We start from the raw sequence: 72,089 nt of genomic DNA on the forward strand, positions 1-72,089 counted from the left end.
TCGTATAGTTTGGACCATGCAGTTTAGAGTCGTGCATCTAGACCGTTGTGTGGCACTGGATCACATGTGGAATCAGGCCCCAAGTTCAATTTTCTCATGTCTATGAAGTTCTGGATGATGTCCTTGGCGGCACGACACTCCTCAGTGCTATGACCAAGTCCCCTATGCTATTGGCAGTAATTGTGCTTGCTTTCCCTTCCAAGTTCCCTCAATCTTTTCGACACGGGTAGCTCAGTCATCCCCTCAGATAGGAGAGTCTCAAGCAGCTTGGGGATCATACACTGACCTTAAACCATAGTGCACGTCCTGGCCGTATGAAGTTAAACTTCGTTGCACAGGTCCCAGAGGTACGACCTTAAACTCTCCCCCACATACACACACACCTCCTTTTACGTGAATTTTAATGCACGATTTCCCTAACCGATCCATTGGTGTGCGTGAACCACCTTCATTGCTTCCCCAGTGAACCCATTCACTTCACTACCATTATTCATCATTCCCTGGTGAGTATCACCCATGCTCACAAAATGGTGAACTATCTCGCCATCTATACTCGCCGTCATCTAGTGGGTAACCATTTTGACCCACCATTCATACATCTTCCATCTCTCATAGGTAGCCTCGTGCCATCACCCAAAGTGAGTCAAAACCACCACCATACTCACTCCATGGCCTCCACAGGCTGCCTTTCATCACCACTACGGTCCCCTAAACTACAGTGCACGTCCAGCTATAGGATCCTAAACTATAGTGCACGTTCTGGCTGCATGACCTTATAAGGCTTCGCACAGGCCTTGAAGGCATGACCCTAAACAAGCCCTCACAAAAAATGGGTTTGGTGTACACATGGACAAGGGAATGCCATGAGTAAAAATGACGGACGGACATGGTCACGAAACCATGAGTGAAAGAGTTCCATGGAAAACAAAAACCCAGGCACGGTGAAAACCCCAAAAAGGCACCGTGAGCAAAAACGGATGGAAAGGGCAGACATGGTCGCAGGGTCATAAGTAAAAGAGCCCAAAAGCAAAGGAAGTTGGTGAAAACCGTCTTTACGGAATCACTTCCCTTGTTCAGGTGAAAACCCTCAAAGGATGCTTGGACCAACAAAATAGGTTGATGTAGCACCACAACCTCAGCCAAGACACAATTGCCAGACAGTCATAATTCTAGCTGGCGAGGTCTACACAAAATCCTCAACTGCTAGTATCCAATTCAATCCCAACACAAAATGGTTCTCCTGGGAGTGAGAGGCTCATAAATTCTCCCACGTTTCACCTCCAAAGACAACAAGAGTCCTTGAGGGTGAGGATGATAACCGAAAGATCCCTCCAAAATGCTAAAGATCGCCACGAAGGCAAGAAACTGATAAAACCAGGGCCTAACCTGCCAGAGACTTCAGGGTAATGTCTCGCCATGAGATCGCCTCGCCTAAAACCTTCCTTAGCTGATAGGCCCAGATTTTCGGGACAGGTTGCTAAAAAGCCCCCGACTGGACCCAGCAAGATGGAGCCCACGAGGCTGCCTCTCCAAAATTATTGTACTTCTCGCTTCTCTTGTAGCACAACATTTGATGGGGCATGCTATTGGAAGACATTTTTCATCATCATGGGTCCCCAATCAATAAAGCCTAATAAACAGTGGAAATTTTGACAGTCTCAAAATAGCCCCAGAACTGACCAAGAACTTCATAAGGACTCTTAAAAGTCTCCTGCCAAGTTTCATAGCATTTTGACATGTCTAAGCCAGTGCAGACTGAGAAACAGTTTCGGTAGAGTTAGCCTCTAGAACCCTGAAACGGACCCTATAACTAGAGCTATATTTTTTGAGTCTCAATTTGCTGTGGGACTACCGCCATTAGATTCAAAAATATTGAAAACCCCCAAGGGTCAAATTTCAGCTTGAACGGACATCCCACGAAGAAGTTATAGGCAAAAGAGCAAAATAGGAGGAGCCGCATGCAATTCCCGTGCGACCACCCTGCAACTCAACTCCATTAAAGGGACAGTCACAAACAGTGACTTGCGATGCTTATATCTTCCTCGTCTCATATCGGATCGCACTCAAGCTTGATGGAGCGTGTTGGTCTCGTCAAGACGACCGTTTCAATATGTGGCACGCCCCACGACGACATTTGAGTGCGAAGAAAAGCTAGAGAGAAGTTTTTTATCCGTGAACAAAGAGCCGAAAAATCAGCAGCATCATGCCTCTCTTGAGTGGCCAAATCATGCCGCTCACTAGCCCAATCGACGTGAAACCCATTCCATCGCTTGCGTAAGGTCTAGGGTTATCTCTAGTCCGAACCTCATGCATGATGAACGGTCGGATTCTACACACAAAGCCGACGAAGCGACTGCAAATTTTGTCGTCGAAATTCTAGATTCCGGCCAAAACTTCAAAGTTGTAAAATCTTCGGTCAGGCACGGAATCCAGCTGCGTTTGTTGCCTCGTAATCGCAAAAAAACATCAAGGAACGAACATACAATCGGTCCAAAGTTTCAAGATCCATGCAAATTTCAAGTCACATGATCGTGCCCTAAAAACACGCTCCATGGCTAGAAGTTGGTATCAAATCGATTGCCATGTTGAGCCCTATAAGAAAACAATCATTTTTTGATGAAATGGGCATCAGAACAACCTCAGATCATCCATGAAAAATCATGCACGTTCTAGGGCAACATAGGGACTGTCTTGGAATTCCACAACTTGTTAACAAGGGGTAAATCTGTCATTTTGCACCCTATTTTCTAATTTCTTTTAATTCAATTAAATCTTAATTTCTAGCAATTAGGTTTAATTTTGATAAATCCACCCATGTTTGAGCACAATTCTATAAATACCACTTACCATCATTGTACGTAGAGGCGGAAACACTTGACCACGTACCAAAGAGAATTTTTACTGAATATAATTCCCTTTCCTTCTCATTATTGGGTTACGTTTGGAGACAGAGAGAGTAAGGAGATAGAAACTTTTTTACTGATACCCCTATGCTCAAGGTAAACCTTCTCTTTCTTGTTTTATTTCTTCTTCTTCCTCTTAGTCTGAGCCTCCCTCAGAGGCCATGCCCAACAGTGGCAGTGTCGTGCATGCTTCTTTCTTTTCTTTTTTCCCTTCCTGTGGTCTCACAGGTCATGTGCCATGCGTGAGCTCCTTTTCCCCTTCTGTTAGTCCATCTCCGTCTCTCAACGAGGTTTGCAGACGGTGCTGCTCATCACCGTCCGCAGATGTGTCCTCGATGTTTCAGTGAAGAGCACAGACGGCCAAACTTATTATCGCCTGCAGGGGTCTCCTGTTACACGCCTATCGCAGACAGCGATTCTTATCACCTCCTGCGAGAGGTCACGACAACACTTATCGTCGTCCGCGAGCTTCCTTCGTGTGCTCGGTGCCTATAGCCATCCTCGAGCTTCCTTCGTGCGCTCGATACCAATCGCCGTCTGCAAGCCTGCCTATCGCCGTCCGCAAGCTTCCTTCATGTGCTCGGTGCTTATTGCCGTCTGGAAGCCTTCTTTGTGTGCTTGGTGCCTATCACCGTGAGCAGGCTCTTCTTGCGTCCTATGCCTATCGCCATGTGCCTTGGCAAGAAATGTCGCCTGGCGCCTCGCAAATGGCTATCGTCGTTCACCTCACAAATGGCTATCCTCATGCGCTTCCCAAGAGGCTATCGCCGCTCGCGTAAGCGTGTGCTACCTTCTTGTGTACCCCCAATGGCGATGCTTAGCATCGCCCGTAGTTCACTACTCGCCCCGTAGCCATGAGCGGTAGTGTCTAGTGCCTTCCAAGGGCCGTGATACTGCCACTCCACGGTTATGAGCGGTGACGCTTAGCGCCGTCGAGACCCCTTCTCTTTATCGTCTCGTGCATTTTATTCATTCTCTTCTCACTTGACAGAGGGTGGACTCAGTCTAGTGTTGCCATAGTGGTCTGGCTGTCGAGCAGTATTACCGTCGTGCTGGTCCCAAGTACTATGCCTGTCATGCTGCAACACCAGATTGGGACAGTCATGTCGATCTTGGTTTCGAGTAGTATTGTCATCACGTCGTTCCAAAGTATCGTGCCCGTCTTGCTACAACTCCGAGTCGGTCATTGCACTGGTCCAGCTATCATGCTAGCCTCGTCTCTTGTCGAGTACCCTCTTCTTTTCTCCTCTCATTCAAACCTTCCACTTCATCACCCTAACTTCTCACATTCTTAGCCATACGAATGTGTGTTTCCCTAAGACAAGGGTGGGTCCTTCGGCCTACTTGTCTTGCAAATTAACCATATTAGTGTTGTGCAGAAAACAAGGAGATTGCAGGTCAAGGGAGGCGATTTCGATCCCGCTGAAGCAGCTGGGGGGACTTTCTGTCGTGATTTAAGAGGGCGCCCACATGAGTCAGCCTAAGTAAGCCACAAACCCAGGTGAAGTTGGTCCCCACCTCACATCCAAAATTCCTCTCTCACTAGTTGGATACTTGCCCTTGTTCTTGAACAAGGTTCTTGTGAGAGCGATCTCAGGTCAAGGGTCTTTCAAACCCGAGATACGTGTCCCCCGATCACCTGGATCCCGTGAGGCGAGATAGAGGCACCTAACCACGACCTAACCACCTACTATACGTGGAGTTACTTTGAGGCAAAGGATTATGGAAGGCGCTCACAGTTAAAGTTACGCGAATCCCAACTGTCTCGATTATCAAAGCTAAGTTCCGCTCACGCCGTTAACACAGATTTTGGGAGTTTTCAAAATATTTGTTTGTTGGTTTTCTGAGAATTCCCGATCCAGTGTGTGCTGGATTGTGTAAAGAAGCACGCAATCAAAAATAAAGTGGCAAGCAGGCAAGCACGCAATGCAATGAAGAAATAAAGTGAGACCAGGCACAGTCTGTGCTAAGTCGAGCGAGGCCCGAGAATGGGACATGGTTCAGGGACGGTGCAAGCAACCCTCAATGTTTTTTTTTTTTTTAAAAAAAAAAAAACATATATCTTTTTAACTTTTATGGAACACAGTTAAACTAAGCATGGTGAAAGCAGGGAAAACATGATTTCAATCAAATTTAACAAACTAAAATAAAAATCAGAAAGCTATGAACAAATCAGACCTATTGAAGCAACATATTTTTTTTACATATTTAAAAGTTTTATTTTAGACCAAAATTTGATGAACAAGGAGCCAAAAGACCCTGGAAGAAGTCTGTGGGGTCCCATAATGTTTCTGGGACCACTGCATTTGGGCGACACTAGTGGTGTCGTCCGGGAGACACTACCGGTATCGCCCTTGCAGGAAATAATTATTATTATTATTTTTATTTGTATTTTTTTAGAATTGATGAAATACGGCTACAATAAACTTGGAAGAAGCAAGAAATTTTTTTTTTTGATGAATAAATTAAAACAGAGTAAACCGGTATAGTGCAAATAGAAAAGACCTGTATCAAGTAAAATATTTTTTTGGAATTTTTTAAAATTTTATTTTAATCTGAACGTTTTTCAGGGGTCACAAGAGAGTCCCTAGAACAAGACTACAAAGTTTCAAAAAGATCTAAAATATCTAGCTTTGGGCGACAGGGGGGTGTGTCACCCTGGACCTGGGCGGTATTGGTGGTGTCACCTGGGTGACACTACTAGTGTCACCCAAAAAAAAGTATTTTTTTATTCTTTTTATTTTTATTTTGTTAATATTTCTGAAATAAGGCTATTTTAAACTTTCAGAAGCAACGAAAAAAAATATTTATAATGAAATAAATTAAAACAAAGTAAAGCAGAACAGTGCACACAAAACAAATTTTTATCAAGTAAAATACTTTTTGGTATTTTTAAAAATTTTATTTTTATCGAAAATTTTTTGAGAAGTCACAAGTGATACCTTAGAGCAGATCTACAAATTTTTAGAAGATTTTGAAACTTTTAAATCTGGGAGGCACTGGTGCTGTCGCCCGGGTGACATTGCTGGTTGCGCCAAAAACAAATACGGTTTCACAGCACATAAACCTTGGATCCTAGTCACAACCGACTTTTGGGACCTTTTGTGGCTGAAATCAGTGAAAAACAGTGAATAAAAATCATATTTTGATGCTTGGATCAAGCTCGAAATGCCCCAAGGTGGGAGCCAAACTGTTTATGATGCAAAATTAGAGAGATCTTCCGATGAAGATCTCTCGGATCTTGACACCTCAAACTGATGAAAAATATGTAGTAGAGAAAGTGGGATAAATCGAATTCAAATCTGAGGCCAGATCTGCCCAAAAACAAGCAGATCTACTCTCGGATATGTGGCAGAGCCAGCATGATCCAAAACATCGAAAACATGATTTTAAAGCAAATTAACAGATCAAAATAAAATAAAACAGAGTAAAAAATTAATGAGAAAAAGAAAGAGTTAGAGAATGATACTAAACCGAACCGGATGGCTCGGGACTCCCGAGCCCTTTAGGGCTCGCCCGCATAAGAACCGACATCCTCTTTGCCTCTCTGATTCGAATGTTGATCAGTAAGTCTCTAGTATAGAAGGGTTGTTGTGCCCTAAGGGTAGTTTAGATCTACTATTGTGCCCTAGATCTAGGTTTTCTCAGGCTTAGGGTTAGGGTTAGAGTTTTCTCAGATAACTCTTTCTTAGGGTTTCAATCTTGTGAAGCCATCTAGAGATGCCTCTTTGTTCTCAAGCTATCCTTTTCAAATGGCCACGAAAAAGATATTATATAGGAGTCAAGGATTTTCTGGGAAGGATAAGTTTCCATAACCAACAGATCCTCATCCAAAAAACCAATTTCGGAGCTACGGATCTGGGTGACACGCCTAGTGCCGCCCAAGCAAAGTGGGCAAAAACCGCACAAAAAGATAAAAAACCCACTCTCGGAAGGGAAAGTTTAATTTGGGCCAAAACGAGCTGGGCGACACCTGTGGTGTCACCCGGGCGACACTGGTAGTGTTGCCCAAATCTGGGCGACACCACGTCTCGCCCAGTTTAGGTTGGGCGACACTGCTAGTGTCGCCCACATCAAATTTTGTCCAAATTCAAAAATTCCAACTTGGGTGTGTTCCTTAGCCTCTTGTGAAGCTCTCAATGAAAATTTGGGACAAAAAACATATTTTTTTACTATTTTTAATGATTGTTTTGGTAAAACAGGGCGTTTGCAAGATTCTAGTTCAAAACAGGGTATCTGCAGGGTTCTGGGTAAGCAGATTGGTTCTGGGTCATAGTGTAGGCTGTGTGAACTATGGATTTTGGGTTTATTAGAATAATGTAGTCCTAAGGGTTCAGGAAACCATAAAATTTTCCAGATTTAAAATAGGTATCTACAATTCTTCAAACATAGGAGAAGCTAATAAAAATATCAAAAAAATAATTTGTAAGAAATAATTTGACCAAAATACCCCTTAAATGTTTCAGAGGTATTTTGGTTCATTTATGTTTTGCGAATTATTTTTAAAATATTTGTATTAGCTGCATATTGATGAGAAGAATATATGTCTAAAAACTAAAATTATTTGGATTTGTATAAAAATAAATAAAATTAAAATACGAAATAAGGTCATGATAGTTAGATCGGTCCAGATTCAATCCGGGCCGTTGAGCTCATTTTTTCATATGAGCTGTAGGCTAATCTCAATATTTTCATATTTTCATATATACATATATATATATATATATATATATATATATATATATATATATATATATATATATATATATATATATATATATAGGAAGATACCACAAAATACCTCGAGGAAAAAATGAACAGTGATTTCGCCTACCATCATCGCCATCCAAAGTTCATCGTACGGTCACGATTATCTGATAGTATTTCATTTTTTTATTTTTTATTTACAAACTGGAATGATCTAAAATTTGGAGTGTGTGTTCATCAATATTAGGTGAATCCACGAAAAGTATCAAAAAAATATTTTACATGAAATAAATTGACCAAAATACCCTTGAAAAGTTTTATGGGTATTTTGATCAATTTAATTTTTATGAATTATTGTTTTTATATTTTTATTAGGTGTGCCTCACTAAGATATACGTACTCTCCAAATTTCAGATCATTCAGATTTGAAGAAAAAAAATGAACAATAAATGACTATTAGATAATTGTGACCATGCGATGAACTTTGAACGGTAATGAGGGTAGGGGAAATCACTGTTCATTTTCACCTATAGGCGCTAGGAAGATTTTGCCATATATATATATATATATATGTATATATATATATATATATATGTATATATATATATATATATATATATATATATATATATATATATAAGCTGGGATTAGCCCACTAGCTCATATGAACATATGAGCCCAACGGTCTCGATTGAATCTGGGCTGATTAGATGATCAAGAATGTTCGATAGTGCTTGAATTTTATTAGTTTTTTTACAAATCCAAATCACTTGAAATTTTAGGTATGTGTTTTTCAAAAATAGTTTAGATCGACAGATCTATGAAAAATTGAAAATCTTGAAAATTGACGGTCCAAAAAGCGTTACAAAGTACACTATTCCTAAAACCTGAAATCCATTTTTCTCTCATGTTCATGCATCTTTATGTTGATGTGATCAATTTGAATATATTTGAGTATCAAAATAACCTCATCTAGTGAAATTTTTGATGTAGGCTCTAATTTGATTGTTTCGAGCCTTGGCTCTATATAAACTTTTCCCTATATATATATATATATATATAAGCATCTAGAAAATGCCTATAGGTGAAGTTCTAGAGTACTTCACCTACACCTCATTACCATCCAAATTTCATCACACGGTCACAGTTATACGGTAGTATTTGAATTTTTATAATTATTTAACTAATCATATTTATCTAAAATTTGAAGTGTATGTAAATATGACTAAGTCGCACCAAAATAAAATATTAAAAAAATAATAGTCATAAAATAAATTGATGAATTTACCTTTTAAATTTTATAGGGGTATTTTACATAATTTTTATCATTCAAATTATTTGTTTTATATTTTATTCATGTTTCAGATCATTATGATTTTTTTAAAAAAATATTAATATTCAAACACTATCAGACATATGTGATCGTATGATAAATTTGGAACGGTGATAAAGCCGTAAGTGAAGTACTTTAGAACTTTACCGATAGGTGTTTTGTAGTATTTATATATATATATATATATATATATATAGAGAGAGAGAGAGAGAGAGAGAAAATGCTATGCCTCCCCCCTTCTCTCTCTCTAAGAAAAAAAAGGCAATACATCTCTCTCAATTTTCCATCTTTATCTCTATTCTCCACATAAGAATCTATCTTCACTAACTTTGGATGGAGTTGCCAATCATGAAAAGAGATAAATTAAGAATTCCAAATAAGAGATTCCATAAATTAGAGAATTATCAATAAATTTGTACATTCAAATAAAATTTATTTATTTTTAACATTTGTTGTATATTTCTTTATTTAATCATTTCTCTAATATCAACAAAAATGATCTACCACTATCAATCTTCCCTTTACATCTATCTTCAGTATAGTATTTATCAAAGTGTATATCTATCTTCAATTTAGCAAGAGAGCTCACTTCCCCTAGTATGCCTACTATGATTAGGAGATAGAATATGGCATATCTTAATTTTAGGATATTGCTTTCTCTCTCCTTTTTCCTCTAAAATATTGTATATACTTACGCTTTCTCTCTCCCCTAAAATATATGCATGTCTTTCTCTTTCTTTCCTTAGTTTTAAAAGCATGTTTTTAGTCTCTCTCTCTTCAAAGTATTCTCTCTTCCACACAATAATTTTAAGATAACATACATATATATATATATATATATATATATATATATATATATGGAAAATTCTTTATAGTGATTTCACCTACCCTCATCACCGTCCAAATTTCATCGTGTGGTCACGATTATCTAGTAGTATTTTTATTTTTAAATTTTTTCTACAAATGTGAATGACTTAAAATTTGGAGGGTATGTACATCTTACTGAGGCGCATCTAATAAAAATATAAAAAAAATTATCCGTGAAAAATAAATTGACCAAAATACCCCTAAAACATTTCAAAAGTATTTTGGTCAATTTATTTTCACGTAAAATATTATTTTTATATATTTCAAAGATTCCACTATTTTTTATGAATACACGCCCCAAATTTGAGGTAATTCTGACAGGTAGAAAAAAAATAAAAAATAAAACACTACCCGACAATCGTGACCGCTCGATGACCTTTGGACGGTAATGGGGGTAGGCGAAACCACTGTTCATTTTTGCCTATAGGTGTTGCGTAATGTTTTCCTATTTATATATATATATATATATATATATATATATATATATATATATATATATATATATATCCCTCTAGAAAAGATCTCTCTCTCTTTCATGTACTAATTTAGGAGTTCAAAAAGTCTCTCTGCCTTTTCCCTTGATTTATATATATATATATATATATATATATATATATATATATATATATCCCTCTAGAAAAGATCTCTCTCTTCCATGTACTAATTTAGGAGTTCAAAAAGTCTCTCTGCCTCTTCCCTTGAGGTGGGACATCTCTCTCTTCAAAAAGTCTCTCTCTTCCACACACTAATTTTAGGAGAAAATACGTTTTTCTCTCTCTTCAAAAAGTCTCTCCCCCTTAAATGTGGGAATATCTCCTACAACCAAAAAGTCTCTCTCCCTTAAATATGGGAATGTCTCACACAACCTCTATAGAGTTAGTGGCCCTTCTTATTTTCACCACATGTGTCGACCTCTTAACTCTTGCTCGGTGACCAAAACAACATTTAAACACAAAAGCAAAAGTATTTTAAGAAGAACATGTGTGATAACAAAATTATACAGCATGACTGAGAACGATTACCTTAAAGAAGAAACTCAATCTCCAAACTGACAGAAGCTCCGGTTAAATAAGAGTCAAAAGCTCCGATTAAATAAAAATACCTACATATTGCTTATGTTTTAGAGAAAGAAGGGGGATGCATAGCATGTGTGTGTGTGTATATATATATATATATATATACACACGCTATGCCACCCCCTTCTTTCTCTAAAAAATAAGAAATATGTCTCTCTCAATCTCTTCCTATTCCTCTAAATTATATAGAATATGGCATGCATTAATTTTAGGATATTGGTCTCTCTTTTGCTCTTTTCTTAGGGGTCATTTGGGTACCTGAAAATATATTACATTACAAGTAAATATGAGATTTACCATGTTTGACTACAGTTCAACAGTAAGAAAATAGAAATAAATTACACAAGATTTCACTTATAATTGTTTGGATATCCCGAGCACATCCATTTCTACTTTCTCTCTCTAAACTCCACTTACAAGTGTTTGCACATCCTACGTACATTCATTTCTACACTCTCGTTCGCACATCTATTCTACATTCCTCGATCTCCAATTTGGGTTGTAGCCCTCAAGATAAATCTTTTAAAACAATAAAAAGATTTTTTTGATAATTATATTTTATAATTACATTTTATAATGATTTTTTGACAAATTATATTTGATAAATTATAATGATTAGTAAATCTTTTGAAAAAAAAAGAGAAGGAATTTTTTTGGAATTAGGGTTTAGATTGAGATAAAAAAAGGTGATAAATTATATTTTATTTAAATTATAATGATTAGTCTTTTGGGGAAAAAAAAAAGGATTTTTTGAGATTAGGGTTTAGATACAGATATAGAAGTGATAATTAATTACAATATATTAGCTGTATTTTTTTTTTTTTTTTTCCACATTGGCCTCCTCCAATATCTCAATCTAATTTTTAAAATAGTTTACCACTTCACAATAAATGTTTTTTAAAATACATCACCATTTACTATTTAAACTACAAATTAACAATATTTAAAGGTTGTGACTAAAATCGTTCACTCAATATTTATGACCAATATTAATTGACACTATTAAGTTATTATTCTTTGAGACATGACAAGCATGGTATGGTCATGCTATCTATATATGTACATTTCAATATTAAATTGGAACGTCTACAAAGAGACCATTTATCTCTTGTGACTGGAGGTCACAATGATTCTCAACTCTAATATTAGATGTCAAATTGGATGGTTTGAGATGAGGTATGAAGTGAATTTTTTTTTTTTTGAAATTTTGTATTTATTCAATGACACTAGTACAATCACTTATTATGAAATTTAAAAGACAATAATGATTGTGCGTACAAAAGATAAATGATCTATTTGTAGACAATTTCATATTAAATCGCTATGTCCAGTACGAGCAATGTAACAACAAATTTAAGGTGCAATTTAGACTATTCCATATTAATCCGTGTCAAGTAAGAGCAATATATTTCTCAGGTTGCATCTAAATACTACCCAAACAGTAACAATCCATTTTCATGTAATGTATTACTACGTGTTACTCCATTTGCATGTAATGTATTAGGCAGTAAATAATTAAGCCAATAATATATTTAACCGGCAATATATTTCCATGTATCCTAAAGACGCCTTAAAGTTGGGACATCTCTCTCTTCAAAAAGTATCTCTTCCTTAAATGTAGGAATGTCTCCTACAACCTCTCCCCTTCTTTCTCTCTAAAAATAGGCAATACGATCTCTCTCAATCTCTTCTTCCTCCTCTAAAATATATAGAATACGGTATGCGGTAATTTTATGATATTGCCCTCTCCTTCCCTCTACCCAAAAAGGTGGGACATCTCTCTTCAAAAACTCTTTCTCCCTTAAATGTGGGAATGTCTCCTACAACCTCTATAGAGTTATGGCCTCTTCTTATTTTCAAAAACCATCTTATGGCCATTTGTTTGATCCAAAATTTGAAATATACACTCTTTTCATTCTAATGAACAATCACAAAAAAATAAAAAAATTGAAAACACAATCTAGAAAGTATTTTTTAGCCCAATTAACATAGGCCGTTCATTTTCGTGAGATTTTTAGATCTAGGCCTTAGAAGGATTTTTTTTATTTCCAATTTTTTTGGATAGCTTTATTATCATTAGATAAACAATGTTAAAAAATAAAAAAATGATTTTGAGTTCATAAAGGCTAAGATCTTGAAATTCACAAAATGAATGATCTAGATTCGTTTTTGGAGGAGACTCATTTTGACAATATCTAGGGTTCAAATTGAACTTTTGTTTTTTTGAAGGGATTGATTATTGAGATGAAAAGAGTGTGTGTGCAAAATTTGGGGTCATACAAATACCATAATATAGTTTTCTAGAACTGTCGTTGCATTATACTATGATACAACCGTTGCATTTTATCATTGCTCATATATATATATATATATATATATATATATATATATATATATATATATATATGAAGCATCTACGCAACGCCTATGGGCAAGATGCTACTGTGATCTCACCATAGCGCCATCGCCGTCTGTTTTTTTTGGGCGGCAAGGATTTTTCAACTGCCACGGACATAGCATGTCTGTGATGGTACAGTCACGGACATGCTATGTCCATGGCGATCAAAAAATTCGCGAAAACCGCCACGCGTTGTCTTTTGCTGCTCCGTTCAATAAACCGCCACCGTCATAGCATGTCCGTGACCGTGGAAAACACTATTTATTTTTGCCGCTAACGGTTTTTTAACTTTCTATATATATATATATATATATATATATATGTATGTATGACATGTGTGAGTGCAACTTATCTTTCCATCGAAAGGGATTGTATTATTGAAGAATCATGAACCATAATGTCCTTGGTTGGTTTTTTGATCAAGGTTTTCTATTTGCTTTTTATCATGTTACTTTAATGAATTGCTCACGAACGCAGAGGCATTTATGCCATAAAACTTTGTCATTCCTGAAAATGAATACATCAGCATTTTTTAACTATTTTCTAATTGATTCATTTATATTTGTTCTAACTTTTTTGGTATTATAATACCTTTAACCTGATGAATTACAAGAGTTCACATAGAAAATATTACAAGTTTTTGAACCCTAGGGTTTGGCCCCTCGTTACCTTGAATCTTCGAGTTTTGTACGGTGACACTCACCTTGGATCTATCTCGATCTTACTTATCAAAATCCCCATTTCTCATATTGTATAAACTCCATAATCAAGAGTTTAGAAGTTTCCATATTCCCCTAGAGCCTTAGGCATACAATTTGTCCAAAAGTTTGCATTACTATCATAATTTTCATTCTTTACGCACGGATATTTAAAGCCATACACATGCAGTGATTGTTGTATTTAGCACCTTGAGAGCATCAATAAATAAAAGGATGGAATACAATGAGACTGTTTACTTTTGATGCATAGCTGATGAAATTTGATAGCTTTGGTGTGTAACAAAGTTTGAGAAAATTTCTTTTAAAGTTTGATCTTTGTCAATAGAATAAACGAATCCATTTAATTTCACATTCAATGGTCAAGAATAATTGTGACAACTTTATACTAAAGATAAATGATCTCCTTAGAGACTTTTCCTTAAATAAGTGGCTCGAAAGTTCACCTCAGTCCTAGCATACCATTCTATATTATAAAAAGTTAAAGGGCTTAATGAGCCAAATTTTGGCATTTTCTATCCTCGGCCATGTTTCACTTGTGTCGTACTTATTTTATGGAAATCGACCTTTGATAGTCGTCATGGCGTTTCCAATGGCCTGTCTTCAAAATCCATATTAACCATGGGTTTTAGATTCAAAAATTTGACATTTGTTAATAGCAGTTATGATGATAATGTACCTAGAATTTTTTTTTCAAAGTGAGAAACTTTATTTGTTTGTTCTCTCTATTTCTACAATGATTTGAACATTTAGTGAAAGCAACTTCTTGTGTCCTCCATCTCTAATATGGACGTCTTAAGCTCAAGAGGTCACACATGTTTTGGTGCGTGCCCTGACTCACCAAAACCGTATCCTTGTTCCTAGTCTTACACGTGTTCAGTCTGAAATTTAAACCTAACAAACATGACACAAAAGCCAAAAAAATAAAAGGATGTGTACTGGGACTTTACACTCATCTCATCAACTTGGATCAAGGGACAGCTTTCTCGTCTTTGTTTAATGTGAGCTTCAGATCCTAGAAGTTGTCTTCTTGTCTCTCTTAGATCTCTCTGAACACTAAAGTGGAAGCATACGAACCATAATATTTACACGTACTAACCACTTCTTTCTCCAAAAGTGGTGCATGGCAAGGGAAGCACGATATATGCTGACGGTATGGTTTGTATAGAGCCGAGGCTCTAGTCAATCCAATTAGAACCCACCTTAAAATATTATTGAGAAATATGGTTTCAATGCTGGAAATCTTTGTCATAGCTTTAAAATATTTTTCCACTTTTAATTGTAAAATTTAAAGCTTAAAAAATAGTGTAGATTGAGCTTTTTATGAAAATCTTAAAAATTGACGTAAAAATGTGTTGCAAGATGTACTATTTCTAAAACTTGAAATTCATTTTTTATCTCATGTCCATGCTTCTTGATGTCAAGATGATCAATTTGAGAATATTTGAGCATCAAAACAACCTCTTCTAGTGAAATTTTTGATGTGGGTTTTAATTTTATTGTTTAGAGCCTCGGCTCTATATAAACTCTCTCTATCTATCTATCTATCTATCTATCTATCTATCTATATATATATATATATATATATATACCACTTTAAACATTGATGGTATATGGATACCACTTTTACAATATAAACAATTGATGAGAGCCTTAAAAGGAGAATCTGCCAGAGTTGCCTTTTAAGTACATCATCTATATAAACAATTGTAAAAGTGGTATACGGATACCTTTCTCTTTATGCTATAAAAAGTAGTTGAAAAAACTGTTTCCATCCTTGAATCACAGGATACATTTTCGCTTTTATCTAAAGACAGATTAAAAGAATATAAATAGAACGAATATAACTATTTGCTTATATGATTAGTCCAAATTGATGTTAAACCGCTAACTCGCACTGGACTAAATAATTATGTCCTCCTTAGCTTGAGAGATATTAGACATAGAAACTTATCTGATTCCTTATTAGGAATTGTTGAATCGATCCTTTGTGAAGGCCCAATTTGCTTCAATTGCTATCCCAATTTCTCAGTTTCTTTAACTGATCCCAACCTTCTAAAGGTTTTAACCTTAAACCTTAAAACTCAAGGGTTTGATATATAATTTGGCTCACAAAACATTGCTATAATTTATCATATTTGTTATAAGGTTAGGAATACAATTTGCCCTAATGTTAAGAAAATGGAAAAGGGGGGCCAAACTATATATTTTCAAACTAATGTTGAAAAATCAAATTTAATTGTTCTTAAGACTATAGCCTGGAGCCAAGTTAATCTACCAGCACAGTGAAATTTACATAATGAAACCCCCTCTAGATCTGTGCAAAATTCTAATGTCAATTCTATAATTGAATTCCCAAATGGGGAAGTCCAAATTCGATTTAATCCTCAAAGGAGTGCTAGAATTCACATAGCTTCACAAGGCCCTAGAATTCTTGCCAGAAGTTATACATCATCTATTCCAAATACGTAATGTGAGCATTAACATATCAATGCTATTTTACAGGAATTAAGAAGCGTTGGTGAAATACAACACCTATTTATGATGTTGAAATACCAAAGATAGACAACTCCAGACCAATATCACCTGGACCAACTTTATCTGATGTAGAATATGATCCTCAAATCAATGTTATAGAAATTAGCACAATTCAAATTAATTATGAAAAATTGAAGCTGATTTTAATTTTGTTCATAATAAAGATATCAGAGAATGGTTTCTTAAAAAAAGAACCGATAGATCTCGTCAATATATTATGAAAAAATACATTGAAGCTATGAATAAAGCCAAAGGAAACATGTTATTTTTTAGATGGTTTGGAGAATTCTTTGTTAAATAACATAAGCTAATCTTTCCATTCGAATATATAGAGAAAAGATATGTTAGAAAATCTCTTGATATTAATACGATAAATTCCCAATATAATTCTTACAAGACTACTAAAGGAAAAATAAAATCTAGGCATCCTCCAGAAGATATTATATTGGATGTTAAGGGTACCACTGCTGCCCCTTACAAAAAACCTTCAAATAATCCTAATACGGAAGGATTTAAAACAATTATAGAACAAAATAATTATACTAATTTCTATCTTATATCCATAGGAGAACAAACCAACATAATAGAAGATTTAGTATCTAAAAATGATCCTTGGGGAGATAAACCTTCATCTTCAAAAGAAATATCATCTTCTATAAAAACTACTGTGCCACTAGTTTTTAAACCCTCACTTGAATTACCTAAAACCAGGTTTAGACTATAGCCTGTAAGTTCGGAATTCCTTGATGAAGTGATATCCAGATTAGGAAATCTAAAAATAGAAGAAAAGTGTAAAACCCTTGAAAACATTCCTAAGACTTCCAATAACATGATTGAAGACATTACTGATGACTGTTCCGATCAAGACATTGATAATCTGGAGCAGATATTTAAACAATCAATTAAAATTGAGCCTGCCGAAATCAATAAATTAGGATATGGAATTAAAACCAGACCAACAACTCCGACAAAAATATATTATCCGAGACCTTCCCCTGTTGATATCCAATATGAAGAAGACATCCTAATGGGATCTGCCATGTATGATGGCAAAGTAAATGTGGAATGGAACTTAGATACACTTAGTAAATATCAGACTCTTACCTTGCTTAAACACATAGTGATGTATACCACAGTCAGCATTAATAATGGAAATCAAGACCCGGATGTGGCCAAAGAACCTATAGTAGGATTTACAGAACAACTTAGAGGTTGGTGGGATAATTACCTTACTGAGGCATAAAAAAGTTATATTCTGACTACTAAAAAGTAGTACACAAGAGCTAGAGCAATAAACCTTTAACAAATACAAATAGTTCAGGTTACTAAAGATGAGTGTGTGAACACTCTAATTTATACTATTGCCCTTCATTTTATAGGGAATTTAAGTATATTGACTCAAAGAGAGTCAGACCTCTTGTAAAACCTTAGATGTCCTACACTTTCCCTTTACCAATGGTATAAAGATACCTTTACATCCAGACTCCTTACAGTTGAAGACTGCAGAGCTAGTTACTGGAAAGGTCAATTCATTGCAAAACTTCCTAGATTATTTGCTGCGAAGGTTAAAAACAAGCTAAAAGCTAAAAAAAATGGTGAACTAAATTATGATCTTTATACTGTAGGAGAATTATTTGCTGAAGTATGTGCCACAGGCTTAGAAATATGTACAGACCTTAAAATTAGGAAACAATTAGAAAAACAAAACCTAACAAGAAGAAAAGAGTTAGGTGATTTTTGTGAATAATTTGGTTTTGAATCTATAAAGACAAAACCCCATAAATCTCAAATTGATAAGAGAGGATCTTTTTAATCATTCAAGAAAAAATCTACAAGATTTAGGAAAATTTTTCTAAAAAAGAAAAGGGTTAGTATCGAAAAAGATAGTAAAGAAAAATCTTCTGAGCATAAAAGAAAATCCATCCACTGTAAAAAATGTGGTAAATTTGGACATTACGCTAAGAAGTGTAGAACCAAAAGAAAGATGAATAATTTAAACGTTGATGAGGGCCTTAACAGGCAACTCTGTCAGATTCTCCTAACCTCTGATGATGACTCGAAATGTTTTTTGAATAAACTATTAATATTATTGATGAATCCGATTCTTCTACTAAGGAAGAATTAAGAATCAATGCTGATTGCCAATGTGATTATTATAAATCAATATGTCTTATGAATGGATTACAAATAAATACTCTAACCCAGGAAGAAAATATTGTTCTGGATATTATCGATAAAATTGAGGATCGTGTTGCTAAAAGAGAAGCTTTGCTTACTTATATATCTAAAGTAAAACCTAATGAAGAATTTTGTGAACAAAAAGATGGCTATAATAAACCCATTTATGAATTTAAAAATATTACAAGTATGATGAAACAAAAAAAAAAATCAAGGGGAAATTCCAAAGATACTACTATGGAAGAATTGAAATATGAAGTAAATAATATTAAGCAAGAAATAAAACAACTTAAAATAAGAATTGAACAATTAGAAACTCCTCATACAGGAGGAAACGAACATGTTGTCCCAGTTGTGGATGAATTTGAAGACCCTAATATCCCTTTAACTGAAAACAATCATATTTCTGATAAAAATCTGAAAATCTTGACATATGTCAATCTAGTTAATAAAGTTATATCTCAAAAATGACATACTTATATTACAATTGTTGTAAATAAAGAATTCAACGTTCAGACTGTCGCCTTAATTGACTCAGACGCCGATTTATGTATTAATGAAGGCCTTGTCCCTTCTAAATATTTTGACAAAACTACACAAATATTGAATACTGCTGACGGCAAGAGAATGTTGATTAATTATAAACTTTCTGATGCAACAGTTTGCAATAATGGAGCCTGTTTTATATTACCGCTCATAATAGTATAAGTTTTATCACATGCTGTCATACTTGGAACACCTTTTTTGAACCTCTTATATTCAATAAAACTATTGGATCATACAGTTATAGAATTTAAAATTGATGGTCATAAAGTAAAATTTGAATTTATTGACAAACCAAAAGTAAAAGAAATAAATCTGGTTCAGAATCAACTAAAAAATAAAGAAAATTTTTTATTCTCCTTAAAAGAAGAAATAAATTATAAAAAAATAGAAAAAAAAATTAAAATCTCTTAATATTCAAAATGAAATCAAACAATTTCAAGAAAAGCTTGAGAAAGAAGTTTGTGCTGATGTTCCTAATGCCTTTTGGAATAGAAAACAACATATGGTAGAATTGCCTTATGAACCAAATTTTAATGAAAGATTGATTCCAACTAAATCACGACCAATTCAGATGAATAGCATATTATTGGAAATTTGTAAAAATGAAATACGAGAATAATTGAATAAAAATCTTTTAAGAAAGTCATACTTCTTTTGGAGCTGTCCAGTGTTTTATGTAGAGAAAGCGACATAACTAGAAAGATGAGTTCCCAGATTAGTAATCAATTATAAACCATTAGACAAAGCATTGAGGTGGATTTGTTATCCAATCCTTAATAAACGAGATTTGATGAATAGATTGTTCAAAGCAACGGTATTTTCAAATTTTGATATGTAATCAGGCCATTGGCATATTCAAATAACTGAAAAGTATAAATACAAAACTACATTTACTGTACTATTTGGATATTATGAATGAAATGCTATGCCCTTCGGACTTAAAAATGCTCCTTCTGAAATTTAGAATATTATGAATGAAATATTTAATCCATATACCACTTTTATAATTGTTTATATTGATGATGTATTTATATTCTCTGAATCTATAGATCAACATTGGAAACATTTGCATCTTTTCTATAAAATTATTATGCAAGCTGGTTCGGTGGTCTCAGCCAAAAAAATTAAACTCTTTCAGACTAATATCCGATTTTTGGGCAATAATATTTCCCAAGGAACTATAACTCCGATTGACAGAGTCCTACAATTTGCTGACAAATTTCCTGATGAAATTAAAGATGAAACCTAGTTACACAAGTTTTTATGATCTCTTAATTATATAGCAGACTATTATAAAAATCTGGTTGTTGATTGCAATTTTCAAAGACTTTGAATGAATCTGCCAGATTGGGGGGAGCAGCATACTCTTGCAGTAAAAGAGATAAAGGTAAAAGATAAACAGCTACCTTGTCTAGTTATATCCCATTCAAAAACTTTCAAAATTATTGAAACTGATGCTTCTGGGCTTGAGCATGCAGTAAAAAAGTTAAAGATAAAAGCTAAATAGCTACCTTGTCTAGTTATATCCCATCCAAAAGCTTTCAAAATTATTGAAACTGATGCTTCTGAACTCGGTTATAGTGGAATCGTAAAACAAAGATTTTAACCAACTGAAAAAGACAAATTGGTAAGATATGCTTCTGGGATTTGGAACCCAGCACGACAAAATTGTTCAACTATTAAAAAGGAAATACTTTCAATTGTTAAATGCAATACAAAATTCGAAAGTAATATTCTAAACCAAGAATTTTTTATAAGAGTAGATTGCAAAGCTGTCAATGATATTTTAAAAAAATATATTAAAAACATAACATCCAAACAAAGTTTTGATAGATGGAAAGCCATTCTTTCTTCATTTGATTTTACTATAGAATATATAAAGGGAGAATCTAACTCCCTACTTGACTTCTTGACTCGTGAGTTCTTGCAGGGATACTCAAAGAAGAATAGAAACTAATGCATCCAGTAGCAGTAATCAAAATATACCTTCTCCTAAAAACAAAGAAGCAAATGAAAAAGCTAAAAGCTCTAATACAAAGCCTTGAACACCTTATATTGAAAACGCGTTAATACCAATAATGGTTATTGAGAATAAGCATGCTCTTAAAGAGTCAAATTAAGTGGCTGATCTTTATCTTATAGATAATATGCATCCTAAAACAGGATATAAAACCTGAGAATACTATAAATGAATATTGACTGAAACAGAGTCAATAAGAATTTTCCATTATAATAGGAATAGCAAAGTTATTGGCAATTCCAGATCTTAAAGATCAATACATATGAAGAATGGGGTTTTGATCCCCTAAAACATAAGTACACTTCAGGCACCCTAAAAGTCAGGGCCTATAATTACTATGACTATATTAAAGCATGGGATGTAAGCTTGTTATTCCAAAATCCTTGAAGAACCCATAGTTGGTTCTTACAATTCCGACTAATTACTAAAATAAGTACATTTTCTTAATGGTTTAAAAGATGGATGTTGTACTGGGGTCCCACTCCAGACATCTATCCAAAAAATCTAAATGAATCATATGAGCTCTCTTAGGCATCTAATAGAGGTATAAACTAGGTAGATCTATGTATACATTTTACAACATTATATGAGATCCCTTGGATTCTAAGATGGGAATACATGGTAACTTCTAATAATAATGAATGGGAGTATCTCCCTTATTTAGAAAGGAGGGTCATGATAAAATGGTGGGACTCATTTGAGAATACTTATCTTCACCCACATAATATAAAAATTTAAAAGCTTATATAAGCTAATGCAGAAACCCCACATCTTAATAGGATTGAGTATTTTAAGCTCTAAAAAGAGCATAATCCAGAATTATCAAATAAAAAAATTAAAAGACAACTATTATAAGCTCTAAATGAAGAAGAGCCAGATGATATGTTACTAACCTCCTCAAAAGACAAGGAGGATGATCATGCTGAAGACAACATAGATGACTACTATTGAGTTCTTACTCCTATCAGACAATAAGTCAAGTACAATGGGCTAGCTCAACTCCACATTATATAGGACACGAGGCCTAGCTTACACCATCAACAAAATCATTACCCGACAAAAGTTAATGCAGCCACGAAGGAATCTCACTTTTCTCTGTAGCACTTTATTCCTTACCTGGCATTTGTACCCTGCTGACACCTTTTGGTCATATCAACTACCCTGTCGACACCTTTTGGTCATATCAACGACCCTGCCGACACCTTTTAGTTATCAATCAAGTGAAGGCTTCTACTTTATCGGTTACCTGTCAGCACCGACTTTCTTTATACACAGGAAGGAATCTGCTTTAACGGACTTAAGTTGATTTGAAGTCCGAAACTCTTGGGCTATAAAAGGGGAAAGACAGCCTTAAGTGGAGGCATTGAAGTTGGAAGGGTCAGAGAGTCTGAGTGTCTGAGTGTTTCAGTATCAAGTGTTTTAGTCCAAGTGTTTTCTTTTGAGTGTTTCTCTTAAGGGTCATGGAAGTCAGTCTGAGTATTTAGTCTAAGTGTTTATATCTGAGTGTGTTCCTTTTATATTTCGTTCTCTGCTTTGAGTCTGTAAAAATTGGGAGAGTTTGTTGAGAGATAGTATATAAGCATATGTGTGACTGCTTTTGGAAGGAAGTGCCAGAGTATGTCCATGAGCAGCTAAAGTTGTTTACAAGATTCTATATATGTGAAATGTAAGTTGATTATCAATATAAAGTTTGTATTTTATGCATATTTGTCTTGTGATTATAGTTTGTTTTAAGCTCTAAGTTTAATATGCATTCTATTATAGTTCTGCTTAGTATAATTTATTTTTGTTTTGTTTGTGTTTTTCCATTTATGAATAGCAGATTATTGGAAATTTGTAAAAAAGAAATACAATATTTATTGAATAAAAATCTTATAAGAAAATCATACTCCCTTGGAGCTGCCCAGCTTTTTATGTAGAGAAAGCGGCAGAACTAGAAAGAGGAGTTCTCAGATTAGTAATCAATTATAGACCATTAAAGAAAGCATTGAGTTGGATCCGTTATCCAATCCCTAATAAATGGGATTTGCTGAATAGATTATTCAAAGCAACAATATTTTCAAAATTTGATATGAAACCAGGCTATTGGCATATAGCTGAAAAGCATAAATACAAAACTGTATTTACTGTACCATTTGGACATTTTGAATGGAATTTTATGCCCTTCAGACTTAAAAATGCTCCTTCTGAATTTCAGAATATTATGAATGAAATATTTTATCCATATACCACTTTTACAATTGTTTATAGCTCCCCTCAATTTGGTGGATTCTTTCAAAGTCTTTGAAAAAGGGGCTTGCAATCAGCCGCTAGATTTTTATTACAGTCTGCAATCTAATTGAGAGATCCTAAAAACCTTTGTAACTGGGTTTTATCTTTAATTTCATCAGGAAATTTGTCAGCAGTATTCAATATTTATGTAGTTTTGTCAAAATATTTATAAGGGACAAGGCCTTCATTAATACAATTTAAATCGGCACCTGAATCAATTAAAGCGACAGTCTAAAAGTTGAATTCTTTATTTACAACAATTGTAACATAAGTTTGCCATTTTTGAGATATAACTTTATCAATTAGATTGTCATATGTCAAGGTTTTCAGATTTTTATCAGAAATATGATTGTTTACAGTTAAAGGATATTAGGGTCTTCAAATTCATCCACAAGTGGGACAACAGGTGCATTTTCTCTTGCATGAGGAGTTTCTAATTGTTCAATTCTTATTTTAAGTTGTTTTATTTCTTGCTTAATAGTGTTTACTTCATATTCAATTCTTCCATAGTAGTATCTTTAAAAGTTGCTCTTGCTTTTTGTTTTTGTGTCGTCATACTTATAATATTTTTAAATTCATAAGTGGGTTTATTATAGCCATCTTTTTGTTCAAAAATTTCTTAATTAGGTTTTATTTTAGACATATAAGTAAGCAACGCATCTCTTTTAGCAATAGGATCCTCAATTTTGTCGATAATATCCAGAATAATGTTTTCTTCCTGGGTAAGAGTATTTATTTCTAATCCATTCATAAGACATACTAATTTTTAATAATCACATTGGCAATCAGAATTATTTCCTAATGCTTCCTCAATAGAAAGTCGGATTCATCAATAATATTAATAGTTTCTTCAGAAAAAGATTCCGAGTCATCATAAGAGGTTAGGAGAATCTGACAGAGTTGCCTTTTAAGGCCCTCATCAATGTTTAAATTATTAATCTTTCTTTTAGTTCTACACTTATTAGCGTATTGTCCAAAGTTACCACATTTTCTACAAATGATGGGTTTTCATTTATGTCAGGAAGATTTTTCTTTACTATCTTCTTCGGTACTAGCCATTTTCTTTTTTAGAAAATTTTTCTTAAATCTTTTAGATTTTTGTTGTTTGATTTAAAAGATCATCTCTTATCAGTTTAAGATTTATGGGGCAAAACAAAATAGTTCACAGAAACCACCTAACTCTTTTCTTCTTGTTAGGTTTTGTTTTTCTAATTGTTTCCTAAGTTTAAGGTCTGTACAGATTTCTAAGCCTGTGGCAAACAATTGCTTTGCCGTCATACATGGCAGATCCCATTGGGATGTATTTTTCATGTTGGATATTAACAAGGGAAGGTCTTAGGTAATACATTTTTGTAGGAGCTGTTGGTCTGGTTTTAATTCCATATCCTAATTTATTGATTTCGGCAGGCTCAATTTTAATTGATTCTTTAAATATCTGCTCCAGACTATCAATGTCTTGTTTGGAACAATCATCAGTAATGTCTTCAATTATGTTATTGGAAGTCTCAAGAATGTTTTCTAGGGTTTTACCCTTTTCTTCTATTTTAAGATTTCCTAATCTAGATATCACTTCATCAAGGAATTCCGAACTTACAAGCTGTAGTATAAACCTGTTCTTAGGCAATTCAAGTGAGGGTTTAAAAACTAGTGGCGCAGTAGTTTTTACAAAAGATGGTATTTCTTTTGAAGATGAAGGTCTATCTCCCAAAGTATCTTTTTTGGATACTAAATCTTCTATTTTGTTGGCTTGTGCTCCAATGGATTTAAGATAGATATTAGTATAATTATTTTGTTCTATAATTGTTTCAAATCCTTCCATTTTAGGATTATCCGAAGCAGGATTATCCGAAGGTTTTTTGTAAGGGGCAGCAGTGGTTCCCTTAACATTCAATATAATATCTTCTGGAGGATGCCTAGATTTTATTTCTTCTTTAGTATTCTTGCAAGAATTATATTAGGAATTATCGTATTAATATCAGGAGATTTTCTAGCATATATTTTCTCTATATATTTGAATGGAAAGGTTAGCTTATGTTATCTAAGAAAGACTTCTCCAAACCATCTAAAAAGAACATGTTTCCTCTAGATTTATTCATAGCTTCAATGTATTTTTCCTTAATATATTGACGAGATCTATCGGTTCCTTTATTAAAAAACAATTCTTTGATATCTTTATTATGATCAGAATTAAAATCAGCTTCAATTTTTTCATTAATTTGAAATGTGCTAATTTTTATAAAATTGTTTTGAGGTCTACATCAGAAAAAGTTGGTCTAGGTGATATTTGTATAGAATTGTCTGTTTTGGTGTTTTAACATCATAAATAGGTTGTTGTATTTCACCAACCCTTCTTAATTCCTATAAAATATCATTGATATGTTGATGCTCATATTCCGTATTTGGAATAGATGACGTAGAACTTTTGACAGGAATTCTAGGGTTTTGTGAAACTATAGGAATTTTAGCACTACTTTGAGGATTAAATTGAATTTGGACTTCCCCATTGGGGAATTCAATTATAGAGTTGACATTACAATTTTGCACAGGTCTAGAGGGGGTTTCATTATGTAAATTCCACTGCACTGGTAGATTAACTTGGTTCCAGGTTATAGTCTTAGAAACAATTAAATTTGATTTTTCAACATTATTTTGAAAATATATAGTTTGGCCCCTGTTATCTATTTTCTTAACATTAGGGCAAATTGTATTCATAACCTTATAACTGATACGATAAATTATAGCAAACCCTTGAGTTTTAAGGTTTAAGGTTAAAACCTTTAGAAGGTTGGGATCAGCTAAAGAAACTGAAAAATTGGGATAGCAATTGAAGTAAATTGAGTCTTCACAAAGGCTCGATTCAACAATTCTTAAAAAGGAATCGGAGAAGTTTCTATATCTAATATCTCTCAAGCAAAGGAGGACAAAATTATTTTGTCCAGTGCGAATTAACAGTTTAACAACAATTTGGACTAATCCTATATGCTAATAGTTATATCCTTTCTTTTTATGCTCTTCTAATCTATCTTTAGATATAACGAAAAAAGTATCTTGTGATTCAAGGATGAAACGGTTTTTTTAATTGTTTTTATAGCATAATCACTTTTAAACTGAAAAATATTATTTTCTATATATTTCACAAATTGGGACCTTGGGAATATTCCAATTTTGTATACACTTTTCTATATTAGAAATAACAATTTCTTCAGTATTCTTAATACTATTGATATGAGAACTAGAAGAACTAGCTTCATTGCTTAAATTTTGAGATCTGCTTCTAAATAGATTGGCCATTGAGTCAATATTGCAGTTACCTATTTTCCGTTTCACAATCAATGGGATAAATGCACTGGCAACTTATCTTATGCGCGTACGCGCGCAACCACGACTTAGGGTTCCACAGGATTAGGCGTACTGTCTTTTACGACTTTAATGGCTGGCTTATTTTGGTTGAGATCAAACTTTAAGTAATACACTAGTAACTTGGCTCGGATACCCTAAATGGGAAAACACGAACAAAACATAAATAAATTATACTAAACAGGACTATAACAGAACGCATATTAAACTTAGAGCTTAAAACAAACTATAACCACAAGACTAATATGCATAAAATACAAACTTTATATTGAAAATCAACTTACATTTCACATATATAGAAGCTTGTAAACAACTTTAACTGCTCAGGGACATACTCTAGCACTTCCTTCCAAAAGTAGTCACACATATGCTTGTATACTATCTCTCAACAAATGCTCCCAATTTTTACAGACTCAAAGCAGGGAATGAACTACAAAGGGAACACACTCAGACGGAAACACTTAGACTAAATACTCAGACTGACTTGCATGACCCCTAACAGAAACACTCAAAAGAAAACACTAGGACTAAAACACTCGATATTGAAACAAAGATTGAATATATTTCACTGATTAACGATGAGCGTTACCTGCATGGCACGTGCATATTGGTATTGGCTTGAATCACATGGATTAACGGGATTAGTTTTTCCTTCCTTCATAGTATTCTATTCTATTCTATTCTTTAGGTTGTTTCCTACTTTTTCACAGATTATGTGTAACTCAATTTGGTATTGTATAGGAATTTATATTAGGTGAGTTCTGGGCCATGAGTTCATATTTATAGAGTGAGTCCTACTTCAATTATATGTATATTGGGTGAGTCCTACTTCAATTAGGATGCCCCTGAATTCATTTTATAGTGGGTGAGTCCTACTCCAATTAGGATGGGCGATGAGTTCGTTCTTATGAGTTCATGTTAGATAATGATAAAGTTAGATTGCATTGGTTGAGTCCTACTTAGGATTGGGCCATGAGTTCATATTAAATAAGGATAAACTTAGATTGCATAAAAAGAGAAAAAGTGGATCGTTGTTTAATGTTTGTTTTTGGGGTTAAACTTAAAAAAAAGGGAAATTTGGGTTCTTAAAGAAAGAAAATTGTAGATAGAATAAAGCTTGATAGGACATTGAGTTTTGAGTCTCTATTCCTCTTCTTCAGTGAGTGCCCTGTAACTTTTTTTCTTTGAATTAGTGAAAAACTAGCGATCAGCATGTAGTCACATTTGTGATAAAAAATTAGCTCTTCTTTTTTACATTATTTACTTCTTGCTTTATTTTGTGTTATTGATGCTTCTTTTTTGCATTATTTATATCCTGCTTTATTTTGTGTGCTTGATGTTTGCTTGGTGTTGTATCTATTTTTCTTTATTTTGTGTTATTGATGCTTCTTTTTTGCATTATTTATATCCTGCTTTATTTTGTGTGCTTGATGTTTGCTTGGTGTTGTATCTATTTTTCTCGTACTTTTAAAGCTTGTGTACGCAACACATATCACTAGATGTTATTATCTCAATCTCTTGTAATGGATTTTGGGATGCCTCTTTTACCGTATTTTGGGACATAGTTAACATGGATTTTGGGATGCCTCTTTTACCCTACTTGGGAACATAGTTAACATGGGTTTTGGGATGCCTCTTTTAACCTATTTGGGATCATAGTTAACATGGATTTTGGGATGCCTCTTTTACCCTATTTGGGAACATAGTTAACATGGATTTTGGGATGCCTCTTTTACCCTATTTGGGAACATAGTTAACATGCCGGGAAATAATACTATATGGCAAACCAAAACGTAGGTAATAAATTTGTTTTATTTCAAAAAGTTGATAAAAGAAAAATCAGGCAAAAAATATTGATCAAAAAAAAAGAAAAAAAAAAGAAAAAAAAAAAAAAAGAAGAGGTAAGTCAAAGCAACGTGAATATTGCAAATTTCCCTAAAAAAATAAAATAAAATAGGAGTGGCAAAAATCGGATACATTATTTTTCTTGTATTTTTGTTGGTATATTTTTTAAAAAAAAACATATTGGTGAAATTCTTTATCGATTATTTTTCTTGTATTTTTGTTGGTATATTTTTTAAAAAGAACATATTGGTGAAAATTCTCTATGGAAGTTTATCTTAAATTAAGATTCTTAATTGACTCCAACTTTTAATGTGCTTATTTCTCAACTACAAGTTAATGATATTGAATTCATTAAGAAAAAAAGTTATGCGGAAGACGATTTTTGGAAAGTTTTTTTTGAGAAAAGATAAAATATAGATTTGTATCTGATCTATTAAGAAAATATAATTTTTTTGAAGATCTTTCAAAAAAGCTCATAGTTATTAATGAATTTTAAAATTAAGAGATATTTTGAAATGTTTTATTTTAAAATGAAGAGATATTTTGAAATGTTTTAAAAGGAAAGTTGTTGTGAAGTGCCTAGGATGAAAAAGATAGGGGTTCAAGGGACGTTCAGAGAGAGTTAGGAAGGAGTTCCCTCTTGACGAAGAGACAGAAGGTGAGTTTTACTGGGGCATGGATGCGGGGTTCATTTAAATAAAATAAATGTGTAAAAACTCCAATAAATTACCCACGTGAGGCCCATCTTATTTTGATTGGTATTCCTAAAGAATAGGCTCCTAGTTGCTTTAACTAACTCATGTATATTCCTAAACCTCCCATGATAATGATAATTCTCATGATAATGATAATAGGAACTCAAATGGTATCCAACTTATTTTAAAACGAAAATATTTTCATACTTTTTATTTTTAATTTTCATTTCACAATAGATTTTAAAAGATATCTTGAGATATAAAAATTGTAGATTTTATTTTTTCTAACTCCTTGAATTATTTTGAACATATTTTTTTGAGTCAAACAAATCTAAATAGACATTCTTTTTTGAATCTCAATCCTCTCAAACTTTTTTTTCTCTCCTCACACCCTATCTCTCTCTCCATTTTTCTATCTCTAATCCTCACTCTCTCTCTTCACGTTCACCATCATTAAAGAGTGTTCCTGAAGCACAGAAGATGTTTTTTTTGCCCCATTCTCAAATTCTCCCTCTTTTAGAGAGAGAAAATGGGGCTTTCCCTCTTTCTCTGTTCCTTTTTCTCTCTGCTGCTCCTCATTCCAACACCAGATGGAGATCATTTCACAGGCTCAACCTCCCTGGAAATCATTTCACAGGCTCACTGCCTTCTCAGCTCTTCAAGAACAGAGGGATAAAGCTTCATATGCTCGCATTTTACAGAGAGAGCACCCAAAAATACAGAGAAATGTGGATTAAAAAAGTAAAGAGAGAAGATGGATGATGCTCCATTTCTTAGAGAGAGAGAGAGGTGAGAGGTTATGTGTTTGGATAAACAAGGGGAGAGAGTGAAAGACGCACCAAGAGAGAAAGGGAAAAGTTTGAGGTATATAAATGAAGAGAGAGAAAAAATTGTATTTAGATAGTGCGTGTTTTTTTTACAGTCATGGGTTGGAAGATATTTTCAAAAATCTGAAATTTATTAAAAAATAAAATCTAAAAATAAAAAATATAGACATATTTTCCCTCTTTTAAAGTACTAATCCTCCCATGATAATGATAATAGGTGAGTTATATTCCTAACCCTCCCATGATAATGATAATAGGAACTCAAACGATAGCCAACTTCTTTTAAATTCCTAAACCTCCCATGATAATTCCCATGATAATGATAACGATAATAGGAACTCAAACGGTGTCCAACTTCTTTAAAAAGCTGCATCTTTCGATTGAATCTTCAACGCAAGAGCAAACCACAGCAATAGCAATAGAAGCAGAAGCAATGGAAGCAGTAGCAGAAATGGCAATGGAAGTAGAAATGACGAAGGAGTACTTCTTGTTGATGGCCAAGGCTGCTGAGGCGGCTGAACGTTACGAAGAGATGGTCTATTTCATGAAGAAAGTGGTGCGGATAACAGAAGAAGGTGGCAATGAGGATCGAGCACTTAACAAAGAAAAGCGCAGACTCCTGTCGATTGCGTACAAGAAGTCTGCAAATACGCTCAGGGCTTCATGGCGAGGGGTAAAGTCGGTGGTTGATCCTGTACGCAAGGCTACCATCGAGTCAGAGATCATTTCCATCTGTTCTGAATTTCTCGAGCTCCTTGACACCCATTTCCTCCTTGCCTATAACTTGGTGAAGGAAGACGTCATGTCCTACATGTTGCAGGGCGAATTCCGTCGTTATCTCGCTGAGATCAACCCGGATCACCACGGAAGGTTCACAGCCGCTTGCGAAGCTCATCATTCCTACGAAATTGCCACGGTAATCTCATCTTTATCTCTTCTTCATCGTCTTTTTATCTTTTGCTTTAATAAGAAATGAAAATGCAGAGAATTCTATTGATGTGTGCTTTTTGTTTCATCAGAATGTTGCGAAAGCAGCTGGTACCAACATCAGTGAGTCCACGATTAGGACCATCGCTACCAACTTCTCAAAGCTCAAAACTGAGTTCATCGAGCCCGAAGCAAGCAGGAAAGTAGGCTCCGCATGTCCATATCCATTTCTGCGAATCGATTATTGTCCAGTGAACAAAAAGTTATCTGACATGCTTTTCAAAGATGGAAGTCTCTTCGATTTTGTGGAGTTGAATAAAAGTGCATTTTTAGTTTTGATTTTCTATCGAATGTAGGCACTCCGTGACTCCATCGCTGAACTGAATAAGGTGGAAAGGGAAGGGCACAAGGACTGCGACCGCCGCATGGACGTCCTTGAAGAAAACTTCAAGAAATGGCGATTGAATTCTTCATTGGTCTCTATTCCCCTGTACCATTTTTCCTTTTCTTGGTTTGGTTTGGCGATTGAATCCTTCTTTAATCTTGTTCTAAATTTGCTTCATTTGCTTGTTTCTCGATGGGTCTCAGGTGCCCGGGAGTGCTTCTTTCTCTTAAGGATTTGTATTCAGGATGAGAAGGAGGAGTAAGTCGGAAAAGGTTTAACTTCCTCATATTCTTCTCTTTTCAAAGTCCTAGCCTGTTCTATATCTCTCGCCATTACTTACTGTTTCTTTATTTTATTTCAGGATGACGATGTGAGCATGTTCGACGTGAGCATGGTCGACGAGGCACGCCCCCTGTCTGATGATGGCTAGTAGTTGAGCCTTATTGGGGTTTTCTTTTCTTTTCTTTTATTTTTTTATTTGGGGCGTGTTATGGTTTCTTGGAGATAAAGGAGCGTGTTTGTGAGGAATGATGAATGTAATACTTCCGATGAGCTGGGTTTCCATATGAAACGCTACTCTGTAGCTCGGTAATATAAAAACACGCACTCTTGTGTCAAATTACAATCTACAATCATTTCTCTTTCTTCTTTCATGTAAGCAACACAATATGGAATAAGAATTCAGCATTCCTCAAGTTTCTTTATTGTGTTCGGAGAGACTCTTTCTTTCATTTTAATGAATTTGGACTCGGTGTAAATGTGTTCGTGCCGCACAAAATTAAAATATCTTTTAGTGAGTGCTCGTGATGCTTTCAAACGAAGATCTCGAGATCCGGGACTACAAAATTGTTATTTCAGAAATGATAGAGAAGTAAAATTAATTGTTGATTTATACAGATATGAATAGGTATTTTATAGATCAGTGGCAGAGTTGACATTGATCCTTGCATAAAATATTGAAATAAATGCTATCAAACTATGAGTCCAAACTAATTCAATTTTTAACTCTAGTTATTTTTCACACAAATTTGGATAATAATCATCTTGTTTTCAAATTTAAATGCAATATTAACCCTATTTTTAGATCATTTTCAAATTTGGATAAGGCTTTAAATGATAAGGGACCATGGATGATCATTATGAACCATGGTACTTTGTGGTTAAAAGATACTCTGGAATAGTACAGTCCTAAGAGTTGTCTAAGTGTTTCAAGTATTGGGAAAATAATAAAATTTATGAATTTCAAAATAGGGTGTATACAGTTGCCCACCTTCGACACTCCCTGCTCACCTTCGACACTCCCCACCTTCGACACTCCCTGCCTTCGACACTCCCCTGCCCACCTTCGACACTCCCTGCCTTCGACACTCCCTGTCCTTCGATGGACCGGTGAGTGTCAATCAAATAGATAATCCCAACATTTGACTTTATCCTAATATCACATAGTCAAAGGATACACCAATTATTTTTTTTGGAGCTATAACATGAGACACAACATTCATCCCACTAATCCACTTCGTGCAAGTTTTCCCCTAAGCTTGCCTGCCTGAGTTTTTCACCGGATGTTTTATCACGCTAGTTCAAACTCTAAACTAGATTTTCTAGCAACACCACTTAATTTAGGAGTTTTGATTTGTAATTCAAAATTTATGAAGTTGGCATTTTTTTTTATTTTCATTCAAGGTTCTCTAAGATTTGAAAAAGACTTTATCTATTAGGGAAGTTTTCTCTAAATATTTTTTTGGTCGATTCTGAAGAGAAAGATGAGGAGTAACATGGTATCATCATTTAAGGGTGTCCAACTCCCTTGATTTAGAAGATATTTTTAGAAATTTTGAAATTTAGAGAGAATTTTTGAAACAGAACCAAGAGCTTTGGGGGGTGCACAATGTCATATGGAACTAGACGTTTTTTTAATGAAAATGATTTTCTTTTGAAAGTGGTTGGTACTTTAGGCTGGTACAACCAATTAGCATTTTTAACTGAATACACCAGACGTTTTAGGTCATATGTGGCTAGATGTTTTTTGAATGAGAATGATTTTTCATTTGAAAAGTGATCGGTAGTTTCAGCTCGTGCCACCAAAGAGCATTGAAAACTTTTAAATTTCTTCCTTGACAGTTCTGGCTAGGGCTGGCCAGAAACTTGTTTAAAATCCGCCCTTTAAGAAAGAAAAAAGCATACTTGTAGTTTCTCCGGTCGTTTGAAGGGCTTTAGAAGCTTGAACAAGGGTTTCTAAACAGAATGAAGCATATGATTTTTTTTTCTATGCGACTAACTATGTCGAAATTGTTTTTTTTTTTTTAATTATTATTTGTTGTGCGACACACATTGTAGCACAATTTATAATTTTTTATTTCCTTTTTTTGTGCAACACACTTTGTGTCGCAATGTTTGCAAAAAAACAAAATTTCTCTTTCTCTTTTTTTTTTTTGAGTCACACTTTGTGTCGCAATGTTTTAATATTTTTTTTCTTTTTCTTTTTGTGTGACGCACTTTGTGTCGCATTTTTTTATTTTTATTTTTGTGTGAGACACGCACCCCTTTTCTTTCAAAAAATTAATTTTCTTTTTCTGTGACACACACACCCCTTTTCTTTTAAAAAATTAATTTTCGTTTTTTGTGACACACTTTGTGTCGCAATTATTTTAATTTTTTTTGTATGTGCAACACACTTTGTGTTGCAATTTTTTAAAATTGTTTTGTGCGACAGAGTTTGTGTCACTGTTTTATTTCTATTTCTTTTTTTTTTTTGCGACATAAGTTATGTTGTATTGTTTTAAATTTGTTTTTCCTTTTTTTTTTTTTGTGCGACAAACTTTATGTAGAGATTGTTCTTCTAATTTTTTTTTAAGGCCTGAAAAAAACTGCGTGAAAATAAAAGTCTGAAAACAAGTTTTCAAGGTTTTTAAAAGGCGAGGGTCATCGTGCTAGGCTCAATTCCTACCAAAGGTAGGAGCCCTCATTTCATTGACTCACCCAAAGAAAAAAAGATGTGGGTTTTCTAGTTTAACCACTTTGATGGATCCTACATGAGCTTGCCGGGTCCTTGTTGGGATCTTCGGGATGAGGAATCATCAAATATTGCTTCATCTTCCGACCTCGGCTCATGTATTTCAATTCAAAGAAGAGTTATGAGTAAATCAAAGTCTTGGAGAATAAATGATATGGCCCCTAAGTGCTTGAAATCTGAGGATTCTCTCCTTTTTTGTGAGCGAACCGACATCGGAGTTGAGAAAAATCCATGGCCGATCACACACATGCGCAAATTACATCGATCATGTATTATAGAAAGGTAAACACACATGTAAAGCAAGTATAATGCATGAATGACCAACCAATGTGAGGGCACTTAAGACATTCCAAATCCGCAAGGAAACATGATATTACTGGCGAGTTTACATAGAACTAAATAATAAAACATGATCTTCCATTTATGGTCATCTGACATATTGCTCCTTAACATCAATGGTCATTTGCCACCGACTTATGGGTTCGACGACCACATGTTTTAAAATTTGCCCTGTAGGAGGAAGAGAAATTTATATATTAGCATTTCATAATGTTGAAATCAATTGTCAATCAAATACAACAAGAGTAATAAAGCTAATATTGTTGTACTTGAAAATAATGTAAAGGTAGTAGTTCCGATCCCATTGTCACTGCAGACTGTGCATTTTCTGGATGTTTTTTTCAGCTTCTATCCATCTAAACGAGCTCTCATTCTTTTAGTGGCCAGTTGTCCTTTTGTCCATGCTCGTGGAGGTTCAAGGACATTCCGACAATGGTTACTTCCACTTTGTGTGTTACTACAACTAGCAGCATTGTCATCTTCATTGACATGGCTCATGGTGTCATCCTGTGGACCTCCCTTGAGTCTGAATTAATCATCAAACTGATGAATTACATATTGCATTATAGACATTGCAAATACAAGGCCCTCCACACTTTCTGCACCATGCTCGGCTAGGTATCGACTTGCCTAGCAGATCTTGTCAAATCTAATGGAGCAAGGTAGTTCAGATGTGGCTTGAATTTGATTGCTATTGTCATCAAGAAAAAATCCCTTCTTTACATCCTTTGACCAATGCCTCATTATGCAAAAGGAATTTCAAGTACATTATTTTTTTAAAAAAAACCTTTAGTACAAGCTTGCAAAGAAGGCCCATTGTCTCAAACAAGTGACAACTACAAGAAACAATATTGTCATGGCAATGAAATTCCACTAGGTTGGGTCTAGATCCGGTCCCCAGTACTACCACCTTAAAAGTAGAAACCCGCCTATTGTCTTCAACTGTCTCACTTGTATAATTCATAAAATTAGCCACCTCTTCCCCAAATAACTTTAAAATCATTTGAGTATAGATTTTTGATGCATGTGACTATTTCATAGAGGTTGTTCACAAGATTGGAGTAGTTGTAATATCTTTTAAGTCATTTTCTCTCTTTTCGTACCTGCTTATCCTGCACTTTTCCTGAAACTTCTAATAATGTACGTAAGCCGGTTTTGGATGTCAAGTACATCTTGAAGTGCTTATTCATCCCTTCCGTCTTCTGAGTGGAAGTCATACCCGTTGTGAACATGAGAGCCAAGTATGCATCAACTCATTACATACGACAACAATAAAACCTACTGAGCCATTCATCATCTTTCAACTCATAATTCTCAATCATAGATTTCCATCCTAATTCAAATTCTTCAATCGTTGGGCTAGCCACACACCTCTTAAGATTTCTGAATAAGAAGGATGCCTACGCAAGACATGATACATTTTTCCTTCATCTTAGCAAATATGTGCCACTTACAATAATTATGCTTACTTTGGCAAAAAACTTGTCTAACTGCAGAAGAAACTGCAGGATCTTGATATGTAAGAATAACGCCAAGTTGACATCCACCCATTGCTTCCAACCAATTTTAAAAAATATATAAAAATGAGTCTACTTTCTCATAAAAAAATAAGTGCAAATCCAAAGAAGGTTGCAGTGAAATTGTGCTTTGCACCAAGTATGAGTGCAAAGGACATACTAAACATGTTTGTTTTATATGTGGTATCAAAAGTAACCACATCAGAGAAGCTTTGGAAGAAAACTCTATAAGTAGAATCTACCCTTAAGATACCGAGAATGTGTTCTTGTTCATCTAATCTCATTTTATAGAAAAACGATGGGTTCGGTTGGTTTATTTTATAGAGTGATTGTATAATTAGATTTCTATTTTCTCCCCTTAGTATTCTTCTTATGCTAGCTATTTTATTTTGGATGTCTTTTGGTGTAAAAGATACATTGTCGATCCCTCCAGCTTGCACTATGAATATGTTGAGACTACACTATTGCCGAGCTCATTGAATTTATCAACTTCGTGGAACTCAACAATAATCGGTGTGTACGAATTAGATGAGCTTCTCTTAAATAAACTAGATCATGATTGTGATCTTTCACCATTTTAGTGACAACCCACTCATTACTCGCTTTTCTACTTAGGTTCAACTAAGCCACGCACCCACACATTAATTGAGGGAGAACATCTCCAGTTACCCCTTCTTTATCTAGTAGAAACCCTTCTTTCGAGCACTAAATCTCCTTCTCAGTCTATTGACCTTCTTTGGTAAGAGTTTCCCCTCAGCGGATACGAAATCCTTTGGCCATGCATAAGCATTATAGAACTCATAAGCATCATCCTCTGATCCAAACATCATTCATACACATGGTTCTTCTGTGTGTTGGCCTTTGGTTGGTGAGGTATAATCACCATCTCGAGTTTCATCCATGCTAACTACATTAGGGCATGTGTTAAATGTCACACTGACTTAATTGGTGGGGTCCATCTCAGGTTTTTGTCTTACCCAACGCAAAAGTGCATGCTACATAAATACATGTAGTTGTGAATTAATGAATTAGCATCGATGACATAATCGTCAACAAGTTAGCATGAATGATTTAATGTGCGTCAATGTGTTCCACTAGAATGAATTGCGTTTTATATCAAAAACAATATCGAGACAAAAACAAATGTTATCGTGATGAGCATCCTTTTACAATATTAAAAGAAAAACATAGTCATTAGTATTCAAGGGAAATGTGGCATTGCACACAAGAAACATCAGAAAAGCATCAAGCCCTAAAGGCAGAATCCATGCAAGATTCAGAGTCAGTATTTGTAATGCACAAGAAACATCAGAAACACATCAACAATTTAGACTATCATATTATTTTAAATGGAGTCATAAGTGTCATCTTAACTTTTGATTTAACATATATTTCATAGAAGTAAGTAGAGGCATCTATCAATTTTAAATTTACTGTACATTCAGTGAATATGACCTGATGTATTGTCAAAGCAGTAAATATCATTAAAGAACACTCTAATCAGCTTTAACATGCTTGATTTGTTGAAATTTTAAAAGGAGGCGTACTCATGTACTCATGGAGAGATAAACACAAAACTCAACTTTACTCAAGTTTTTCCACACGCTCACATTTCAACCACCGGCTCATTTCAATTCAAGGAGCCCAAATATATAGGCGATTACAACACAAATGGCCACTACCTAGATACCTACCCATTACATATACTTTTTTGCAATATCTTTAACAAATTGCCCATACACCACTATCTATGTATTTATCTCGTGGAGAGAGAGAGATATAACTACCCATACATGTAGAGATAACTACCCATATATTCCTATTATTTTGCATTATCATCTTCAACACTCCCCTTTGATGCAAAATTTCATCTTTTTCTTTTAATGCAAAATTTCATATTTTTCTTTTAAATATTTTCTTGTGGCTTCTTCTTTCTTCTTCTTCTTGCTTCGTTTTCATCTACCATTTTTTGCTTCTTATTCTTCTACTTGCTTCTTGCTTTATGCTTTTGCTTCTTCTTCTTCTACTACTTACTTCTTGTTGCTTCTTGCTTTTGCTTCTTGCTCTTTTTTCTTGCTTTTTTTTTTTAAAAAAAAAATACATTCGATTTTTTATGTGCCCTCTGATGACATCATCACGTTTTATGCTTTCTGATGCCATCATCATGCCTTTTCATGACATGAAAAACTAGGACTTCAATGTCCTGTTTGTCTAAACACAATTTTTTTTATGCCTTCTTATTAGGCACCCTCATGCCTTTTAACGGCATCATCATTCCTTTTCATGGCATGACAAACTAGGACTGATGTCCTACTTTCCTTTTTTCAAAGTCATATTCCGTTTTAAAAAATCATTTTTCCTATGCCTATGCCAAGCATGGATTTCTCATCATGCCTTTTCATGGCACGACATACTAGGACTGTGGTGTCTGTAGGAAAGTATTTTTCATCAACATGGGGCCCCCGCTCAATAAAGGCCAGCAAGTAGTGGAAATTCGGACAGTCTCAGAACAACCCCAGAACAGGCCAAGATCTTCATGAGGTCTCTCAAGAGTCTCTTGCCAAGTTTCATCGCATTCCGATATGTCTAAGGTAGTGCAGACTGAGAAACAATTCCCGTAGAATCAGCGTCTAGAATACTAAAACAGACCCTTATAACTAGAACTACATTTTCAGTGACTCAATGTGCTATGAGACTACCACCATTGGATTCAACAGCATTAAAAACCCCGAAGGGTCAAGTTTCAACTCAAACGGACATTCTAGGAAGAAGTTATAGGTGAAAGAGTGAAACAGGAGAAGTCGCAAGCTATTCATGTGGGGCCACCCTGCAACACTACACCATTGACGGGACGGTTACAACCAGTGACTTTCGATGCTCATATCTCACTCATCCTAAGTTGGATCGTGCTCAAATTTGGTGAACATGTTCGTCTAGTCAAGATGAGCGATTCGATGTGTTGCACGCCCTGTGACGTTACCCGAGCAGGAAGAAACTCTAGAAAGAAGTTGTTGATCTGTGAAGAAAAGTGCAGAAAATTCAACAGCGTCGTGCCTCGCTTGAGTGGCCAATTAACGTCGCTCGCGAGCCCAATTGACGCGGGACCAATTCCATTGCGGGCGTAAGGTCTCGAACCATCTCAGACCCGAACCTTGTACATGAGTCGGATTTTGCACATAAAGCCGACGAACATACGAAAAATTTCATGGTCGGAATCCTTGATTCTGGCCAAAATTCCAACCTTGCAAAATCTTCGTTCGGTCATGGAATTAAGCTGAGTTTGTTGCCCCGTGATCGTAGCGGCATGCTCAGCGTGATTCAGCGAAGAAATAACAGAAAAATGTCAAGGAACGAACACACTATCGATCCAAAGTTTCAAGATCTACTAAAATTTCAAGTCACATGATTGTGCACCAAAAACACGATCCATGGCTCGAAGTTGGTATCAAATCAATTGCCACGCTAAGCCCTACAAAAAAACCATCATCTTACGATCAACCAGGTACCAGAACGATCCCGGATCAGCCATGCAAGATAACACAAGTCCTAGGGCAACACAGGGACTGTTCTAGAATTTCACGACTTGTTAGGAATGGGAAAATATGTCATTTTTCACCCTATTTTTAATTTCTTTTAATTCAATTCAATCTTAATTTCCAGGAATTAGGGTTACTTTTGATCATCCACCCATGTTCGGGGCATACTTCTATATATACGTACCATTGTTGTACGTAAAAGAAAGAAGAGGCTGAGGCATACACACACATAAGAGAGAGTTTTCACTTAATACAAGTTTCTCTTTCTTACCATTGTGGTGTCACGTTTGAGAGAGAGTGAGGTGAGAGAAACTTTTGATCGGTACTCCTAGGATTGAGGTAAACCTTCACTCTCTCCTTTTTTCTTTTCTTCTTCTCTCTCTCTTCTCCCCTCTCTTCTCCCTCTTCTTTGTCTAAGTTCCTTGCAGAGGTCGTGCACGACAGTGGCAGTGTTATGCAAGCCTCTCCCTCGGTCTCACAGGTTGTGCATGCCGATGGCAGTGCCATGCACGAGTCCCCCTCCCCTTCTATTCATCTGTCTCTTTCTTCCAGTGAAGTCTGTGGACGGTGTTGCTTATCGCCGCCCACAGACGTAGCTGTGACGTCTCGACGAAGAGCCCAGACGGCGAAGCTTGTTGCCGCCCTCAGGGGTCTTCCTCTATTGCGCATCAAGTTGTGACGACGATACCTATTGCCGACCGCTTGGGGCTTTAGCAACAACTATCGCCTTCCGCGAGCTTCCTCCATGCGACCGGCGCCCATCGCTGTTCTCCCTGTGTCCTACGCCTATTGCCGTGCAACCTAGAAGAAGCAATTGCCTTGCGCCTCATCAAGAGCTGGCGCCGTCTACAAGGGATGCGACGTCTCCTTGCACTGCCCACAGCGATGCCTATTGACGTCCGGACTTCCCTTTTCTCTTTTTCGTCTCGTTCTCTCCTCTCCACCTCTTTCTCCTCTCACTTGACTGAGGTAGACCTAGCCTATCACCGATGCGTCAACCATGGTTTCGAGTAGTTTTACAGCCATACTGGTCCTGAGAACCGTGCCCGTCTTGCTACCACTCTGAGTAATTTATGGTTGTCATGCTAGTCTCACCCCCACATCAAGCTCTCTTCTCTTTTCTATCTTTAACCGAACCTTGCACTTCATCGCCTCCTCAGGTGAACATGCATTGCCCTAAGACAAGGGTGGGTCCTTTCAACCTACTTGTCTTATAAATTAACCATAGAAGTGTTGTGCACAAAAACAAGAGGATTGTAGGTCAAGGGAGGCAATTCCGAATTAACTCAAGCAGCTGGGGGGCTTTCTTCGTGATCTAAGAGGGCGCCCACGCAAGCCAGCCTGAGTAAATCCCGAACCCACCTAAAATTCATCTCTCATTGGTTGGTATACCTGCCCTTGCCCTCATGCAACGTTCCGAGAGAACGATCTCAAATCTCTGGTCCACCAGAACCTGAGACACGTGCCGCTAGATCACCTAGATCCAGAGGGCGACATCGAGGCACCTACTCAGCTTGACGACTCCACTAGGGACTTATTACCCCTTAGTCAGTTTGCTCTTGTTTGACCAATTTCCTTTTTACTTTCTGCACCTTTTTCTATTGCACCTAGGTTTTTCAACCCAGTTCTTTTGGTTCGGGGACTTCCTTATCCCTGTACTTGTGGCTGTCCCAGAGAAGCAAGTCTCTCAAGCCTCCTTCCCTGCTCTCCTTCTGAGTCAGGACTCACGATCCAGCTCCCAGGTTCTCACCTCGTTTGGTGCGAGAGGGGACTTAAAGGTTCTTGCCTCCTTGCTTTCAGGCCCTGGTGAACTCTTCGCCAAGGCCCCTTGCATGGGTAGCACTTTTGCTACCGCGCACTCTGCTACTGGCAAATCTCTTACCATTCATACTGTTGCGGTACACTGGATGGCTGCCCCGTCCATCCCTACTAAAGGCAAGCAAGCTATCATCGCTGCTGAGGCTCGTCGCAAGGGAACCCCCTGTGCTTCTTCACTACTCCGAGCCTCCGCACTTGGAGGGTTAGTACGCAGAGGCAGAGGTCCTGATGTCTTCACCCCTCGCACACACTCAAAGGCTCGTGGTCAATCCACTCGAGTCACACCTCGGGGCAACCCTCATATTGCCTTGAGCTTGCATCCAGGGCTAGGCCTTCTCGGGCCAAACCATACATGCACCATGCATTTGCTTCCCACAGCTCAGGGCTGCTTTAGCTCTATGCCACCTTGAGCACAGAAGGGTCGACGATACCTTCTTCCCTCCCAGTACACACAGCTTCACCTTATGAGAGACGAGCTCCTGCCTCGTCCCCCACAAACATAAGCTCGTGAGTCTCGACCTCCTCAGGTCAAACCCATTGACCGAGCCTAGGCCGACTCCCAAATCACCTAGATGGTTAACTATCAACATGCACACACACCATCTTTGCAGGTCCCTCTCAGATCTAGACTCAAGAAGAGTCACAAACCAGCTTCTTCCTTTTCCGCTTCCCCAATGCCAGACAAGCACCTCGAGCCCTAGACTCAAAGGTCTTCCTTAAGAGTACCATCTTGAGCCAACCCCAGGTCAACCGAACACCCGGGCCTTACAAAGGAACTCTAGGCAATGACTTGATGTCAGATAGAGGCCTCCAGCCTCCAAGACAAGAACCCAAGCTACCTTCCATCCTTAGGCCCCACCCCCTGCTCCAGCTCATAGATATGGCCCTCGTCTGTTCGAAGAAAATGAGGCAGTCCAGGTCTCAAGCTTGGTTTTGGAATGAGGTTTACAGTCGCCTCCTGATCAAGCAGAAAAGAGACCTGTTGATACTGACCAGAGAAACCTCTAAGGAAGTCGAGGCCACCACCCCTGACGACCTCTTGCCTTGTAATCCTTTTCCCTCTTCAAACTCCGGAGCCTAAGCAAGTCCAGGAATATTGTTCGGTGATCACCACCCAGAAGTCACGGTCCCAAGACTGTCAAGAACCGATCCTCACAAGATCGGCATACAAAGCCCGAGTCCAGTCGGGGCAAGCTGAGCCCCTCTAGACTGGCTTGGCATGCATGGCTCTCCAGCCTTGACAGTCCGCTACATCACCTGACTCTGGTCTCCCAGAAGAAATGGTCAGTGTCATGGTGATGAATGAACCGAACGACACTTAAGAGGAGCAGATGTACAAGTTCCAGGAAATGATGCAAGCCATCATCGGAAAGATGGAGCGCCTAGAGGCCTTTAGGTCCCATTCTTCATCTGATTCCCAGAACAGTGAGGACACAGCTCCTAGGCAGACTCCCCCTCCGATCTCCCAAGACAGCACCTCCTCTCGTAGGGTCTCCCAAACTGACATAGATGCTATGGTGTCCCATAGCCTCAAGAACAAGGTCCCGGGCATGCAAGAGATGCTACTCTACTAAAAGTCGTATCCCTCGTACATTGACCAGGTCCCGTTTCCCCCGAACTACCAAAAAGGGGAACTCCTCCTATTTAATGGTACCACGTCTCCTCACCAGCATATTCCAAGGGGCCTACCGAGAGACAGCAACTGACGAACATCTTGTCCTCCGCCAGTTCATCGAGACGCGACTTGCAGTGGTATGCTTGGCTGCCGCCAAACTCGGTGCACACCTAGCAAGAAATGGAACTGTTATTCTACCAATGCTTCTAAGAAGTCTAAAGGAACGTGGAAACCATAGAGCTCCTCACCTTGATGCAAGACCCTGGTGAGCCGGTTGACAAGTTCATTACCTGATGGAGAGAGTTAGTGACCTTTCACGCCACCCCCATGACCTAGAAGGAAGCAGTTCAGACCTGCATACGAAACATGCTCCCTGAGATCGCCCTACATGTCGAGGCATCTAATCCACCCTCCATATAAGAGCTCATCTCTGAGGTAGTTCGTATCGAGGGATTGCTCAAGCACCACAGCAACCCTCGTCAGCAATCCTTCGGCTCAAACTCTAGCTCCAGCAGTCTGGGCAATCAAAAGGTAGTGATCAGCGCGGTCGTCACTGTGACTGACACTAAAGGCGCAGCTCCCCAAACTCTCAACCTCTCTAAAGCACAGACCCCTCAAGCCAAGGGCAAGTAGCAGTCCTACAATGCTGCCACGCCTCCTAAAAATAGTAAACAGAAGGACTACTGGACCCAACACTAGAATAAGGTTTACCCCTTTGACATGGAGTGGACCCCTGTGCTACCCCAACTACTGTTAGAATAGAGCATGATCCAGCCGCCAGATGTCACCATTATAGAGTCGATGGGGCAAGAGTCGAATGAAAAGTATTGCGCTTATCATAGGGAAGTAGCCCACCCCACTCACGACTGCTACAAGCTCAACGACACGATTGAGGCCCTTATCAACAAGGGCCAGATAAAGCTCGAAGAGTTGAAAAAGGCATTCGGGGCAGCTGAGGCATCTCACATAGTCACTATCCAAGAGGATGACGGGGCACCCTCTATTCTTCATGCATTTGTCTTAGCAGGATTTGCAGAGGTGCCCTATCGGAGTTCCAGTGCTCCTCCAGTCGTTCTGCTGCTGAAGGGGATGTCACAGAGAGTTCAGAGGGCTTTGCAAGCTCTCTGGTTGTTGGAGGAAAAGGAGACGAGGCTGCATTGAGTTCACCGGAAACTTAGCAGACTTTCGGTGAGCTTTGGTGAACTGTTAAAGTGGGAAATAGGGAGAAGGGAAATCCGCAGGGTTGCAAGGAAGCTTTCGGGGATTTATGGTGGTTTTCGCCAACTCCAACAACGAGCAGAAGGCGGGAAGGATTTTCCAAGTGGGCAGGAGTGGATTCCTGATGGAGAGGAAAAACATCGGTGGGAACCCGTACGGTTGGGGGGAAGGCGAAAATTCGTAAGAAGGTGTATCACCGATGAGGGGTGACTATTGGGGGAATCAAAGGGGCGTCAATGCCCCCTGGAAATGGGGAACATTGAGAACTGGGGTGCTTCAGAATCACGCATGCCATTAAGTCACATGCAGCGCCGCCTTCACACATCCCTGGGTTACACACAGTGATAGCCACGCTTGGGGGCATGAGGCTCGTGGCGATAGTCCGACACGGTGTTAGCCTACCCGTGGTCGTGATAAGAGTCGGCATTGTGTTGCGCACGACGATGACCTCGGATGACGACATCTTGTGGGGGTCAAGAGTGATGGAAAACGGGGAGGCCTTGCCACCGCGGTGTGTTGGAAGCCAAGTCCTCCAGCACAACCATGAAGCCCATATTTTTCTGTGGAAGGGCGTCCACTATGAACAAGGTATGCCCTCCATCATAGGCCACTTCCTTGCAAGAGAATTGTTCCTTGTATGTTTGACATATTCGTCAGATGAATTAAAGTTGACTCGGAAGTGGTTGGTTTTTCTTTTGGCCTGTAACCTTTCTCCTTGGTGGGGCCGAGGCTAACTTCTCCAAGTGGTTTTGTCACTTCTTCATGGGGCTGGCATTTCTTTGGTGGGTTTGTATGAGGAGGGCATTTCTCTTGGTCTGTAGCTGTCCTCTTACCCTTAGATGCAAGAGCTTTGTAACTTCCCTTGGGTTGTAATTTGCAACATTTTCTACTGCAATAAAAGAAATGCATTTCCTTTGAGTTGGCTTGATGTTACCCATCTTTATATCTATCTTTTTACTGCACACACCGTGAAACCCTGTTCCTTGCTCAGAAAGCCTCGGCACTTCCCGGAAAGGTTCGCAATCACGTTGTGAAGCTTCGCACCTATTGAAGCTCGCCAAAAAACTCCCTCAAGACCTGTCCCTGCAAGTTTTCGCTAGGAAGTGCTCGTTGAAAAATCCTCACCAGAAAGCTTTGGCTCTCCCTCTCTCTAAAAAGCTTTATATTGTTTTTACCCTTCAGTAAAACAATAAACTGGGGTTTCTCCTCTTTCTATACCCCGCAGTACCGAGAACTACTCCTGACAAACTCAGAATGATGCACCAATCCCCAACTCTTGATGGTGATAAGACCAAGCCGGGGCTGGCCAAGCTCGAGACCCGAAGCATCATCGCTGCGTGCCTCGTCAAGACTTGTGCTGCACGCCCCATCAAGGCTTTCACCGAGGCCTCAACTAGAGACTATCGTAGCGTGCCTCATCAGAAGGCTAGTGTCACAAGCCCCATCAAGACTCTTACCACTCATCTTGTTCAGAGATTATCGTCGCATCTCGTCCAGGGGTCATCGCCGAGCGCATCTCCTTCAGAGATCACCGCTTCATGGAACGTTGGGGCCTACTGCCGCATGCTTCACCGAGGGACCTAACACATCACCTAGGCTTACTAATTCATGTGCCACTCCACACTCGGTACCGCACGCATGCCTTAGCACTCCCCTCTAGACCATTGTCCTGCCTCTTCAGGAAGTTCATTTCCTGCATCACAGTCTCACTCCTCAGGGAGTCCAGTCTCTGGTAACGGTCTTGTTCCCCATGGAGTCACGTGCCTTCACCGCTTAATGGTCCGCATTGCATGACCTTAAAATGCACAACCATGGTCTGCATTGCATGACCATAAACTGCATAGCCATGGTCCACATTGCATGACCTGAAACTGCATAGCCATGGTCCGCATTGCATGACCTTAAACTGCACAGCCATGGTCCGCATAGCATGACCTTCAACTGCACAACCATGGTCCTCATTGCATGACCTTAAACTGTACAACCATGGTCCGCATTGCATGATCTTAAACTGCACTGCCAAGGTCCATGCTACACGACCCTAAACTGTATAGTGGTGGTCAAAACTATACGACCTTAAACTATAGCGAAGGTCTAGTTGCACGACCTTAAACTGCACGGTCCTGGTTGCATGACCTAAAATTGCATAACCATAGTCCAAGCTATACGACCTTAAATCATAGTGCGTGTCCTGACAGCATGATTAAATTGCTTTGCCTAGGTCTAAGAGACATGACCTTAGAACATGCCCCCATTAGGCACACATGCCCTTTACGTGCATCTCCACAAATGAATTCCTTAGCCGACCCATTTGTGTGCGTGTACCCTCTTCTTCCCCCTATTGAGCCTACTTAGCCTCACACCCCTTTCACATCCATCTCACTCACATTCTCCCTAATAGTCCCATTTGTGTGTGCGTACACTCTTCTTCTCTTCAGCGAGCCTACTTAGGTGCACACGCCCTTTACGTGCATCTCCACACACGTCCTCCCTAGCGTTCTATTCGGGTGCGTAGACCACCTTCACCATCTTTCATCATCCCCCAGCGAGTCTTATCCATGCTAGCCAGACGGCAAGCCATCTTGGCCGCCATATTCTCCTCCAGCTAGTGAGTCGCCACCTTTCACCTACCATCCAATCAACTCTCCACAGGCAACCCCATGTCGTCCTCCCAAGTGAGTCAAAGTCATCACCAGACTCAGTTTGTGGCCTCTACAGGTTGCCATTCCTTACTGTTAGGGTCCAACTGTACGACCCTAAACTATCGCGCACGTCCCGGCTGCATGATGTTAAAAGGCTTCGCACAGGTCTCGGAGGCACGACTCCAAAACACGCCTCCTAAAATAAAAGGGCATGGTGTACACCTGGCGAAGGGAATACCATGCGTAAAAATGACAGATGGGCATGGTCACGAAACCATGAGTAAAAGAGGTCCATAAAAAAAGAAACCTAGGCACGTTGAAAAACCCAAGAGGGAACCATGAGCAAAAATGGATGAAAAGGGTGGACATGACCACATGTAATAGGTAGAAGAGCCTAGAAATAACAAAAGTTGGTGAAAACCATATTCACGGTGCCGCTTCTCTTGTTCAAGTGAAAACCCGCGAAAGGGAGATTGAACCGACAAGATAAGCTGGCGCACAACTACCACCTCAGCCGACATTCAATTTCCAAATGGTCACGATGCTACTGTGGTCTGCCTAAAATACTCAAAAGCCGGCATCCAGTCGTAGGCCAGATGGCTCGTCAGGGAGTGAGAGCCCCATAAGATCTCCCCAGTTCTCATGGCTCATCAGGGAGTGAGAGCCGCATAAGATCTCCTCGGTTTCATGGCTAATCAGGGAGTGAGAGCCGTATAAGATCTCCCCAGTTCAAGCACAAACAAGAGTCCTTGATAGTAAGGATGACGACCAAAAGATCCCTCCAGAAATACTAAGAGCCATCGCAAAGGTAAGAAACTGACAAAGCCAGGGTCTAACCTGCCACAGGCTTCAGGGTAGTCCTCGCTAAACCCCCTAGCCCACATGGGACCAGACTTTCGGGTTGGGTCAGAAGCCCCCGACAGAACCCCGCTAGATGAAACCTACAGAAGATACCTTGAGCATCAAAAGAAAACCTGATGTAGCAGCAAACAACAACGAGCTATGGTTCGTAGCATTTGGCCTTCAAAAAAGGCCTGGTTCTGTACGAGGTGATCTTAACAAAGGCCTCATGCTCCAAAACCACAGATAGTCTCTTGAGGGTGCAGATTCTTGAAAGATCCCTCAAACTTGACTGCACTTCTTGATTCTCTTGAAGAAAAACATTCGGTGGGGCATGCTGTTGGAAGGTATGTTTCATCAACATGGGGCCCGCGCTCAATAAAGGCCTAGCAAGTAATGGAAATTTGGATAATCTTATAACAGCCCCAAAACTGGCCAAGTTCTTCATGAGGTCTCTCAAGAGTCTGCTTCCAAGTTTCTTCGCATTCCGACATATCTAAGGCAATGCAGACTGAGAAACAGTTCCGACATAATCGGCCTCTAGCACCCTGAAATGGACCCCTATAACTAGAGCTACATTTTCAGCATCTCAAATTGTTGTTGGACCACCACCATTAGATCCGACACCATTGAAAACCACCAAGGGTCAAGTTTTAGCTCAAACAGATATTACAGGAAGACGCTATAGGTGAAAGAGTGAAACAGGAGAAGCCGCACGCTATTCCCGTGCGGCCGCCTTGCAACACTACACCATTGAAGGGACAGTCACGCTAGTGAATTTAGACAATCATATCTCACTCGTCCTAAGTCGGATCGTGATCAAATTCGGTGAGCATGTTCGTCTAGTAAAGACCAGCGATTCGATATGTGACACGTCCCGTGACAATACCAGAGCGCGAAGATAAGCTAGAGAGAAGTTGTTGATCTGTAAAGAAAAGTGCAGGAAATTCAGCATTGCCGTACCTCTTTGGAGTGGCCAAATCACACCGCTCGAGAGCCTGGTCAACACGAGACCAATTCCATTGCCTACGTAAGGTCTCGGGCCATCTTTGACCCGAATCCCGTACATGATTAACGGTCGGATTCTGCCCACGAAGCCAATGAACAAACTGCAAATTCTATTGCCGGAATCCTTGATTCCGACCAAAATATCAAACTCGCAAAATCTTTGTTCAGTCATAGAATAGAGTTACGCTTGGTGCCCCGTGATCGTAGCGGCATGCTCAGTGTGATTCAGCAAAGAAAACATAGAGAAACGTCAAGGAATGAACACACTATCGATCCAAAGTTTCAAGATCTACTAAACTTTCAAGTCACATGATCGTACACCAAAAACACAATCCATGGCTCGAAGTTGGTATCAAATCGATCTCCATGCTGAGCCCTACAAGAAAACGATCATCTTACGATCAACCAGTCACCAAAACGACCCTAGATCAGCTATGCAAGATCATGCTCGTTCTAGGGCAACACAGGGACTGTTTTGAAATTCCACAACTTGTTCGAAAGAGGCAAATCTGCCATTTTGCACCCTATTTTCTAATTTCTTTTAATTCAATTTAATCTTAGTTTTTAGCAATTAGGGTTACTTTTGATCATCCACCCATGTTTGGGGCATACTTTTATATATATGTATCATCATTGTACGCAAAAGAAAGAAGAGGTTGAGGCATACACACATATAAGAGAGAGTTTTCACTGAATACAAGTTTCTCTTTTTTACCATTGTGCTGCCACATTTGAGAGAGGGAGTGAGGCGAGAGAAAATTTTGATCGGTACCCTTAGGTTTGAGGTAAACCTTCTCTCTCCTTTTTTTTTCTTCTTCTCTCTCTCTTTTCCATCTTCTTCGTCTGAATTCCTTGCAGAGGTCGTGCACGGAAGTGGCTGTGTCTTGTATGCCTCTCCCTCGACCTCACAGGTTGCGCATGGCAATGGTTGGGCTCACTCCGAGTCGGTAATTTCTGGCTGTCATGCTAGTCTCACCCCCACGTTAAGCTCTCTTCTCTTTTCTATCTTTCATCGAACCTTGTACTTCATCACCTCCTCATTTGTATGTGCATTGCCCTAAGACAAGGGTGGGTCCCTTCGACCCACTTGTCTTATAAATTAACCATATAAGTGTTGTTCAGAAAAACAAGACGATTGCAGGTCAAGGGAGGCGATTTCGAACCAGCTAAAGTAGCTGGGGGGTTTTCTTCATGATCTAAGAAGGAGCCCACGCGAGCCAGTCCGAGTAAGTCCTGAACCCACCTCAAATTCCTCTCTGATTGATTGGTATACCTGCCCTTGCCCTAGGGCAAGGTTCCGAGAAAAAGATATCAAATCCCGGGTTCACTAGAAACCCGAGACACATGCCGCGCGATCACCAAGATTCGAAAGGCGAGAGCGAGGCACCTAATTAGTGGCCTATACTAGGACTGCGGTGTCCTTTTTTTCTTCTTTCCCGAAAATCATTTTTCACTTTTCCTATGCTTACATAGGCATGGATTTCCCATGAGGACTACTCATGTCCTCCTTTCCATTTTTTTTTTTTTTTAAATTCCATTTTCTGAAAACTTTTGCAAAAATACGACATCAAGAGCTCTCCAATTTTGTTTCCCCATTTTTTTGTTTTATTTTTTAAATCTCCATCTTCTTTTTCCAAGAACATCACAATTTTTTTTCTCCTTTTTCTTTATTGCAAATCCTTCTTTTCTTTTTTTTTTTTTTTTTTTTTAATCACCCCCTTTTTTTTTTAATCAAGACCCAAACATTGCTTACATTTTAATTTTCCAATCCTCATAAAAATCTCTTTTAAGAATCAGAATTGATGGTTGAGAAATATTTGAGTTGCTATTGTTTGCCATATAGAAAAATGCACGAAAATAAAGAAATTTGTGTCACCTTCCTTTGAGTTTTTTCTCTATCTTCGTCTCCACCTAATAAATCTCCACCAATGTCTATCTCTTAGGCAACTTGGCTCTCCAATGCCTATCTTTATCAACCTGTGCTCTGAGGGTTATGGGCCCACCATACTTCTGTTTCACAATCTGGGCTCAATTCACAACTTGAGCTCTGATACCATGGATGAGGCTCTGATACCACTATTGAGAATTAAAAAAAAAAAAAACGTACTCACGTAAAGCATGCACTCACATCCTTTGTTTTGTTTTCATACCACTATCTATGTATTTATCTATGTTGGGAGAGAGAGATATGACTATCCATACACGTAGAAATAACTACCCATATATGCTTATTATGTTGCATCATCATCTTCAACATGATTTATGGGTACTTTTCATCACAGTTAGAGTAATTGAACAAAAAAATGTAAAACACGACAAATGAAAGGACTAACACCTCACAAAGGTTCACCAATCTAGCAAAAAGTTTGAATATATGTTTTAGTTTAATTGGAAAACACTACTAACACATCATGAATGAATGCATTAACACATCACAACAAGAGTAGATCTTAATCTGACTTCGTCGTTATGTTTCAATTTAGTTTGAATTCTCCTAGGCCAAAGCAGAACTTCATTTCAAGGGGCTAAAAGGACCCTATACTCTGAGCAGAGAAGTTAAAACAAAATCCAATTAAATAAAAAATTTTAGAAAGGAATGAGTTATAAGAACACCCACAAGCAAAGCATAAAATAAAATATCCGAGAAAAAAAAAGAGGCTAATGCCATGAGAAGAGAAAAATCACTAAAATAGGGCTTTTGATTCCAAGCCAGAAATAGGGCTTTTGAATCCATACCTCAAAAAGGGATTTTTCTTCTTTTGAAAAGGGAAACGGTTGCAGTTTGGTTCATGAACAGAAAGAGCCGTGAGAAGGTAAGGGAGAGCGACGCAAAGAGAGACATTAGAGAGAGAGAGAGAGTAGTGAAAGGGTTAGAGGGAGAGTCACAATGATAGAGCCATGAATGGGATAAGTAGATTGAGACGCAAATAGACATTGCAGAGGGTTAGAGAGAGAGATGAGTTGAAATGGGAGAGAGAGAAGGTGGGAGGGAGCCTTCATAGCATTAGAGAGAGAGGGATGTGGTGAAATGGGAGAGAGAGAGAGGGAGGGAAGGAGCCTTCGTAGCGTTAGAGAGAGAAGGATGTGGTGAAATGGGAGAGAGAGAGGGAGGGAGGGAGCCTTCATAGCGTTAGAGAGAGAGGGATGTGGTGAAATGGGAGAGAGAGATAGGGAGCCTTCAGAGGGTTAGAGGGAGAAAGCCGAAGTGAATGGGAGAACGACAAAGAGAGACGCAAATACAAGAGAGAGAAGCAGAGACCTAGGTGTTGTCGGGAGGTATTTCACGACGTCAATTTCCAATAAATTTTGAATCGAGTTAAAGAAGAAAGCGTGATGTACTCGACAACCATTGATTTTCTTGTGACTATGATTGCTGTTGGGCCTATATCCCCCTATAGGCGAGCCGACTTACTCCATCCTTTATATAGGTAGGTTGCGGTTTGTATAGAGCCTAGGCTCTAAACAATCAAATTAGAGCTTACCTTCAATTAGTGTCGAGAAATGTGCTTTCAATATAGGAAATTTTTGTAATAGCCTTAAAATATATTTTTATATTTATTTATGAATTTTAAAGCTTCAAAAATAGTGTAGTTTGAACGATCTATAAAAGTTTGAAAATCTTAAAAATTGACGGTCCAAAAATGCATTACAAAATTCACTATTCTAAAACTTGAAATCCAATTTTTTCTCATGCCTATGCATCTTGATGTCGAGATGATCGATTTAAGGATATTTGGGCATCAAAACAATCTCTTCTAGTGAAATTTTTTAGGTTGGCTCAAATTTGATTGTTTAGAACCTCTGCTCTATATAATCTTTTCGCATATATATATGGGTTTGTCTAGAGTTAACAACCCCTCAAAATACAAAGGTTAAAGTTAGAAGGGGTTGTGATGGGTATATATATATATATAAAAGATAAAAAATTTCAACTTTACCCTTTATAAAGATGACAAAAGTATCCCTTGTCTTGTTGTAATATTTATAAAATTGCCCTTACTTAATGATGAAGATATCACAAAAAGTAACTCTTTTTTAAAAAATAGACTACAAAATTAGTAAATCCACCCTTCACAACTTTCTCTATCGTTAACCTTTGAAATTTGAAAGTTATGAAGTATAGATTATCCATATATATATATATATATATATATATATATATATATATATAGAGAGAGAGAGAGAGAGAGAGAGAGAAAGAGTGAGGCTATAAACAGTCAAATTAGAGCACATCTCAAAAATTTCACTAGATAGAGTAACTGTCGCAACATTTTTGTTTAAGAGAGAGAAAGAAGCTTAAAATTTTAGGGAAAGAAATTATATCCAATTTTAGGTAAAGAAAGTACTTGAAACTTTTTGAGAGAGAAATTGTCTCAAACATTTTAGAGAGAAACTATCTCAAAAGAGAGAGAAATTGTATCAAATTTTAGATAGAGAAAGTACTTAAATTTTATTAACTTTCACAAAAATTTTAGAGAGAGAAACTATCTCAAATTTTTTATGTTTTAAAGAGAGAAAGTATATTAAAATTTAAGAAAAATACTATATCAAATTTTAAAGATAGAAACTATCGTAGAATTTTAGAGAGAGAATCTCTCTCAAATTTAATGTTTTAGAAGAAAAAGCATATTAAAATTTAAGAGAGTAGCGATATCAAATTTTAGAGAGCGAAAGTACCTAAAAATTTAGAGAGAAACTATTTCAAAATTTTAAAGAACACGAAAAAACAATAATTCACTTGTCTAAAAACATTACAAGGACTCAGTGAATAAAATCTCATACATTCAAATCCAAACAATTCTATCCAAAAGAAACTTCTAAATAATAGAGCACGCAACATACAAATTATAAAATAAATGCAAACAAATACTCACATCTCCACCGTATATTTTATAATCGAGTGCTTGGGGTCTTACAATTTGGATTGCGGTAGGATCCACCAATAATAGATGGTCGAAATTATGGTTAAATTTTTTAATTATATATAAACTCTTTGACTACCATTCTAAAAGTCACATGTGTTTTAGAAATAATTGCATTACTTATTACTTTTTCATTGTTAGGAAAAACATTCGATAAGCCCATGGGCTTATATTATAGACTAAGCCACTTTGGAAGTAGAGATTTACTCGATCTTACAACATGTTTGGTTCGAGTGAAAAACATTTTTGGAAAACATCTTCACACAAAAAAAGATTAATTGATAGAGTTGCCAATTGGTGTTAAAAGATGAACTGAGATGAATTGGTATGAAAATATTCTCATACCTAACTACATGAAGGAATTTTTTAACATTAAAATATTTTCACGTGAACCAATCATCCCCTTAAAATTTGCTAATTTCTAAAATTCATCAAGGCAATGAAAATCAGAACAAGGAGACAAAAAGAACATGTACAAAAAAGGGAGAAAATGAGTATGCTATTTTCAAGAAAGTAGGCTCTGTTTGGCATGCACTGGAACTAGATTTTCAAGGATTCAAACTTTTTTCAAAAAAAAAACAAATTTCTCAATTAAAGATAACATGAACACCTTAATTACTTCACTTGAAGACTTGGAAATAAATGGGTTTATAAGGGGGAAAATGCATGTTTGTCATGGTATTCAACCATCGAGAAGACCCCCTGATTGCAATATTAATTAGCCCAATACCAGCATGGGTAAGGTTCCCCAATCTTCCATGTCAGTTTTGGAACCCAGATCATCTCTCTTGCTTGGCTGTAGCCATAGGAACCCAATTCTCTATGGACAATGCAATGAGAGTTTGCAAAAGAGCAGACTCTGCAAGAATATCTGCTCAACTTTTGGTGAATACACTGCAAGGGGAAGGATTCTTGCAGACAATAAAATTTGAAAAATCACTTGAACAGTGTTCCCATGGTATATCACTCGATGCCTTAAACTGATGCCAAAGGAATAAGAAACCTCAAACAAGGGACATGGTAAAAAGGGCTCACAAAGGGAAAGAACAAGCAGAAAAGGAACACCACGGAGCAGTAGGGCTCAACACAAGATGATACATACACCAACGTCGAGGACGAAGAACAATTTGCTACTCTAACTGTAGAACGGGAATAACATTCTACGTGATTGGTGAAAACCCGGTCCATCTCTTACCAAAATGTACAGATGGCTATAGCTAGAATAACATATTATAGTGTTTACGAGCATTACTACATGAAAGCAAGATTGAAATGCAGCAAACAATAGCAACTTAGAGTGCTGCAAATGAATGCCATGGTTCAAGACATAGTTACCGGGAGCGCCCAACTAGGGTGGCGCTCCTGATCTGGAATCCAGCTCCAAAGCCGGGATCTCGTCCGGAACCCGTTCCCAACGTTTTGGGAGCTCTCTCAGATTGTTAGGATTCTCGATCTCATTCACAACGGAGCTCGCTCCCGCTACCGCACAGATCTCGCTCCCACTGTCCCACGGAATGCGTTCCCAAACAAATTAGATCCTCGCTCTTAGAATTTTAGGATCGCGATCCCTATGTTCTCATAACTCCATCCTTAAGGAGGATCCCACCATAAATAAAAACAGAGCTACCCACCATTAAAACAGTAGGGTTATCAGCTAAAAAATACATAGAAAATGGGCGTCCAGGACTCAAAGCAGTAATTCTAGGGTAATTTTTTGATACTCCATTAAAAATGTTAATTTGCTTTTCCAATCCTTTACAAAGGTTTTTCATTTGAATTTCTAATGAAAACCAGTCACCCAAATTCTAGAATTTATCAAGGCCAACTTCTATAACATACCTAAAATTTCCTTCTATATTCAAGCTTTTATGGTTTCCCTGTAAAATTAACAGCTTCCCATTTGATTTCTCTGCGTCTTGCTTGAGTTTTTCCAAATAGGAACGTATTTTTCTTAGATGGGGGCAAGACTCAACTTTAAATGGGATCCTGCTCCTGTTGTCTATGGGAGTGTGATCCTAATGAACATGGGAACACGATCCCATTTTACATGAAACGTTTTCCCATTAAATAAGGACCTCGATCCTAATGTATCGGGAACGCGCTCCCTGTATACAACTTTTACCCTCACCGGAACTCACTTCCCGAGCTCTGGAGCATTGGGCAGCCCTCGTTCCGACGCTCCCCAGAGCCGTTCCCTCTCCTGCTCCCTGTAACTGTGGTTCAACATGCTACATAAACAATTGACAACTTCAAAGACAGAAAGAATAAGTAGAATTCGTTAAACAATTCTTTGATGATAATATGGCCTAGTTGGTAGTGAAGAATGCTCCGTGAAAATAGAGATGTAAAGGAAATGTAAGTTAGTAGCATAGCAAAAAATCACTTAAATTAGAGTATAGTGTCCTTGACAAAACATGATTTCTTGTACCTAATCACAAAACTAAACTACAAATCACAGTCTAAAACTTGTCAAATGTTTACATACTATTTGAGATTAGTACAATGGTTGGCTTAGCCGGAAAAGCGTATAAAAAAGAAAAGAAAACCTTTCTTTCTATTGATCTTCTTGCTTGAATCAAGTTCTCACTACGAAAGTTTTACCCACAAATTCATCACCCCTGTTTTCAATCTCTCTCTTGCTCTTTATTAATTAGTGTATGTTGGATTTATGTTGCCTTTAAAAGCCTTATGAGTGCTTGTAAAATGAAATGATACAGTGGAACATGAACTCAGTGGGAGTGCTGTCCCTCGTGGACTATACTAAGCTAACGATATTTGCAAATATGAAATTGTGCTTGATGATCTAGGCCAGACAGTTGGAAAAAACCCATTTTACCTGGGAATAGAATATCAACCGATACGAGTTCTAATGGGTCACCCCTTGATGAGGTTGGAGTATGCCCGGATGAGTGAGTCGAGGGATTGTGTGACCTTGGTGTGTGATGGTAGCCTACAAAGACGGGGGCCAAAAGCCTCATCCATGTACTATCATACGATAGACCGTTTTGGGAAAGCAATCCATCTTTCAAGGTGAAGTTTATGCATGTACGAGATATACCCCTATGCACCATAGGAGCTGTGGTAGCATCAGGTCTAGGTAACATTGACTCGTCTCTAGGGGAGGACCTGAAATCCATAGATTGGGATTATGGCTCATCTGCTAGACTTTGGTGACCCGCTAATGAGCCCCTGCTTGGACTGTGGGTCATAGGAGACACTAGGTCGGTTCGATAAAGCAAGTGTGGTCTGTATTCCACAGTTGAAGGTGGAGTGCCCCATGATTGTTGATTTAATTCCTAAGAAATATGAATAAATTTCCCACTAAATTAATTTATTTATGTTTTTTTTATGATATAAATTATTTTAAAATTATTATTTGAATTTTTATGAACGTCTGGATATTTTATTTATGAAATTTGGATTTTTAAAATTAAAGATATTGAACTTACAATGGTTTAAATATTCAAGTAAATATTCTAAAATTATTTCTATTATTTTTAAATATAAAATAAAATTTCATGGGGGCACATTGTGCACATGGGCCGAGTTAGGTGACTTGATCTCGCCCCCCGGATCTAAAAGATCTGGCTGCACGTGTCTCGGGTCTTAGAGCAACCCGAGACTTTGAGATCACTCTCTCAGGAACCTTGCTCAAGACCAAGGGCAGGTATACCAACTGATGAGAGAGGAATTTAAGGTGGGTTCGAGACTTACTTGGGTTGGATTGCGTGGAGCCCTCTTAGATCACAAAGAAAGTCCCCCTAGACCTACAACTGGTTTGAAATCGCCTCCTTGGGCCTGTATTCTCCTTTATCTACAGTCACACACATGTGGTTAATTTTACAAAACAAGTGGGCCAAATGACCCCACCTTGTCTTTGGGTGAATGTACACAGGCATGCACATTCAAAGAAGAAAAGAGAAGAGATGATGAAATGAGGGTTGGGCGAAGGAAGAAGAGAGAAGAATACAAAAGAAAGAGACATTTGACCAGGTGACTAGCCTAGCACAGTGGCTAGATTGGCATGATGATTGACCTGACATGGTAGCAAGACAGGCACGGTAACACGGATCGGCACAACGTCAATATTACTTGACAACAGAACACCGACACCAACCAGCCTGGCACAACGACTAGTTCGACGTGGCAGCAAGACGGACATGATAACTTAGACTTGAACAATGGTAATACTGCTTGACGACGAGACTACTATGACAATGCTAGACTTGTCCCTTAGTCAATTAAAAAGGAAGAGGAAGAACAAAGAGAAAGAAGAGAGATAAAGAGAGAGAGAAGAAGAAAGATAGGAGAAGAGGAAAGAGAAGAAGAATAAGAAAAGAATAGTGTACACAAGAGAAAAGAAGAAGAATAGAAGAGAAGAGACGAGAAGAGGGAAGAAAGAAGAGACACGAGACAAGAGGATATAAAACAAAGTAAAGAAGAGGGAAGAAAGAAGAGACAAGAGACAAGAGGATATAAAAGAAAGTAAAGAAGAGGGAAGAAGAATGAAAGCAGAAGAAAAGGAGACAGAAAAAAAGAGAGAGAAAGAGAAGACAAGAGATAAAAAGGAAAGAGAGGAGAAGAGAGAGAAAAAGAGAGAGAAAAGAAGAGAGAGAAAGAAAAGAGAAGAGATAAAAAGAAGAGAGAGAAGAGACAAGAGAGAGAAGAGATAGACGATAGAGAAAAGAGGTGAGACAAAATAATGGAGACAGAAGCATGAGCCATCCATAATAGAGGAAAGAGGAGAGAGAAAGAACATGGACGGCAATGGACTTCGGCCGTCCATGACATAGGAAAGCAGAGAAAGAAAGAACATGGATGACAATGAACTTCCACCATCCATGATAGAGAAAAGAGGATAGAGAAAGAACATGGACGACGATGAACTTCTACCGCCCATGTCAGAGAGACAGACAGGAACGAGAAAGAGAGAATCACACGCGGCATTAGTCATCGCTGCCAGTGTCGGAAGAAACTCAGACACGACCCGGCCCGCCACTCGAAAAAGGGCCTGGTTCAATGTCCTTGTCAAATAATGAAGAAAAGAACGTTATGCATAGCGATGAACATCACCGTGCACAATATGGGAAAAGGGAAATTTGGACAAAGGCCCGGCCCACCACTCAGGTTGAGGCCAAGCCCACTGTGTATATTTTCAAAAGATAAGAGAAGAATGAGAATGTCAGGCCCGACGATGAGCATCGCCGTGCATGGCCAGAGAGGAGAGATAATGGGAGAGAGCTGGAGGAGAGATAAGGAAAAAGAAAGAAAGAGATTAAGAGAGATGAATAATAAGGATAGAGGAGAGAAGGAAACACGCATGGCGATGCCACCGCCATGTGTGTTAGAGAGAGAAGAAAATAGGAAGAGAGATTCGTGCATGACGTTACCATCACTGTGCATATTCAAACAGAGAGAGACAGAGAGAAAGATAGAGCAGAAAGAGAAGAAGGAAGCAAGGAGAAGATAAAGAGAGAGAACGAAGAGGAAACGAAGGAAAGCAGGGAGAAAAGAGGGAAGAAGAAGAAGAGAGAAAGGGAGAGACATGCGAGACGATGGTTACTGTCGTGCATGTTTGAGAGGGAGATGAGATACAAAGAGAAACGAGATGAGGAGAAAGAAAAGAGATAGAAACTAGAGGAGGAGAGAGAAAGAGATAGATTTGAGAGGAAAGAGAAAGATAGATATGAGAGAAGGAGAGAGATAGAGATGTGAGGAGATAAGAGAGAGGAGAGAGAAAGAGAGAAATGGGAGAAAGAGAGAGAAAATTATCTTACTGAAGGGTACCAACCCTTTTCTTCTCTCTTCTCTCTCTCTCTCTCTCTCTCTCTCTCTCTCCAAGACACACCCATGAAATCAAATTAAAAGCACAAACTTTATTAATCAATTGAAAGTATGAGGGGAGGCCAAGGAAGAACCCTTTACATTTAGGTTTAGCATGTATTTATAGAATTGGGCCCAAACATGAGTGGTTGCCCAAAAATATCTCAATTGATGATAATTAAAGTTATTTTGAATTAAAAACAATTCTAAAAATGGGTGCAAAATGACTATTTTGCCCCTGCCTAACAATTCATGGAATTCTAAAACAGTCCTTGTTTTTGCCCTAAACGTGCGTGATCTTCTGTGGATGATCCGAGGTTGCTCTGGTGCTCGTTTGTTAGAAAGATGCTTGTTTTCTAGTAGGGCTCGGCATGGCGATCGATTTGATACCAACTTCGAGCCATGGATCATTTTTAAGCCACGATTGCGAGACTTGAAATTTAGATGAATCTTGAAAAGTTTGGATCGATAGTGTGCTCATTGCTTGATGTTTTTCCATGATTTATTTGTTGGATTACACTAAGCATGCCGTCACGATCGCGTGGCAACAAACGTAGCTTGATTTCATGCCCGAACGAAGATTTTTTGATCTTGGGTTTTTGACCGGAATCTGAATTTCGACGGCCAAAATTTGCAGTCCCTTCGACGCCTTTGTGTGCGAAATCTGACCATGCATCATGTACGGGGTTTGGACCAGAGATAGTCATAGACCTTACACACACGATGAAACTGTGTTTGAACACATTTTTCAACACCTTGAGTCCCGATGCGAAGTAAAGGAGAAATCAGTTAATAAAACCTTAACATAGAGTGGAATTCTTGACAATCTCATAATTTCCCTTGAATGGGTCAAAATCTTCTTAAGCACTCCAAAATGGCACTTGCCAAGTTTCGTCTCAATCTGACATGTCTAAGCCAACGTAGACAAATAAACAGTTTCAGAAAAATCAGCCTCTAGCACATTGAAATGGACCTCATAACTACAATTATACTTTTGATGTATTAAACAGCTATGGAACCACCACCATTGGAACCGGCACGGTCGAAAACCCTTATGGGTCAATTTTCAGTCTAGTCAGACATTCCAGGACAAAGTTATGAGTAAAAAGGGGTAGGCTACATGCTATTCCCGCGCGGCCTGCCTGCATCAATCTCCATTAAAGGAGGCTGGTGTGCATAGTCTCATGTAGCAACTTCAAAGACTCATATCTCACTCGTTCTAAGTCAGATCACTCTCAAATTTGGTGAGCGTGTTCGTCTTATCAAGACGAGCCTTTTGATATGTGGCACGACCCGTGACAATATCCGAACAGGGAGAAAAACTAGAGAGAAGTTGATGTTTCGTGAAGATAGATGCAAAAAATTCAACAGCAGCACGTCTTGCTCAAGCAACCATATCACGACGCTCGCATACTTGATCAATGTGAAACCAACTGTATTATGTACGTAAGGTCCGAGGCTATCTCTGGTCCGAACCTCGCTTATGATGAATGTTTGAATTCAGCACACGAAGGCGACAAAATTGCAGCAGATTCGAGCCAAAAACCCAAGACGAAAAAATCTTCATCTGAACATGAAATCGAGCTACGTTTGTTGCCATGCGATTGTGACCACATGCTCAGTGTGATTCAATGGAGAAATAAATAAAAAAATCAAGAAACAAGCACATTATCGATCAAATTTTTTCAAGATCTTTGCAAATTTCAAGTAGCATGATCGTGGTCCAAAAAGGCGATCTATGGTTCGAAGTTGGTATCAAAGCGATCGTCATGCCGAGCCTACAAGAAAGCAATCATCTTTCAACCAAACGGACGGTGGAGCAACCCCGAATCATCCATGGAAGATCACACAAGTTCTAGGGCAGCAGTAGGAACTATTTTGAAATTTCTTCTATTGTTGGGCAGGGTCAAAACAATCCTTTTGCACCCAATTTTAGAAGTTCTTTTAATTCAATTAAATTTTAATTATTATCAATTTATGTAGTTTTTGGGCGTACACCCATGTTTGGGCCCAATTTTACAAGTACATGTTAAACACAAGTGTTATAGGGAACCCTAGATTTTTCAATACTCATCAATACAATTTGAGAGTTTTGATGGGTATGTCTTGGAGAGAGAGAGAAAGGAGAGAGAAGAACAGGTTTGGTACCTTTTGGTGAAGGTAATTTTCTCTCTCCTCTCATCTCTCTCTTTTCTCTCTCCTCCTCTCATCTCTCTTTCTCTCTCCACCTCTCATCTCTCTCTTTTTCTCCTCCTCTCATCTCTCTCTTTCTCTCTCCTCTTCTCATCTATCTCTTTCCCTCTCTTCGTCTTTATCTCTCTCTTTCTCTCTCTTCTCATCTATATCTCTCTTTCCTTTTCTTCTCTGATATTTTTTATTCACTTTCCTTCTCTCTCTTCTATCTTTCTTTTCTTTCTTCTTCACATCCTTTCTCTCTCCTTGTTCTTTCTCTTTCCTCTCTATGTTCATGCATGGCAGAGCCTGTCGCCTAGCATGATGTATTCTTGTTTTTAGGACCTAAACAGCAAGCCGAACCTCTATCAAAGTTCACTTATTCCCCTATGTCATGGATGGTGGAAGCTCATCACCATCCATGTTTTCTCTCTCTTCCAATTCTTGTGTCGTGGACGGTAGAAGCTCATCGCCGTCCATGTTTTCTCTCTCTTATTCCCTTGTGTCATGGACGGTAGAAGCTCCTTGCCGTCCATGTTTTCTCTCTTCTAATTCTTGTGTCATGGACGGCGGAAGTCCATCGCCGTCCATGTTTTCTCTTTCCTCTTCTCTTCTCTGTCATGAATAGCGGAAGCTCATCACCATCCAATGTATTCTCTCTATTTTGATTCTTCTGTCATAGATGGCAGAAGCTCATCGTCGTCCATGTTTTTTCTCTCTTCACTTCTCTATCATGGACGGTGGATGATCATCGCCGTCCATGTTTTCTCTATCTTCTGATTCCTCTGTCATGGACGGCGGAAGCTCATCGTCGTCCATGTTTGCTCTCTCTTCACTTCTCTATCATGGATGGCCGAAGCTCATCGTCGTCCATGTCTTCTCTCTCTTCTGATTCCTTTGTCATGGACAGTGGATGCTCAACGTCGTCCATATTTTCTCTCTCTTCTCAATCCTCTGTCATGTTCCCTATCTATCTTTTCTCTCTCTTCTTCCCCCTTTCCTCTTCTTTTTTACTGTTTCTTTCTTCTTCTTTTCCTCTCTCTCTTTCCTTTCTTTTTCTCACGTGCATGACATCGGTAGTACTGCGCATGCCTTTCCCTCTCTCTTTCTTTTCTCTCTTCTCTTCTTTCCCTCTTGATTGATCAAGGGAGGCTAAGTCAAGCACTGCCATGGTAGTCTTATCGTCTAGCAGTACAGTCGCTGTGCCGGTTTTAGTTACCAAGCCCGCCTTATTGCCACGATAGGCTAGCTATCTGCCAGGCCGACAGATGATCGTTCTGTTGTCTAGTAATATTGTCGTTGTGTCGGTCTAGTAATCGTGCCTGTCTTGCTACCTCAACAGATCAATCACTTGTCGGTCTAGCTATTGTGCTAGTCCAGCCACCTAGTCAAATTCTTATCTTCCCCATTCTTCTATTCTATCTCTTTCTTATTCTTTCATCTATTACCTTATCCTATTTCTTATTTTTAATGTGCATGACTATGTTCATTCGCCCAAAGATAAGGAGGGGTCACTTGACCCACTTGTCTTGTAAATTTACCATGTGTATGTGATTGCAGAACAGGAAAGTACGGTCCAAGGGACGTGATTCCGAACCAGTTTTATGACTAGAGGGCTTTCTTCTTGATCTAAGAGGACGCCCATGCGAGTAAGCCCGAGTAAGTCCCAAACCCACCTTAAATTCCTCTCTCATTGGTTGATATACCTGGCCTCACTTCTGAGCATGGTTCCAAGAGAGTGATTTCAAAGTCCCGGGTTACCCCAAAACTCGAGACATGTGCCGCTAGATCATCCAGATCCAGAGGGTAAGATCGAGGTATCTAACTAGCTTGGAGACTCCACTAGGGACTTACTAACCCTTCGTCGGATCATTCTTGGTTGGCTAGTCTTTCCTTTGTTTTTTTGTTTTCACACACCACATGGCTTCTGGGTTCTTTAACCCGTTTATCCGGATCGAGGATTTTCTTATCCCCGCATTCGTGGGCATCCCCTGGGAACAAGTTCCTCAAACGACGTTTCTAACTTTCCTTCTGAGCAAAGACCTAGTGTCTAACTCCTAGTTCTTAACCTGGATAGGCGTGAAGAGGGACTTAAAGGTCCTTAACTCCCCATCTCCTAGCCCTGGTGGAATTTCTATCAAGGCACCCAACATTGGTATCACATCTACTGCCACTCACAGCATGCAATCTGCCACCGGCAAGTCACTTGTCGGTCATATTGTCGAGGTACGCCGGAAGGCTACCCAATCCCTTACTATGAACAGGTCGCCGTAAGGCTTCCCCCCACATTCCTGCACCACCACGAGTCTCTACCCTTAGAGGCTCAACACATCAAGGCGAAGACCCTGGGACCTTCACTCTTACACACACTATAAGGGTCGTTGGTCATCCACTCGAGCCACACCTCGGGGCAACCCTTATGTTACCTCGAGTCAACGTCCTGGATCAAGCCTCCTAAGGCTAGGTCCTACACACATTATGCATATGCATCCCACTCCTCGGGGCAATGCCATTGCTGCACTAATCCAAGCACACGGGAGACGACTCCTTCGTCCTCCTACCTAGCACACACTAGCGCACTCTGTAAGACGTAGGATTCCACCTGTTCTTTATCAAACACCTACTTGCGATTTTCGGCCTCCTAAGGCTAGACCACTTGCTCGAGCCTGGGTTGACCCCAAGTCACCCGCGATCCTTCTTCAAGGGATGTACACGCGTCCCCGTCCTAGACAACCCCTCACTCCCGACTCAGGCATCTTCATGAGTCAACCCTTCATTTGACTGCCCCTCTGCTTTTGGGCAAGCACCTCTTGCCCTGGTACTTGAAGACCTTCCCGAAGAGTACCATCTTGAACCAACCCTTCCAAATCGGTCCGCATAGAAAGCCTGTCACTCCACCATGGCGGGTCACGACAATAGTCTGCAAGCTCAGGAAACAATCGGGGCACTAGTAGCTCTCGGACCAATACCCGGGGCAACCAACAGAAAGGAGAGATCAATGCGGCTGTCACTGTAAGCGACCCAAAGAAGGCTCCGTCTCAGACTTTAGACCTCTCCAAAGGGGGTAAGCACAACAAAGATAACACCTCAGGCAGGCAAGCAATAACAGTCGTACAATCTGCGAGCCTTAATCGAGATGATTATTGGACCAGGCATAGGAACAAAGTCTACCCTTTTGATAAGGAATGGGTCCCTACACTACTCCGATTATTACTGTAACAAAACATGATCGAGCTCCCAGAGACCAAGTTTCCTGATCAGGTCAGACTCGATTCCCACATGAATCACTGTGCTTATCATCGGAGGATAACCACCCCACAGAGTTCTGCTACACGTTAAAAGACATTATCGAAGCCCTAAACCAGAAGGGTCAGATAGAACTTGAAGAGCTAAAGAAGGCATTCGGGGCAGCAGAAGCCTCCCACCCAGTGACAGTCTGCCTGATCTCATTCGCGCGTTGTTCATTATGATGCTTCAAGAAGGCCTCATCACACCAAAACCGGCAAGGCAGCCTCGACGCCTTTCTCAGGGAACCGAGAACTATTGGTGCCCATACCATCAGATATGGGGCCACGACATGAGCGAATGCTCCAGTTTCCATGATATAATCGTGAAGAAAATACATGGATGTCGAGAGTCTTATAATGTTCTAGAAAGAGATCCCCAAACCACTACTCCACTGGTACTAGAGGAACGCCTGACACATGTCTTGGGTAAAGATGACTCAGATCCTGCTGAACCCTAGACTTTCCAACCATGGATAGTCCATCACGGGCGGAGCAGACTCAAGTCCTTAAGGTGAGAGGCAGTTCGTCAAGCTAGGTTTGTCCATAAACCTAGGGAGAATGATCTACCAGTGCCAATGAAAACCAAAACGCGATGGACACCAAGGGCTGCTTGCTAGAGAAACAAGACGACTCAACCGTCAGTTGAGCAGGAATTTCTCTGGCCTCTTCCCACATTGCTAACTTTACTGGACTTTATCCCCGGCGGGATCATCCTTCCTTCCTCGCCTCGTCAAAAGGAGGTCCTCGAGCCATCTTCTACTCAGAGTACGTCCAATGAGGGTGACAATGTTAAAAGAACTCCTGAACGGTCTAAGCAGGGGAAGAGCCTAAAAGATACCCTGCACACGTCCAACTCTGGTGACGACGTAAAAAGCTACCCAGATCAGTCAAATGAGGAGAACGACCTTAAAAGTCCCCCACTTGCTTACCCCTCTCCTTCTTCTTCTTCTTCTCATCCTTCCTCTTCTATGTCTTCTGCAGGTACAACCTTGAAATGTCCAAAATTCGAGGCTCTTGATAGAGAACTTGAAGGAACCAATATAAGCAAGACGCAACAGAGGCAGTTGAAAACGATGTTGGCCCAGGCAGCATGATTCTTAACAGTTGTTGACATCGTAGCAGCTCGAGCTAAGATACAACTATCTTCTCCCGTTAAGAAGCACAAGAAGTCAAAGCCAAAGAAACCCCAGTGTCCTCTTGAGCCCGACTCTGAGCAGAGGTTGGGAGAATCAAGAGGGCAGAGCTTCTATTTTCAGGAAGCTTGCCACAGGGTGTAGGTCTATGAAGTATCAGCTAGCACATGGCAAACATTGCAGACACCCATACCTTCTTGTAACATTCAAATTGAATCCCTACAGCTTGATATGCTTTCCATGTTTGAGGTTGACCCTTCCGTCCCTCGGTTCGAGAAAGGTGCAGAGATCATGACTTACCCTGGAGCCCTTTTGGAAGCAGAGATGTCAGAATCGTGGGTCTATGCACTTGAGGTTATTGAAAGGACCTTTGAAACCAATGATGAGGAGTCGCAAGAGGCCCCAGAAGAATGGGAAGAAGGCGGTCAAGCCATAACCGATGAACTCGAGCAGATAAATCTAGGGAATGAAGCCGACCCCAGATGCACTTTCATCTATGCAAGTATGTCGTCAGAAGAGAAGGAGAACTTTACTGCCTTCTTACAAGTAAACCGAGATGTCTTTGCCTGGCATTACCATGAGATGCCTGTTTTGGATCCTCAAGTCGCAGTTCACCATCTCAGCATCGATACCTCTGTCAAGCCCATCAACCAGAAATCAAGAAGGTTCAGACCTGACCTCGAAATACAATTAGATGCAGAAGTGACTAAACTTGGGCAAGCCAGCTTCATTCATGAAGTCCAGTACCCAAAATGGCTGGCAAATGCTGTTCCAGTCAAGAAGAAGAGTTGTCAAATTAGGGTTTGCACTGACTTCCGTGACCTAAAAACTACATGCCCCAAGGATAACTTCTTATTGCCATTCACATATATGCTCTTTGATTCCACGGCTCACTGTCAAATCTTCTCCTTCACGGATGGATACGCTGGGTATAATCAGATACGAATGGCACCAGAAGATGAGGAAGCCACTGTGTTCTTGGCTCCAAAAGGGGTCTTCTTTTACACAATGATGCCTTTTGGATTGTTTGACGATATTCTTCTTAGATATGTGGACGCGCAAGAAGCAAATAAGGTCCTGGAAGAAGCACACTCAGGAGTCGTTGCAAGTCACGCGTCACCATTGGTTACTGCTGTTTGAACACATTTTTCAGCACCTTGGTCCTTGATGCGAAATAAAGAGGAAGCATGTCAACAAAGCCTTGACATACAATGGAATTCTTGATAGTCTCAGAATTGCCCCAGAATTGGTAGAAATCTTCCTAAGCACTTTAAAAGGCCCCGACATGTCTAAGGCAGTGCATACAAAGAAACAATCTCAAAACAATCAGTCTCTAGCACCCCGTAACAATATTTCCATTTTTGGTGAGTCAACTTACTGTGGGACTACCGCCATGGGATCCGGCATAGTAAAAAACCCATATGGGTAAAGTTTCAGCGTAATCGAACACTTCAAGTTAAAGTTATGGGTAAAATACGAAAAAGGGGTAGGCCGCACACTATTCTCCGTATGGCCGGCCGCACACTATTCCCCGTATGGCCTTTCTGCACCAAATCATCATTAAAGGTGATTGTTTTTACAGTCTCGGGCAGTGACTTTTGGGAGCCATATCTCATTTGTCCCGAGTTAAACCGTGCTCAAATTTTTTGACCGTGTTCTTCTCATCAAGACGAGCGTTTCGATATGTGGCATGTCCCGTGATGACGCCCCTGCAGAGAGAAAATCTAGGGAGAAATTGCTGATCCGTGAAGAAAGTCCAAAAAAATCAGCAACATCACGCCTTGCTCGAGCGGCCAAATCACGGTGTTCGCACATCAGATTGACGTGAGACAAGTTCCATCGCGTGCGTAAGGTCCATGGCAATCATTCATGACGAATGGTCAGATTTCACACACGAAGCTAATACAATGACTATAAATTCCAGTGCAGTAATTCCAGATTCCGGCAAAAACTCCAAAGTTGCGAAATCTTTGTCTGGACACGAAATCAAGCTGTGTTTGTTGCCACGCGATTGTGACGGTATGCTCAGCACAATACAGCAAAGAAATCATTGAAAAACTTCAAGAAACAAATGCACTATTGATCAAAAGTTTCCAATATTCGTGCAAATTTCGAGTCGGATGATCGTGGCCAAAAAACGTGATCCGTGGTTCGAACTGGTTACAAATCGATCGCCATATCGAGCCCTATATGTAAACAATCATCTTTTTGACAAACCGGCATCAAAACAATCCCGAATCATCCACGAAAGATCACACATGTTCTAGGGCAGTAGTAGGGACCGTTTTTTAATTCAATGTATTGTTAGACAGGGGCAAAACAATCAGTTTATACCAATTTTTAGAATTTCTTTTAATTCAGTTAAATCTTAATTTTCAACAAGGTTAATTTTGAACAAAACGGGTTAATTTCTTCCCGTCGTCACGACCAACCGCTCCCCTCTCCTTTCGCAACCAGCTAGTTCACCATCACCCTTCTCTTCACTTACTTCCTGAGGTACCACCACCCTGCTGCACCACCATCGCAGCCTCGTCGTAGCCATGCCCCGCCTCTCTTCATTCGCAGTCGAACAGCAACCAGCGCCATCTTGCGCTCTCCTCTCTCTGACCTTAAGCAACCTCGCCCACTACCCATTTTCAGCTCTGTAACAGGTAAGCTTTCTCACTCTAGAAACCCACAAACCAAGTGCCCATTTCTTTTCTTTTCGTTCCTTTCGCTGTTTTTCGTCTCACAAAAAGAAAACCCATAACTTTCTCTCTCTCTCTAGAACCTCCCTCATTGCGTTCTCTTTTTTCGTTTTGGCTCTCGTTTTCGTTTCTTCGTCCACCCTTCCTAATCCCAAAAAAGGAAACAAAGAACTCTCGCATCTTTCTCGCTCTCTAAACTTCATAACCCGAACCAACCCCCCCCCCCCCCCCCAGGTCTTCCTTTTGTTTCGTCTCAAAATTTCGTGGCCTTTTTTTCTCTTTGTTTCGTTTCATGCCCATTAGTTAGTTCGTTTCCCGACCTCCTCACTTAAAGCCAACAACCCAATGCTGTAATAGTGAACCCACCTTCTCCTTTTGACCATAATTAAACCTTTTCCTGTTATTATTATTTATTCCATCTCACTTCATTTCTTTTATGACTTACTCCATTTCATTTTGTTCAATCTTCTTTTAGTTCCCTATCTCATTTTATTTTATGAACCTCTTTTATTTTATTTTTCTTTCATTTATTTTATTTTCCCTTGACCAATGTTATTTTTTTTATTTCACTCACTCTATCCTACCATACCTTACTCTCACTCCATTCATTTAGTTTATTTAAATTTAATCATCTCATCTCAACTTATTTTCTTCTATTTTATTTTACTCCACTTCATTTTATTTATTTTACTCCACTTCATTTTATTTATTTTATTTCACTTCATTTTATTTTAATTTATTAATTCTAACTCCGCTTTTCTAAAATTTTATTTTAATTCATCACTCTCATTTCATCTCATTCTCTATCACTCTCATTTCACCATCACTTTTATTTACACTTTCGTTTCTTTTTTTTTTGAAAACCTAGCGAGAGTCGAGCTAGTTTTCATCTCTTCTCTTTCTCTTTATCGTTTGTTTGACTAGAGGGCAGGCTGAGCCTCGTGCTGTTATGCTGGTTCCGTCGTCTAGCCGTAATGCCATTGTGCAGGTCTAAGTTACCATGCCCATCCTACTGCCACGACAGACTAGCCAACATGACAAGTTGGTCCGTGTGGTTCCATCATCTAGTAGTAATGACGTTGTGCTGGTATGAGTTACCGTGTCCGTCTAACTACCATGCCGGGTCAATCACCGTACCGATCTAGCCACTATGCTAGCCTAGTCGCCTGGTCAAACTTCTTCTCTCACTTTCACTTCACCTAGTAAAGAGGTGAGGGACCTATGCCCCAGTTGTTTATACTTCTAATGTGTACGTGTGTGTGTGTTTACAAGAAAGGAGAAATAAGTCAAGGGAGGCGATTCCAAACCGGCCATAGGCTAGGGTTATTTTCCAACGTGATCTAAATGGGAGCCCACGTCACGACCCCGCCACCTGACCCCTCGCAGGAGGGCGACAGAGCGCAGGATCGCCATCAGAGGTCTCGAATGTCACTCAGGTTGGAGTGGCTCAACGCATATGATAGGCGGAATCATAACTAAACCACGAAAGAAAAATTAAAACTCCCACCAGAAACATAAAAAAAGCTGGATAAATTAAAACCAAAAGTCATATCCAATATCCAGAATATTACAATGCATCCAAGGCACTACAGGCCCGACCACAAAATACATACCTTCACAAGACAACAATTGCAAGGCCGACGACTAACAAAGACCTGCACAAAAAACATAAATCCACTCGTCGAGCGTAGGCTTTCAGTCCGTCAAACACGATCACCTCCCACCGTCCTCGACCTATAGCAGACAATCTACAAGAGTGGAAGTAAAGGAATGAGCTAAAAAACCCAGTGAGTAGATCCCAACATCATGCCTCCCAGGCTATACCCATAATATCACAACAAGGCTCAAGGTTCTATGTCATACTCATAAACAGGAGTCATGCATCACAATTATGTCACAAATATGGAATGATGCTTTTCATGGTCAAGCAGGTACAATATATGATGTCAAATAACACAAACACACTAGCAATCTATCAAATTCAATAGATTAACACAATCAAGAGAGCATAACAGGATCAATAGACACTAACCCACTCTTTAGCCCTATCCAACAGGCCAACCATAAAATCTCATATCGATCACATATCTCAAGCGATGCGATATACGCAAAACATGTCGGACAGTCACACATCACTTCGGGCGCACCTCACAGGTATCGGTTACATAGTCGGGCCCTGCAATACTCTCAAAGCAAGCACCTCACTAATATCAATCAGTCACATATCTCAGGCAATACAATACGCACAAAGCATGCCAAGAAGTCACACAAAGCTTATCAGCTCATGCGCACCTCATGAAAAGTCACATGTCCCAGGCAATGCGATACGCACAAAGCATGTCGAGAAATTCCCATATCACTAAAGATGTCACCATGCCATAGCTGGCCATGTAATGCGCTTAAAGCACACCACATAACTCAGTATGCTGACACCATCATTCACACCATAGTGGCAATTTCACATATATCACATAATCAACATAGCTCATCTCATAAGCATTTTCTGATTCGGAGCATTCATGGTGCCATAGAATGATCTACATAGCCCCTGATTTATCAAGAATCTCAACTTAGTCAGAACATGATAATAGGAGAAAACACAACTATCTCTCATTCAAAAGTGGCTCGGAGTCAATTGACCACCATTTGATCAGTCAACACTTAGGTACAATATAACCCACAGTTCTGGAGTTCTCTACATTTTACTAACAGTGACATGTCCCTCTTAATAAAAGCATAACTCTCAATCTACAGGGAATATCAAGATGGTTCCAACATGCAACTTTAAGCCAACATAATGATCTTTCAAATGGAAGAGGCTTGGGAGCAATATAACTCCATTTGGTCAGCCAAAACCTATGGCAACAGGAGTTACAGTTCTGAAATTCAGTAAATCTGCTAATCAGTGACATGCCTCCATAATTTGGATC

General features: G+C 38.7%; 1 protein-coding gene and 1 long non-coding RNA gene across 3 annotated transcripts; one reads left to right on the forward strand and one right to left on the reverse strand.

The window, feature by feature from the left end:
* Window positions 1-30,588: 30,588 nt before the first annotated feature.
* On the forward strand, window positions 30,589-32,208 carry LOC148782355 (14-3-3-like protein G-BOX factor 14 lambda). 2 transcript variants are annotated; one of them, XM_088866218.1, is made up of 5 exons: window positions 30,589-31,193; window positions 31,297-31,407; window positions 31,561-31,680; window positions 31,793-31,861; window positions 31,951-32,208. In XM_088866218.1, exons 1-4 carry the CDS (start codon window positions 30,591-30,593, stop codon window positions 31,817-31,819), a joined length of 861 nt encoding a protein of 286 aa, XP_088722344.1. In that variant the 5' UTR covers window positions 30,589-30,590; the 3' UTR covers window positions 31,820-31,861; window positions 31,951-32,208. The 2 variants fall into 2 exon arrangements, with proteins under 2 accessions (XP_088722344.1, XP_088722345.1); XM_088866219.1 differs by having other exon boundaries at window positions 30,682-31,193; window positions 31,793-31,847; window positions 31,951-32,038.
* A 38,487-nt stretch (window positions 32,209-70,695) lies between these two features.
* LOC148782356 (uncharacterized) lies at window positions 70,696-71,276 on the reverse strand. The gene is made up of 2 exons (XR_016055142.1): window positions 71,192-71,276; window positions 70,696-70,907 (listed from the first exon to the last, which is right to left on the reverse strand). It is a non-coding gene; the product is annotated as an uncharacterized LOC148782356 (long non-coding RNA).
* Between the last annotated feature and the right edge of the window lie 813 nt (window positions 71,277-72,089).

Source organism: Amborella trichopoda, chromosome 4, assembly GCF_054954075.1.
Source record: "Amborella trichopoda isolate Santa Cruz 75 chromosome 4, AtrichopodaSantaCruz75HAP2 v2.0, whole genome shotgun sequence".
NCBI classification, from domain to species: domain Eukaryota; kingdom Viridiplantae; phylum Streptophyta; class Magnoliopsida; order Amborellales; family Amborellaceae; genus Amborella; species Amborella trichopoda.

What these genes read in the sequence shown, in the direction of transcription:
- LOC148782355 (XM_088866218.1), top strand. Translation starts at nt 30,591, where the DNA reads ATGATAATGATAACGATAATAGGAACTCAAACGGTGTCCAACTTCTTT. An exon ending in ATTCCTACGAAATTGCCACG is followed by an intron (nt 31,194 to 31,296) that starts GTAATCTCATCT and finishes TTGTTTCATCAG; the next exon opens with AATGTTGCGAAAGCAGCTGG. An exon ending in AGCCCGAAGCAAGCAGGAAA is followed by an intron (nt 31,408 to 31,560) that starts GTAGGCTCCGCA and finishes TATCGAATGTAG; the next exon opens with GCACTCCGTGACTCCATCGC.